The sequence below is a fragment of the Mytilus californianus genome, unplaced genomic scaffold (genome assembly GCF_021869535.1).
Source record: "Mytilus californianus isolate M0D057914Y unplaced genomic scaffold, xbMytCali1.0.p SCAF_11, whole genome shotgun sequence".
NCBI lineage: Eukaryota > Metazoa > Mollusca > Bivalvia > Mytilida > Mytilidae > Mytilus > Mytilus californianus.
Genome location: NW_026262593.1, coordinates 32,138,348 through 32,202,154, shown reverse-complemented (window position 1 = coordinate 32,202,154; position 63,807 = coordinate 32,138,348). Strand labels below are relative to the sequence as shown.

The 63,807-nt window shown below is 33.2% G+C and overlaps 1 protein-coding gene across 4 annotated transcripts; it reads left to right on the top strand.

Moving 5' to 3' along the window:
* The first annotated feature begins 18,917 nt into the window (after positions 1-18,917).
* On the top strand, positions 18,918-45,545 carry LOC127719916 (long-chain fatty acid transport protein 2-like). 4 transcript variants are annotated; one of them, XM_052226284.1, is made up of 12 exons: positions 18,946-19,105; positions 25,801-25,870; positions 26,506-26,894; positions 33,580-33,690; positions 35,064-35,264; positions 35,949-36,104; positions 36,688-36,812; positions 37,842-38,033; positions 41,616-41,715; positions 42,228-42,432; positions 43,462-43,559; positions 44,344-45,545. In XM_052226284.1, the coding sequence occupies exons 3-12, from the start codon at positions 26,534-26,536 to the stop codon at positions 44,652-44,654; spliced, it is 1,860 nt and encodes a 619-aa protein (XP_052082244.1). In that variant the 5' UTR covers positions 18,946-19,105; positions 25,801-25,870; positions 26,506-26,533; the 3' UTR covers positions 44,655-45,545. The 4 variants fall into 4 exon arrangements, with proteins under 4 accessions (XP_052082247.1, XP_052082246.1, XP_052082244.1 ...); XM_052226286.1 differs by lacking the exon at positions 35,949-36,104 and having other exon boundaries at positions 18,945-19,105; XM_052226285.1 differs by lacking the exon at positions 25,801-25,870 and having other exon boundaries at positions 18,947-19,105.
* The last annotated feature ends 18,262 nt before the right edge of the window (positions 45,546-63,807 follow it).

Here is a 63,807-nt window from a genome sequence, read left to right as displayed (position 1 = left end):
AACAAAATGACTAACTCGTCAGAAATAAGTTTTCAAATGAAAGTGTTGGATTGAACAGAGCTTACAGCACAACAACAAAAAAACCTGATTTGCTGAGCTGCCATTTCAGTTCTAATTAAGTATGGTATATATACAGTCCGCCAAAAGTTAAGCACCACCTATTTTTATTGCATCGAAATTTTTTTCATTTAAAAAAATCAGTTAATCCTCGAAAAAGAGAAAATATTCATGTAGCAATTTTGCTAACATATACCATAAACAAACCGTAGACTTAAGTTTGTTCACATATGCAGGTTCTATGCATTTGAAATTTGCGTTCATAGAAATAGTGAACATTACACAAATCAGAAACGGAATTTAAGTTCCACTGTGATTTCATTTTTTTACAACAATTAATCACCTAATATCATTAAAAGTCTCTGCAAATAATCTTTGGTATGTTCGGCAAATTTAATGTCAATATTTGAGTCAATAGGATGTGCAACACCCTCTCTTCCGGTACAGTTCCATAACACGGAGTCTCATACTCTGTACAAGCCTTCTGAACTTTAGTTGAGCGAATTTATTCCATTCAGCAACAATTGCGCTTCTTAAATCGCTAAGATTTTGCAAAGGTGGATCTCTGCGATTTAGATTTCTGCCAATAGCATCCCAGACATGTTCGATAGGGTTCATGTCTGGAGACATGGAAGGCCAAAAGATAGTGTCAATGGCTTCTTGCTCTTTGTACTCGGTTACAATCCTTGCCCTGTGTGGTCTAGCATTGTCGTAGCGGGGTGTTTAACATTGAAATGGTTACCTATGCAACTAGTACTCCTACTGGCATTTTGACATGTCAATTGCTTGGCAAGGTTCAGTCACATATAACTTACCCCTTGCCATATTTCACAGTGACTTGGTGAAGGTCAAATTTCACCTGTACTCGGGACAGTAGGAAGATGATTTAAAGGCATCGAAACAGTGTATTCGAAAAAGTGCAGATGACCTTTAATAAAAAATTGATTGGCGTGTTTATCGGAGTTTATTTTTTTTGGTCGTAATGAATTTTCTTAGTGTATGTTATAGGTAATTCATAACACCAAACATAAATATTTTTTCGCAATAGTTAGAAAAATATTGCCAGTTATATTTAGGTGGTGCTTAACTTTTGGCGGACTGTATATTAGAGTGAAATGTCCTAAATGAGGCGTTGATAAGTTGAAATGATATTATTCAATTGTGTTCTTATATGCAACTTCTCGACACAAAATGAAATAAATCCATTTTAGAATCTCATCCAGAAATTTCCCTTTTTTGCTTGTTGATGTTTATTTTCGTACAATTTGCATACCAGTATAAGATTGCTTACAATTGTGTACTACTGGGCATCGATTATTGACAAAAGACTTGAGGGCCAATAATTATGCATGAAAATAAGCATGTCGCATAAATTTATTTGATATATAGCTACATGTATGATTCAATGTTCGCTATGAGTTCTTAAATGCTGTTAAGCAGAAAATTATTTCGAGCCTCATTCACAGAACAATGGTTGGGTTTCACCGCTGGTCTAGGATATTCATTCTTGAATAAGGATTCAATTCAATCCTAAAATTTATTTTATTTGCAACAGTTTAAGGCGATGAACGACAAGAACCTCTTTTTGTAACCTTTTTTCCTTCGGGAATTGGGAAGAGTTTCACAGATATTGGACAGTCCTATCTCTTTATAGAATAAAATATTATGTAATTAATCATTGCACATACAAAATAATATACTAAAGGAAATACATGTCGTCAAATGGAAAGATTTTCAGAGTTATTACACAAGGAAAAGACTAGCTAAATATTTCGAAAAAGACCAAAACAGGATCGAAAACTTCAGACTCGCTCGTGACAAATTCAATGTCCCATAGATAAAGGAAAAATACATCAGATTGGAAACAAAAGTAAAGAATTTTGATATCTCTTAATTTCACAATTATATACGCTTGGTGTCTTTTGATTTTTTGTTAGCTGTTTGTGTGCTTCGTGCCGATCTGATGAGTCAAGTCCTTTCCAACAGATTTTTATACGACCGCAAAATTTTTATATTCGTATAATGGTATGACGTCGTCGTCATCGTCGTCGTCCGAATACATTTGATCTCCAGACAATAAATTGAGTACAAGAGTATGGATCTCTATGAAATTGTACCACAAGGTTCCATACAACAAAAGGAAGGTTGGGATTGATTCTGGAGGTTATGGCCCAAACCGTTTAGGAATCATGGACCAAAACTAGGATTTCTGGTTTCCTGACAATAACTTGAGTATTAGTCTATGGATCTCTATGAAATTGTTCCACAAGGTTCCATACCAAAAAAAAAACCGAATAGACTTTGGGGGCTATGGCCCTAACCTTAAGGAAAAAGGGACAAAAACAATACTTTTCTAATACTTTGTATGAATTGCTTATTTCTTGACAAATTTCAAATGGGTTTAATTGAAAGTCTTGAATTCTAGGGGTTCTTTTTAAATATCATGAATCTAACCGTATAATTATTTAGATTTTGGGTTTTGGTCCGCTTTGAGGTCCAAGGAAAATTATAAGATTAATTAAACTTTGTTTGATTTCATCTAAAATTGAATTCTTAAGGTTCTTTGATATGCCGGCATCTAAAAAGTAAAATCACAAAAATACTGAACTCCGAGGAAAATTCAAAAAGGAAAGTCCCCAATCAAATGGCAAACTGATAAAAAAAAACAAACACATCAAACGAATGGATAACAACTGTCATATTCCTGACTTGGTACAGGCATTTTCTTATGTAGAAAATGGTGGATTGAACCTGGCTTTAAAGCTAGCTAAACCTCTCACTTGTAAGACAGTCGCTTCAAATTCCATTATATTGACAACGATGTGTGAACAAAACAAACAAAATCAATAGGTAAAAATGTCACAAATAGGGGTAAATAGTCTAATTCGGTAGGTCACATTAGGGAAAAGAGAACGGGAATGTAGTTACGACATAAGGAACATATCCGATATCATCTGTGAAACGGATATTCCATAACGGTCAACCAACTCGTGATGGCGTCCGTTAAATTTACAAAGTAATGATTTCAACTTCACCATTTGGAACTCTTGGTGTAAAAATGAAAATTCACAATTCGGAAGCTGAAATCATCTCTTTTGTCGTAAAGTTTTGTTTTCAACCGACCCTCATAGTCAATTTCTAGATATAAGTCATAATCAAATGGCAAAATCAAAAGCCCAAACACACCCAACGAATGGATAACAACTGTCATATTCCTGACTTGGTACGGCATTTTCTTATGTAGAAAATGGTGGATTGAACCTGGTTTTATAGCTAGCGAAACCCCTCACTTGTATGACAGTCGCATCAAATTCCATTATATTGACAGCGATGCGTGATTAAAACAAGAAGACACAATAGGTAAAAATGTCAAAAAATAGGGGTACAGCAGTCAACATTGTGTTATCCTCTTAATCACTATAAAAACAAACAAATGTAACGAAGAAGCACAAAAAGGCATACATCAAAATTAAAATCCTCATTTTGCTTATATTATACGATTTTATTTATCTATGTAAAATCCATCCATAAAGGACGCACAGGTAGACATAAAATAATTTTGTCGTTCAAAGTATGAGGGGATACATAAATACAGAGTCACGTAAAATGGATATAACAATAAACAGACTTAACAGTAAAAGTAATATTAATAAATAAAATAAAATAATTGTGTGGTACAAAGTATGACGATATACATAAGTTCAGAGTCACGTCAAATGTATATCATAAAAAAACAGACTCAACAGTAAAAGTAATATTTATAAATAAAATAATTTTGTCGTTCAAAGTATGACGGGATACATAAGCACAGAGTCACGTCAAATGGATATCTCAAAAAACAGACTTAACAGTAAAAGTAATATTAATAAAGATAAATAAAAGAATACTATAACACGTTATTAAGATGATAAACAACGTCAGTATGCAAAATCTATACTTCAAGACCATCGTGTATTATTTGTGAAGCTGATACGGAATATTCATCAACAAGTTCTTGGTACCTTCCGATGAACTTTTTTAGAAAAAGGACGAGACGTTCTTTGACATACCCCTGGTATCTAACCGTGTATTTAGATTTTTAATTTTGGGGCCAGTTTTCAAATTGGTCCACATTAAGGTCCAAAGGATAAGCGAACCCCTCAAAATTAAACTTTGTTCGATTTCAACACAAATTATGTTCCGGGGATTCTTTGATATGCTTATCAAGCCTTCAATTTAGATTTTTGATTTTTGGCCCGGTTACATGTATCATATTTGTCCACATTAAGGTCTAAAGGGTATCTAACCGTATATTTAGATTTTGGGTTTTGGTCCGCATTGAGGTCCAAAGGGAATTATAAGATTAATTAATCTTTGTTTGATTTCATCTAAAATTGAATTCTTAGGATTCTTTGATATGCCGGCATCTAACCGTGTATTTAGATTTTTAATTTTGGGGCCAGTTTTCAAATTGGTCCACATTAAGGTCCAAAGGATAAGCGAACCCCTCAAAATTAAAATTTGTTCGATTTCAACAAAAATTATGTTCCTGGGATTCTTTGATATGCTTAATCAAGCCTTCAATTTAGATTTTTGATTTTTGGCCCGGTTGCATGTATCATATTTGTCCACATTAAGGTCTAAAGGGTCCCAAATTAACTATAGTTTGATTTTAACAAAAATTGAATTGAAGAGGTTCTTTGATATGCCGAATCTAAATATGTATTTAGATTTTTTTATTTTGGGCCCAGTTTTCAAGTTGGTCCAACGCACTGTGACAAATTAAACTTTATTAGATTTCCTCAAAAATTAATATATGGGGTTCCTTGATATGGATTTTGGGCCATGTTTTCAAATTGGTCCACATTGAGGTCCAAAGGGTCTAAAATTAAACTTTCTCTCATTTCATAAAAAATTGATTTTTTTTTTTTTTTATATGCTGAATCATAATATGTAAATGTCCAATTTCAATTTTTTCAGTTCTTAGACCACATTCATCATGTGTCAGAAGCCTAAGCTATGTCAAATATTAAGTCACAGTCTAAATTCAGAGCTGTATTGCACAATTAACAGAAATTGTAAGTAGCTATATATATAGATTCATAGTTAAAAATAGATACAGCATAAATTCGAATTTTAGAGAAGAAATTATGTTTAAATATAGTTTGAAATTTACTTTTCATTATTAGATATTTTGAAAAATAATTAAAGGTAAGTTTCATAGATTTTTAAAGACATTGTATTAATGGTGAATGGTATTTTGGAAGTGGTATTTTTCATTTGTTTTTGTGAATTTTTTTAAGAACTTCGTGGTAGGTTTGTTTGTTATTCTGTATGAATTAAATTTTATAATGCTATTCATCCACCGACTCTGTGAGACCCTCATCGGTAGTCAAGGTCGTATAACACCCCCTAGTAGTAGAATGCTATATATATATATTAATCCTGCAATCGACCTTTCTACTATACCAATACAGGTGTACAGATAACACGAAGCGATATACGTATACTAGACGTATATAGTCTCCTGGTATCCTGCTTCTGTTGCGAGCGAACTGTTTACGTCACAGTTCAATTTGGGGTCTTCATTGCGGTCCGCGTTGAAGTCATGTCGATTTCTTTCAAAAACAAATTCACGATTGGGATGGAAAAAAATGTACAAAATTAATTGTAGGATAAAGACAATAACTGTTTAGTGTCTTAAAATATCAGCTGTATTTGTACTCGGCTCAAAACAGGAGTAATTATAGCTCGCTGAAGCTCGCATTACACATGTTTCTTAGCCTCGTACAAATACAGCTGATTTTTAAGACACTAAACAGTTATTGTCTATTTATTGTTCTTTTCATGAATCAAATAGTGGCGCTTGACAAAACTTCTATTATTTTCAGAAAATGAACTCATGGATCGCGTTTTTAGTAGGATTTGATTTAATGATAGATGTACATGTAAATGAATTGTTGCCGTGATACTTTCGTCAAGGTTTAAAGACCAGTGAGCGGTTTATGTGCCACATAAAATCCTAGAGGGGATAGATGCAAAATCTTGTTAAGTGTATACCATGCTGCCTGCTTTCAAAACCAATAAGACGTGTAGTTTTAGAAGAGGTTAAAGAAGGAAACGGAATTTAAACTAATTTTGAAGGTATTCTGCCTTTCCCAACACAATGAAAACGATCGATTAATAGTTGGGCTGTTGATTACGCAAGGTCAAGATATAAATATGTTAAGCATGCTCAATTCACGGAGTTATACCTTTAAAAAGTGGAGGAAGTTAAATGACTAAAATTCCAGTGACAATTTTGTTTGGAATACTTATAAAAACAAGTACCCACCAATTTATCGATATCGCCTTTCCGTTTATAGACCACGTTATTCCTTTTTGTAGCTCTCCTCGAGAATTCATTTGTTTCAAGTATATGGAACCATTTATAATTTATGGTTAGGTTAACACGTTTGGCTAGTGTTAGGGTAAGCCCCTTACCCCCCTCCCCCTTTTCCCGATTTTTGTTTTGATATATTGCTAAACGGTTGTTTTTGTATTTTGTTTAAATTTATTAGGACAATTTATGATCATTGATTTGATAGTTTACTAGGCTAACGAGGCGGAGTTAGACTTTGAAATAAAAACCTCTGAGATGGAAGTTAAAGCACTGGCCTAAGCTCCTCATATTCTTTGCTTTTCATGTGACAAGCGACACATGGCCTGACTGGAGAGTGCAACTACTAAGAAATCATTCAGTTAACGCACTCCTCTAAAAATAACAGAAATTAACTCACTCGAAGATCAAAGGAAAAATTACCATTCATGTTACAATTTATAACTTCCTTTAGAACAAAATCCAAAGTTTACATTTGTCATTCAGAAACACTAAACCAATGGATAACCAACTGGAACAATCTATGAAAAGTTCACTGTTATAAACGCTCCTCGCTTGACGACGTACATGCAAGTACCCGTTAAACTATAACGAAGAAATTTTTTTTCACGGTTTCAATTCACAAGGAATTTAAGGTGTTTCTGCCATGACATCTTATTGGTCCAATTTTCATAATTTGATAAATTGACATGCTTTTAAACTTACACTCTTTTCACATGCATGCTAAATTCAAATCGGATATTATGGAATCTGATGTATATTGTCGTGGGATCCGAGCATGAAATAATAGTATATGAACAATATATGATAACTCACCAGGGTTTATTCAGATGATGCAGCAATACACAAAGTACAGTTTAAACAATCAATGCAATCAACATACAATCAATACATGTGGTTAAAGGTGAAGAGTCAGAATGTATGCGCACTACGTCATCGGTTCACGATGAGGTCTATATAAATCATGGACTAGTTTAGTAGTATATACATTGGTGTTCAGCACCACAATCGCCCCATCTTTGTAGAACCCATACGCAACTATTATCAGCACCGGCAGTGCGCATGCGTCAAATTTGGCCACAATCTATATCGACAAATTTACTATAGATTATTAAAGGAAATCTTCAGTTTTGATTAGCTGTCAGTAAATAACTTTAAATTTCTTTTTCATTGGCATCAATTTTGAAAGTTCAATTTTTAAGCTTTCTACAGATCTAATTTGTATTTTGATAAGGATTGCAGAAGTTTGTTCCATTTTCAATTAAAAAACACCGGGTACACGACCTATTACTTCATACAATACAAAACAAAAAATGTGTGCACATGGGTTTTCATATATGAATAGACATTAAATCTTTATAAGAAACAACTTCATTCGCACGTATATTTATTCTCTGGTTTTAAATCTATCCAACGATATAAATTTCATATTTAACAAAATTTTGTGAATCAATTATTCCTTTTTTATTCAAAAATCGAGTTGCGATCATTTTCTGAAGTTGGCCAGAAATAATCAAAGTCATACCAGGTAAATATTCATGGATAAATTATTAATACATGTCCATGTGATGACTCTCTGTAGTTTGTGATTTTTTTTCGTGAAGGTTAGCCTCTTCTTTTCAAATTTACTTTATAAATTGTAAATTTTAATGCACAAAAGTTTCAAATGGGTCAAAAAAATATATTCTCCAAGATAAACTAATTACCAAAGTCTGAAAAGAATAAGACAAGGGCAGAAATATGCTGCATATGTGCCAGTGTGGACTATATACGAAAATATATTTATATAGTATATGATAGTTTAAAGATTACAAAACGGCAATCGCTTAAAATTTAAATAAATTGAACTAGATAATTTAACTGTTTACGAAGCAAAATGTTCGATACATACATGTGATATATATTAGTCTATGGCTTATTTGATGCATATTCTCCTTTTATCCACTTAACTTTTAGAAAATAAATCGCATTGAATAAAGTAAATATTATTCTTTATTTGTCTCCGTCCTTTCAAAAGTTTCTGTCGCGAAAAATATTTAATTTTATATTTGAACATTTATATAAAATTTGTGTTAAAAAGGACACTTATTTTGATTATTTTTCTGTTAATGTAAAGTGCATGACTGTACATGTTTGTACATGTATTTGCAGAATTTTAAATTTTGAAATTATCGAATTAATAAGATAATTGGTATTGTAAAAATTTAGAATTAGGCGCGAGAACACAGTTATTTCGTAGTGCATTTCTTTTAGACAATAAAGTCAAATTTAAAAAATCGCACCTGCTCTATCTCAAAATGATTTTTACAGTGTTGTGTACTACTATTGGGACACATAATATCAAAATTATAGAAAAGTATACCAGATCTAACTCAAAATATTGACAATTCTGTGTTAATGGGGTCTAAAATTCAGTTTGACAGCTTCAAACATACTAGTTTTTGACCTTTTTTACCTGGACCAAATCACTACTTAACATAAAGATTCAGCACCCAAATTTTTTAACATGTAATTTCATCCCCTCACTTAATCGATTTCATGCATAAAATATAAAAAAAAATTTACAACGAAAATCTAAGGACGATAACTGTGTCCTCGGACCATTATACTTGAAGACAGATGTCTGCGACCTCTGTTGTTTCGACTAGCATGTTTTCTAAAGATATCCGCGTGAAGTCCATAAATTGCAACATGTATTTGGTCACCTGGTGTGAATTTTAGATAAAAATGTCAAGTTTAAATCCGTTGTTAAAACTTTCCTTTAGTATAGCATTGCAGATCAGTAATCATTTTTTCCAGGCAGCGCCCCTCCCCCTATCTTTTTTTTTTATTATACTCGGAACGTTACTGTAAACATTTCTTCTGAAGGACATTTTTATGTTTTTAGTCGGCATGCAATAAAGTTTTTGGAAAATATGCTGATTAGTTTGAGAATATCATTATATAAATTGATTAGTCTGTGCTTTGATTGACTTCTATCTAAAAAAAAAACCCAAGTAATCTATGACTATATATCATTATTGTTAGTGAGAGACTATCCTTGCATCAACGAACTTGTGAAACTTGTAGAAATATTGTTGAAACTGAGGAATATGTATTGTTAGAGTGTCCATTGTATGATGACCCTGATCTTTTTTAGAAAAATTTTGTCAGAACATCCAAACTTTTAAACTTATTATATACAAATGTAAGTGCTTTTATAAAATATAACCAGACAATGGATTTAATGATATGTATTTTTGGTTATCATAATCTCATATTTGTCCTTTTTCGACTTTATATTTTGTATGTTTAAATTCGGTAAAATCGAATTTTATCATCTGGAAATTCAGTCAGTATATACAACTCGTATTTATGCGGAACCAAACATGTTACAATGTCATATGGTTATATTAATATTGTTTACTTAGGGTTGTTAAATTATTTACGAGTGTCAACATTGTCTTTACAAACTCAGCATGTTGTCTTGATAAGATGTCACACACAGAAAAGACTGAACCTCGGATAAGAAAAATTGAAATCATGCGCGATAACTCGTACTGGATTACACTGAGCAAAATAGTTGGCCATGAGGTCAGGGTTGAATCAAACGGCTAGAAAAAAAACACTGTCTGTGTACTTGTTATCCATATAGTGATATTGAAATTAACGATGTCTCATATATACACATACAATTGCATAAAAGTTCATGCAAAAATCCTCATTATAAAAGATGAATACATATAACACAATTAATGTCTCATAGTTCATGAAATACGAAAAATAAACGGTTCATAGAATAAATATGTCCATTCCTCTCTGGAAACATAATCCAACGCGATAAAAACATAGTTCGACACTATTTTTTCAACCAGTCTAACAAGATTCTCTTTGTCCTGGACACTGATGCGTCAGACATTGCCATTGGTGCCGTCTTCTCTCAGCTACAAAATGGTCAGGAAAAAGTCATATGATATGCGAGTCATTTTCTTATGAAACTTCAGAGGAAGTATTGTACAACCCGCAAAGAATCTTAACCATTGGTTAAATTTTGCCGACACTTTAGGCATTATTTGCTTGGACGACGTTTTGTTTTAAGGACAGACCACAATAGTCTTGTTAGGTTGATGAGGTTCAACCATATTGAGGGACAACTGGCGAGATGGTTGGAAGAACTTGCACAGTTCGACATGGAGATTGTTCATCGCCCCGGGAAAAAAACCATCTTAATGCAGATGGCCGAAGTCGGGTACCAGATTGTCTTGAAGATTGCGACTGTAATGACGCAGGTGCTGACGTAGAGAACACTTGACGTGTAAAGGTTGTCAGTATATTGTCAAAGGGCTAATACTCAGTGGAGCAGTTTCCTAAACGACTTTGACGATGTCATACCATTAGCAAAGCGACAAGTTTGTCCACTTGAAGTCAGAACAACTACTGTCAGAGAAGATCCAAATGTTAAGTCTGAGGAGTCCTTCACCTCATCCATTCAGGGGCTCACAGCTTCATCTTTTAGTGAAGGGCTCTGAGGAACATGATATGACTCAACCTAATATTGACGGAGATGCTATCCATACCAACTGGATGCAGAACTATAGTCCACATCATCTACGACTACTGCAGTTACAAGATTCAGATCTTTTCCCTCTCATAGAGTGGATAGAAAGTCAGTACGACCCTAGTGATGCTGAGCTGCGATTACAGAGCCCAGCAACCCGAGCTCTATGGTTACTCGGTTCCTGTTTAGAAGTTATTGACGGTGTTCTTTATTACAAATAGATCAACCAGTCGGAACGAAAATCATGCTTGGTTGTACCGAATAGTTTAATATCTGATGTTCTCCTACATTGCCATGATTCAAAAGTAGCGGGACACCTTGGACAGCAGAAAACGTTGGACCGTGTGAAGCAGTCGTTCCACTGGTATCACCTCCATTCAGACTGCATTGACTATGTTAAGTCATGCCATATTTGTAACCCGAACAAAAAGGCTCACATTAACTCCCGAGCTGCATTAAATAAGTTTCATGCTGGCTGTCCTATAGAACGTATTCACCTAGATATCTTAGGGCCCTTTAATACCAGTGAGAGTGGAAATCGTTACGTCCTTACGATGATTGATCAGTTCTCGAAATGGATTGAGATGGCCGCACTACCTGAGCAATCAGCACTTCTCATAGCTAAATTGTTGTGCATTTTATAATCACATTCGGATGTTCTTTGGAGGTCCTCACTGACCGGGGCCGTAACTTTGTGATGGCAATCTGTTAAAGGCACTCTGCGAAATTCTGGAAATTGCAAAAACCAGGACGATTCCTTACCATCCTTCATCAAATGGGCAGGTCGAGAGATACAACACTGTGGTGTTACAAATGATACGTTGCTACATTCAGAAGAAGAACCAGTTGATTTGCCATTACTGACGATGGCATTACACTCAATGGTAAACCAACAAACCGGTTATATACCTAAAAGAGGGACGAAAGATACCAGAGGGACAGTCAAACTCATAGATCGAAAACAAACTGACAACGCCATTGCCAAAAAAAAAAAGACAAACAGACAAATAATTGTACAGATGACACAACATAGAAAACCAAAGACTAAGCAACACGAACCCCACCACTAATCGTCTCATGTTAGGAAGAGAAACAATTCAGCCAATACAGTTACTGCTTGGGACTGTTTCTTGTTCCGTCAGGAAATTCGATCCCGATTCCTGGGTAGCACATCTGGCAAAATCATTAAATGAGGTGCATAAACTTGCTCGTGAAAACCTTAGGACAACCCAACAACGACAGAAAACTAAAGAGATATATCAGAGATCTGCGACTGGCACTCAATCAATATCATACCGGAGACTTAGTGTACAAGATTGACTCATCGACTAAGATAGGACACAGTAAGAAATTTCGATCTCCACGGATAGGACCTTATTTAGAGTTTTCAGATCGCTTTCCTCTTTATACAATAAAGGACCGAAAACGAGAGTCTGTGATTCACCATGACCGCCTGACGAGATGTAATGACAATTTGTTCTATGACACACAAGTTTTGTGCATGCTGACGAGAGTACAGATTAAAACCCACTTATAGATCCTGACAAAACCCTTCTTTACTGCAGTGGACAACTTCTACAGAACCTTGATTTGTTAAGTGATGTTTCTCTGAATGATGAACTCCAGCAGCTTTTTATTGACCAGGAGGATTTGGATGATGTAGCACCACAGGGGCTACTAGCCTCGTCTACTAATGAGATTTTCTCATTTCAGAAGTTGCAGGTCATACTAGTAGTCTAGATGTTCAGGGGACCAGGTCCCCGACCACCCGTCATGACTATCCATGTACCAAAAGGGGGCGAATAATAAAGCCTCCGGCTCGGTACACTGATTTTCAGTAGTTTTGTAAAAAATTGCTACGTAGTGTACATATTGTATACAGTATTTGATTTTATAAACTTACGTTATCTTTTGTCTCTTGCAGTTTCCCACAAATATGGAGATGACTTTCTTTCATTATATGCTCATGGAGAGTCAATTAGTGATGATAGTTCTTCTAAAGCATCAGAGCTTTCTGATATGATGGTCATTGATAAAGTTGGGTATGGGGACACAACAGACGAACCATCTGAGAACTGTGAAGTGCATGACGAGGAAGTCTACCAACTATCAGAGATCTGCAGGGGCCCCAGGTCCCACACCGTGTACTGTCACTGCATCCAGTTCAGCAGCAATTGAAAGTAATTCGATAACGACATTGAGGAGTCGATCACATTAATGTTTTGTGTATGGATTAGTGACACATGGCAAGATGACACGCCATGTCTTAAAGACACATTTGCAATGATATTGGGAACCACACACGGCCTGCTGGAGCTGTGAAGTTCAAGAGGCTCAAGCCGGTTTTTTGGCGCACTGACATACAATGAAACATGGGCAGAAAGTATCGTATTTGACGGAGACCATATGCATCTTTGGTGCCAGCTTATTTTGGGTTCACTCCATCAAATGAGGGCATGGTTAGAATATCCCACCCCTTGACAACCTCTTGGATAACATTTTACAGAGAGAATTTTACACTTTCGTGAAAAACCAATTTTCACCTCATGAACTTCAACTTTTGACCTTCTGGGGCGATAAGTACTGTCCTTCATCAGTGCTGACTTATATTTGCAATCCAGCAAATCATCAAATCTGTATTTTCAACTGGAAACTGATAGCAGTCTCATGTCCTGAGTCGGGGCAGTGAAACAGCAAAGACTTTTTCTACAGAAACGACGATTCACTGACATATGAAGGTGCTACCATTACCGAGTCAGTTTCACTGTCTGAGGAACAACTTGTTTTCGTAGATAGCCATTTTCATCTAGATCAATACTCAGAAGGATGAGTCTAAGAATCTTTCAACACCTACAATCAGTAGTGGCACCTGGCTGCTCTCAATGTTTCTATTATGGGATGGCAAATTACGTTTTTCGTCAAGATGGAACAACTGGGCTTCGGACGTGGGCTTTGCCCGTTGTGTTTACGTCTCTTTCGGTATACATCCACATCTTGCTGCAGAAGGCATATCCAAGAGGCAGATGGATCAACTGGACTCCCTGACAGATAACCATTTATGTGTTGCCATAGTTGAAGTTGGACTTGATTACACTACAACCTGCATTTGTCGTCCCTGTCGTAATCCTAGCAGGTGTAAAGAAGATGCACGTCGTAATCAGGAGGAGGCCTTAATACACATGTTGCTCCTAGGCAAGAGGAAAAGTTTTCCTGTTATAATTCATTGCAGAGATTTCGGTAATTGTTCGGCCGCCAAACGGACGTTGGAAATAATATTCCACCATGACCACCCTGACATGAAATTTTATTGCCACTGCTTTGAAGGAACTATTGAGGAACTGACTGCTTGGCAACATTTACCAAGTATAATTTTCGGTGTATCTGGCAAGTTCATTCGGGACAATACCGGTTTAGAAATAATTCCTAGGATTCCACCACACCAGCTTGTGCTTAAAACTGATTCACTTTTCTTATTCCCGTTCTCATGCTGTCCAGTAAACTACCCATTCAATCTACCAGTGATGTGGACCGTAAATGACAATGCTTTGAAATTCTTTCAGATGCCAAAACAAAGACAATCTTGTTAGACTGGTTGGGAAAATAGTGTCGAACTATGTTTTATATCGCGTTTGATTATGTTTCCAGAGAGGAATGGACATATCTATTCTATGAACCGTTTATTTTTCGTATTTCATGAATATCACTACATCATCCAGATAGACCAAAACTTGATTCCAGGTAAGTCCCCGGAGTACTAATTGCATCGCTCGTTTGAAGGTAGCAGGAGCGTTACAAAGGCCCATTCCCATTCGCATGTGCTCGAATCAGCCATAGCGTGTTATAAAGGCTTGTTTTTTTTTCTGACCTGATTCCTGTAGTTCTATTTGTTAGTATACACTGATAAGGTCAAGCGTGCAAAAGGTTGTTGCACCTTGCAAAGAGTCCAAACAATCCTTGATGATAGGTAGTGGAAAACAATCTGTCACCGTTCGATCAGTCAAGACCATATAATCGACGCAACATCTAACGGATCCGTCACGTTTTCTTACAAGTTAAGGGGCTGAAGACCACTCCGATGAAATGAGCACATATTCCTGTTTCAAATCCTGGAATCCCAGTGGTGTGCGACGCATTCTATGTTTGACTGGCGGTGAATCTTTTGTGTAAATGTTATGCTGACTGCAGTTAAACACCTAGGTATCTAAATCGTGTTTTGAAAAAACGTCTTCAAATTCAAGCAACAATGATCGTTATGTAAATATCTGATCATCTTTCAAATTTGTGATGGAACGGTCGTATAAATCTTGCAGATGACCTGGTAACGGCATATCAGACGGCTCATATTACTGATCATTAGAGTTCGCTGATGGCAGATGAACTTGTTTTATGTTAAAGGTATCCTTGGTGGACGAGTTGTTATCGATAATTTCATCTACTGGTTCAGCGTAGCCCAAACGGGACCTCCTTTTTATCTTAACATGAAGTTTAAGGATTAAAGATTTAAAAACCAGTTCAAACGATTTAAACGCTTATTAAATATTTTTTTCCATTTTACAAATAGCACGAATACACTGTCCTACAAAATCCTCTCAATGTGCAACTTGAGACTTAAACCAGTATCCCATTAGGATGATTTTAAGGCGGCGTCAAGCAATAAGTGACTCTATAGGTAATTCATCCAAATAAATGTGAATATGAACAGCAAAATGTCTTCAATATAATAACCACACTGTACCTATTTTTCTCAAAGCAAACTATGATATATTTAACTACAAAATTTATCATTATCTATCTACATTTAAAATTATAGTATACACATGTATAAATATGCTGGCAAAGGATACATGGTATATAAACAGGTTCAGTGTTTTGAAAACAGGGAATAATTAGGCGTTTTAAAATCAATATACAATAAGTTGAAACTTAGCATTTTAGTATTCTTTTGTTCCAAATTATTTTGTTATATGTTACACTTTAAATGAAGGTTACTGTATGTGTAACTTATCTCTTTATAAAAAGTTGTCATGCAAGACGTAATTAACAGCGAAGGCAAGGCTGTCATTCGGTATATCGAGAAAAATAATCGTGAAAAAAATAAGTAATGGTGGTCAAGTATTGTGAATGGATCGTGAAAGATCTGGTACAGGATCAGGAAGGAAATCATATCGAGAAGACATATGCAACGTCAGTAAATAATCTGATTTAATGAATTATAATGCAAAATATTGGAATAAAAAATTGCCTGTCAAAATGGTTCAACATTATGATCAGTATCCGAAAAAAAATCATGGTTTAAAAGTACACCATTTGTACAAAACTACAAAAGGCAGACTGCTCATCGATCGAAATTTCAATGAAATAAAAATGTAAACAAACATGATTTTTTTCATATTTTGAATACATAAACTACTTTTCTCTTAAAAATATCGTTCATTATTACTGTTAAAATGATTCTTAAAGTTGTTTTGTTTTAGTGTAATCAGAAACTTTGCAAAAATGGGAATATTTAAAAAAAAATGATATTTGGGATCGTGAAAAATCGGGTACAGCTATTTCATGATCGTGAAAAGGATCGTGAAAGATCTGTTGCCGCTTTTTTGTTATTGCAAAAATCCACGAAAACGATCATATCATTCTTTAAACACATGATAATTTATATTTGTAATCGTTATATCACAAGATTGGATTTTCATGACTTATTCCGCTTAAGTTTTTTTGTGAATAAGGCTATGATGGTTCGATGCCAGTGGATCTGATTATTTGATGATACCACAATGACTAGTTGTCCTACAACACCAAAAGTCCGTCCTGCATAAGTTTTATGTCGTATGAAAAGTTTAGATTGTCTTATCTGATTTCCATTAATTTTTATACACAGTCATATCTATAAAACGAAGATCCTTGTTGATTTTTGGAAAGATTTGGAAAAATACATTGTTTAAAAAACACTGCAGGAAACAACTCTTATATAACTGACTTGGCACAAGCATTTTCATAAGAAAATGGTGGATTAAACCTGGTTTTGTAGCTACCTAAAACGCCCATTTGTATGATTGTTGTTTAATGTTCCTGCTTATGACCTGCTAGTCAAATGCGTTTTGTTAAAATATACTTTTTCACTTATTTGGGTGGTTTGGAAAATGTTGTTTGTGCTGTATTTAGACCCCTCTACCAAGAAATTTGTTTTGCATCCACACGTATAAAAATTGCGGTTTTTATCCAACGCAACCATAGGTATGAACGTTGTTTTCAATTTAGACTTATATATATATATATATATATATATATATATATATATATACAAGTAACAAATCAAAAGAAATATGTCTGTCTAAATGATTCAACTTCCTTAATAATACTGTGCCTTACGTTAAAGAAAAATACAGTAGTTTTTAAGAAAACACAAAAGGCGACACACAATCCTATGAGAATCTTTAAGAAAAAATCTCGTTTTGTACCTATAATGGTCACATTTCAATATTGCATAATATATTTGAAACTTGATCTTTATTGTGTCAGATAGTCCAGTTAAATAAAAGAATGTTATAACTTAGAAACGTTCATATTATTTTTGAAAAAAATATACTTTTGTCGATTTTTAATCAAAACTGATCGTAAAGGATCAGGCAATGCATTATTTAAATCGTGAAAGACAAGGCGTGACCAGACTTGGTGATCAGAAAACAACTTTTCTTTAACCAATTGATATACTTGTAATTGGTTGGAATGTGTAATTACTTACTAACAACGTAAATTTATGCTTTCATTTTTTGGTAATTTTTTTGGTCTTTTGGAAAATGTTGTTTGTGCTGTATTTAGACCCCTCTACAACGATATTTGTGGTATTACTTCTTTGCCGCAAGATTATTGTTTTCTATTTGGTACTAAATTAATATTAAGATCCATTTTGTTACATCTTGTGATAAATTTATTTGTCAATCGTCAATGGCAGTCAGCAGGGTTTAAGAACATCAGTTGTTCGACCTGTTAGTCAAATGCGTTTTGTTAAAATATACTTTTTCACACTTTTTTGGTCTTTTGGAAAATGTTGTTTGTGCTGTATTTAGACCCCTCTACACCGAAATTTGTTTGTTCTGTATTTAGACCGCTCTATAAAGAAATTTGTTTTGCATGCACACGTATAAAAATTGCGGTTTTTATCCAACGCAATCATAGGTTTGAACGTTGTTTTCAATTTAGACTTGTTTATATATATATATATATATATATATATTACCAAAAAAATGAAAGCATTGATTTACGTTGTTAGTAAGTAATTACACATTCCAACCAATTACAAGTATATCAATTGGTTAAAGAAAAGTTGTTTTCTGATCACCAAGTCTGGTCACGCCTTGTCTTTCACGATTTAAATAATGCATTGCCTGATCCTTTACGATCAGTTTTGATTAAAAATCGACAAAAGTATCTTTTTTTCAAAAATAATATGAATGTTTTTAAGTTATAACATGCTTTTATTTAACTGGACTATCTGACACAATAAAGATTAAGTTTCAAATATATTATGCAATATTGAAATGTGACCATTATAGGTACAAAACGAGATTTTTCTTAAAGATTCTTATAGGATTGTGTGTCGCCTTTTGTGTTTTCTTAAAAACTACTGTATTTTTCTTTAACGTAGTGCACAGTATTATTAAGGAAGATGAATCATTTAAACAGACATATTTCTTTTACTGATTTGTTCCACCTTTTGAAAATACAGCAGATTTTTCACAGATTTTGAAGTAGAATTAAACTTAATTCGTACACGATCCTATACCAGGTCTTTCAAGATCCATTGGCAATGCTTGAACACCGCTAGGTATTCTTTCACAATCAGTTTTCTTGATATACCGAATGACACCCGTGGAAGGAATACGATAAAATAATTATCAGTATATTCATTAAAGGATTGATCATCCATGCGTATGAAATATAAAACATGGTTAAAATGCGTTTTAGATATATTACCTGTAAATAATGTCAATTGTTGTTAAAGTACGTTCGTAGTTTGTTCGTTTGCATATGTTGAATATAGAGACGAAGTATATATAAATATATATATATATATCAAATGTTGGCATTGGTTGAAGACACATTATCATCATTCATTGCAAGGTTACTTCAACACACTTATAACCATCAGACAAGTAAGTATCATTTTCATCTTTTAGAATTCCATAAACTATGTCCCCTGAATACATTTTGATCATTCTTATCTTAATTCGTATACTTATAATCGACAAAAAAATTTCATGCATTGATTTTTGATCAAAAACTTCCCTTCGTCACTTTCCATTCGGCGTAACCACAACCCCGTCCTTTTTCCCCCGAATGTGACCTACCGAATAAGACTTATAACCGGGTTTGTACTTACGTGAGTGATACGATGCCACAAGTTGACCAGGACTTGCTTACCCTTCCGGAGCATCTGCAATAACCCCGAGTGTTTGATGGGGCTCGTGTTGCTTAGTCTTTAGTTTTCTATGTTGTGTTTTGTATACAGTCGTTTGTCTTTTGGTCTTTTCTTTTTTTGCCATAGCGTTGTCAGTTTATTTTCGACTCATGAGATTGAATGTCCATTTGGTCTCTTTCGCCTCTTATGCTGTGCGTGTACCGAATTTCTAACATTATATGTCATGGTTAAGTTCACTGCATATGGAAAAGCTGTCGGCGAATTAGAGTGCGGGAAGAAAATAATTTAAAAGCAGTACATTTTTTGAAGATTGTGATAAAATAAAGGATTGTCTTTCAATAGAAAGTATATGTACACGTGTTTTATAACAATTAAAAAAAAACCCAACATATTAAACTTTTGTTGTTATATTTGAAGTATCATTTTACTTTGCATTTGGCCGTTTACCTGGTTTAAAAAAGGTTCAAATGGCTAAATCTTGATAAGTTACATTGTAAAATGATTTAAAACAAGATTTCAGATATTTATTTATATTCATATAAGAAAGACCATATAAATAGTTTACTTTAAATCGTTTTTCACAATGAAGTGACCTTGGTTCTGTTTGATTGGATGAATTGATAAAATGAAAAGATATCATTTTTTTTAGAATTGGTACACAGTGTTTGCGTGTATCTTTTAATGGACGATTTAAATAGAGGATATTTTAATCAATGGAACATGCAACATTGATATTCAAAATCACATACTGCAGATATATTCCTAAATTAGGTCATTATTTATAGACACTGGTTTTGGAAAATATTAACAAACGGTCCAACCATTGATGAAAGCTCTTACCAAAATTTCAACATGTAGAATTCCAATTCAATTAATAGGGGCAATCATGCATGTATTTGTTCCGGACCACATGAATATTTAGACCGTATACTTATAATGGTCTTACAATACGAGTATGGTCTGGTTGTTTTTGCAATACGATGAAGGTTAAAAAGTTACCTTTTCTGTAAATGGCATAATTTGTGACCCTTCAAGGTGTCATAAATTAAGAGTTTCTAAAAATGAAATTTTAACTTCTGTAATCATATGGTAATCATTATGACATGATTAATAAAATAAAGTGACTTTTACTCATAAGGTGAAGTTATAGTAATCGCATTTTACATTGTCATTATCGATTTCTTTACGAAAAACGCTATGTCGACTTTGGAAAAATAACTTCAAGAAATACAGAAATGATCTCTTAAACAAGAATGGAACCCTCTTTTTTTATTTTGTTCTATTTATTTTGGTGTTCAAATTTGATTTTAGTAAATTAACATTTCGTTAATATTTTAAAATATGTTTTCCCGTTTGAATGGTTTTACACTTGTAATTTTTGGGGCTCTTTATAGCTTGCTGTTCGGTGTTAGCCAAGGCTCCGTGTTGGGGAGCAGCTGTTGAAGACCATACTTTGACCTATAATGGTTTACTTTTATAAATTTTGACTTGGATGGAGAGTTGTCTCATTGGCACTCATACCACATCTTCTTATATCTATTAGTTAATCAATGTGTCATTGTGCCTATTCTAGCGATTTAACAATAATTTAATTTTGAATGTATCACGTCTCCTGATTAGCTGAGTGGTTTTTGTCTATCTGCTCATAATTTTGTCATGTGACCGTGCCGTCATCAACGTTTTTTCATGTCTATTCGAAATAACATAAAAAAAAATGTGGTGAACACTTTTAGATAACACGCTACGCGGGTATTCAGTGTGCACCACATTTTTTATGTTATTTCTTCGTAGACAGAAAAAACATTAACAGTCATTCTTTAAATAACAGTAGTTTTTACGTGCTGCCCCTCTATTCCTACATGGATGTGAAAAATAAAAAAAGAGGGGCAGCGTATGATTTGGAACAGGAACTCGTCAGTCAAGTAGAAATGAGAAGACATTTTGTTTCTAAAAAAAATATTATCATCAACGGGTTCCCTTTTTCACACGACTTAGATACAAACAAAAGTTGACAATATAAATTCGCGTTAAATTGACTCGAACGAAAGTAAGATAACAGGTATACCGGTATACTAAGATAAAGGATTTCTGTTAGTAGATTGTGCTTATTTTGGTCCGGAGAACGAGCTGCGTGTTCCTGCAAATGAATCTGGAATTTATTCGAAAAATATTTATATGGTCTGCATACTCATATGATCTGACCCATTAATAACCGAACAAGTATAAACTCATATGGCCCGACCATACGCCTAAGACCATACGAACATGCCGTCCAAATACTCGTATGGGTCATAATATATATATCATCTGTTTGTGTTTTATTCTGACATCGTTTATCTATATACAATACATATCAAATGTATCTTCTTTAGTTTGTACTACATCTAAGTCATTTAAGTGAAGTGAATATAGAAAGTTGTGATATGATGTATGCTTTGTATTCAGACAACTTTTGTTCCCATAGCAAGTGTTTAAGACAACTTGCTCATTACCTCAAGCTCAGTGGGGATCTTGAATTGTATGATAATTTGTCTATTTCTATCCAATTTCAAGTACTATGCATTGGACAATGTATGAAATTTGAATGGTAGGTCTACATAAACGATATTCGTATCTTGTAACATGAATGGTAATTTTTCCTTTGATCTTCGAGTGAGTTAACTTCAGTTATTTTTAAAGGAGTGCGTTAACTGAATGATTTTTTTAGTTATTGCACTCTCCAGTTCCGCCGTGTGTCGCTTGTCATAGGAAAAGCAAAGAATGGGAGGAGCTTAGACCAGTGCTTTAACTTCTTTCTCAAAAGTTGTTATTTCACTGTCTAGCTCCGCCTCCTTGGCCTAGTAAACTATGATATCAATGACCGTAAAATGTCCTAATAAATGTAAACAAAATGCATACACAACAATATATCAAAAACTAATCGAGAAAGGGGGAGGGGCTTACCTCAACACTAGCCAAACTTGCAAACCTAACCCTAAATAAAAAATGGTTCCCTATACATTGTACTTGAAAAAAAATGGATGCTCGAGGAGAGCTACAAAAAGGAATGACGTGGTCTATAAACGAAGAGGCGATATTGATAAATTGGTGGATACTTGTTTTTATCGTGACAATATTTATTAAAAATATTCAAAAAATATTGTCACTGGAATTTTAATCGTTTAATTTCCTCCACTTAATGAAAGAATATGTAATAGAAATGACTATTAATTTTCTTACTGTTATTTTGGTTGGATACCTGTTTTTATCGGTTTATACAATTTACGAAAAATGAATATGACTGACATGAATCAACGACAACCACTGAATTCCATCCACATAATAAAATGTGTCGGAGTTGAACATGTTAAGCAAAAAAAATCAACACATTATACTATTTTGACATTGAAAAAAATTACCCCGACTAACATTGATTTGTTGGGAAATTCTTCTTTTCTCTCTCAATTGTATTATTAATGTGACAAGACACATTATTATCGCAAACTCAAAAATAACATCTAAAATATGACAGGAATTTAGTTTACCAAACATTTTGTACAGGATAGCAGTCCGCACCAATCTGAACAAGTGAACTTTCCGAGAAAGAGGAACAAAAGAACAACACGTTGACTAGATTCGGTACCGTCGTGAAACAATATTTATAATATCAAGAATATTTGACATACTTATTTCAATGTCAGCTGTGTCAGTGTGAAATTAGCTGAGTACACTTATATAAAAAAAAACCATAAAAGTCGAAGTCGTCATTTTTTATGTTATTATCTAAATATTATTGAATTTAGTCAAATAATAAAAGGTTGATCTACTCATTTAAAGAGCGATCATATATAAAACATTTCAAGTGATGCTATTTTTCTGTTTTCACCATTCACGGCTTATCTATAAGCGCCGTTTTACTATTTATTCCTTATTTTCTGATATCAAAAATTCATTTTTTTTATATCATGAAATCGATTGTTTTCTTTATATCATAAAATAAAGAATATTTTTTGATATCAAAAATATTAATTTTTTATATCATTTTTTGATATCAGGAAATCAATTTTTTTATATCAGAAATTAAAATTTTTGATATCAGAAAATATTATTTATTTTTTTATATCAAGAAATAGATTTCCTGATATCAAAAAATGATTTTGTGATATCAAAAATTCGAAATTATTTAAAATATACCATATTTAGTTTTGCGTCGAACAGTCCCAATCGGCGTAATAAGTCGACCTAAGAATTAACTAAATACTGGAAAATGTTTTACAAAGTTTGACACATTGAAACAAAATACTGATGTGTTCGAGATTTAGATATGATGGCTGGATGATATATTCAGGTTCAACTGACGTAATACACGATCTTTTCGCCTTATATATCTAATACAATGCATACCCACCTAAATTGTACATACCAATTTTCTAAAATGAAGTGTAACTTTCTTGACAGTCGTTTAAATACAGAGACAAACGCTTCCAAAATGAAGGTATTTTAGAAATGAAAACGTACATGAAACCTATATATACTGAAACTTTTCAATACTTCACAGAAAAAGCTCATATGAAATAAATGTATGCGAGGCGCGGTACATAAGAAATACTAGCAGTCTTTCAAAAAACGTCTCTTAAAAACCCGAAATAGACGAAGTATTTGAAATTACAAGACATGCAATTTTTTTATTCGTTGTAATTGGCTTTTAACTAGCTGTCAGTAACTGAGAGTACTCTCACATCTGTACTTTGTGTCTTTTTGTTGTTGTTACCCTGCCACGTCCGGTCTGTGTATTTGTTAGCTGTTTGTCTTTTTGTTGTTGTTACCCTGCCACGTCCGGTCTGTGTATTTGTTAGCTGTTTGTCTTTTTGTTGTTGTTACCCTTTCACGTCCTGTCTGTGTATTTGTTAGCTGTTTGTCTTTTTGTTGTTGTTACCCTGCCACGTCCAGTCTGTGTATTTGTTAGCTGTTTGTCTTTTTGTTGTTGTTACCCTGCCACGTCCTGTCTGTGTATTTGTTAGCTGTTTGTCTTTTTGTTGTTGTTACCCTGCCACGTCCGGTCTGTGTATTTGTTAGCTGTTTGTCTTTTTGTTGTTGTTACCCTGCCACGTCCGGTCTGTGTATTTGTTAGCTGTTTTTCTCTGCCTTGTATCGATCTGATGAGTTAAATCCTTTTCAACTGATTTTTATAGTTTGTTCTTACACTATGTTGTGATGTAACATCAGTGTACCAGGTTAGGGTGAGGGTTGGGCGCTCAAACACGTTTAATTCCGCCACGTTCTTTATGTGTCTGTCCCAAGTCAGAAGCCTGTAGTTCAGTAATTGTTGTTAGTTCATGTCTGTCATTTTTGTTTTTGTTGTGAATTAGGCTGTTAGCTTTCTAAATTGAATTGTTTCATATTTTTCATGTCGGGGCCTTTTATAGCCGACTAAACGGTATTGGGTTTTTCTCATTGTTAAAGGCCGTACGTACGGGTTGCCTATAATTTCTTTCATCCACTTCATTTGAATTTTGGTAGATAGTTGTCTCATTGGCAATCATACCACATCTCCTTATTTTTATACTTAACAGAACTAACCGAATTCGCAACATAAACAACGCGGATAAAAAAAAAATAAAAACAAGATTATAAAAACAATGGGGATTAATTTCACAAAAACCTGGCTGCACAAATCTATTTCTGAGGAAACCAATAATTGCTTATAAAAGAAGCGGGAACTTACAATTGTTGACTCTAAATCTTAGAATAATTAATATTTGAGAAACACAAACACAAAAAACTTCTTATGACTGATGAAGCCGAACTCTTAAGATATTCTTTCCTTTAACACGACCAAGACACCAGACCTAATGTAAGGGCTCATGGGTGAGCTAGGATACTTTTATTGACATACAGGGACAGTCATTGAAATTTTTCTTGTTTTTTTATATCAGGAATTCGAATATTTGATATCAAAAAATCATTTTTTGATATCAGAAAATGTATTTATTGATATCAAATACTCGTCAGTATTATTTTTGATATCAGAAAATGTATTTTTTTGAAATCATAAAATGGATTTCTTCATATAAAAAAATCGAATTTCTGATATCAAGAAATAGAGATTATTTTCTGACATCAAGAAATCAAGCTCCTGATATCAATAAAAAGAGATCATTTGATATAAAAAAAATCAAATTCCTGATATCAAGAAATATTTTTTGTTATCAAAAAATCAATTTTTGATATCAGGAATTCAATTTTTTTTATAACAAGAAATATTTTTTGATTTCAGAAAATAAGGAATAAATAGTAAAACGGCGCCTCATACTTATCAGACATATATTTGACATACTAAGTAGAATAATGTAAAATCCCATGAAAGTCAAATCTGTCATTCATGTTTGCTTGTTATTTACGTTGAATACAGTAAAATTTTTTGACCTATTTAATGTTGTCTAAATTTAGATTAAATGTACCGAAGGTATTTGAAAGATAGCACAAAGCAACCTACTAAGATGTTACCTCTATTATTTTGGTAAGTCATGATTTTTTAAGTAAGGAATTTACAATTAAAATGTGTTATATACTTGTAGGAAAAAGAGTTTTGCACAAACTTTTTGACGTTTAACCAAATTTTTGTTTAGCGCAATGAGCAAAGCACATTGACATATATCAGATGTGTAACACAATAACAATCCGATCAAATAGGGTCACGCTGCTAAAGCTTATTAATTGCAAGTGATATAGCTTGATGTAGGAGAGAATCCCAACTAATCTTAGGTTTATGTACAGTTTCGATATAAGTCACAACTTGGAATATATTATGTATTTTTAATTTTGTTAATATTTTCACATTTTACCGAAGTTTTTTCGAGACGAACTGACGTTCATCGACCGCGAAGTTACTTTGTCATGTTTGTATATAGCAGTCGCGTATTTATTCTTTCATAGTACAAATTCCGTAGTGTACTGTTCAGAGGTACTGTTCAGGGTTGAAACATTGAAAAATAAGTAGGAAAATGCAAATTCTATAGCGAGACCAATAACGGTCTGTACGTTTGTACATTTTGTACTCATTCTTTGGTTTTGAAAGTTGCGTATACAATTATATGTTTGTTTAATTAACATTTTATTAATTTCGTGCGTCCGAACATATTTTTAATTTTACAGGAGTTAATTTATACGTCAATACACAGCGATGTCAAGTAAACAATTAATGGCCGTTGGTGGGACAGCAGGGGTGTCTCTAATTGCATGGAGAACCATGTTCCCGTGGATAGAATATGACTTGCAGACAATGAAGGCTGGAAAGAAAGTAGCAAAAAGATATAACGACGATATCATCAACAAACGTACAATTATTGATAATTTTGAGGCCACGGTAAAAAAAATCCCGAAAAAGACTTTTGTGATTTTAGATGACAGATGCTTTTCATATGAGTATGTCAACGACCAGGCATGCAGAGTAGCTAATATAGTAATACAGTGGAATTTGAAAAAGGAAGATTCTGTATCAATCTTTGTACATAACAGTATAGAATACATTTGGACATTTTTGGGTAAGAATAAAACTGCCTAGAAGGTCCCGTGTATAAATACGATAACAAATAAATCTATCTGGAAGGTCCCATGTTTTAATACTCTAAAAGATAAATATGTCTAAAAGGTCCCATGCATAAATACGCTAACAGATAAATCTGTCTAAAAGGCTGGGTCCCATGTATAAATACACTTGTAAATGAATTTGTCTAATGTATAAATACGACGTTAATAAATAAATCTGTCTGGAAGGCCTCGTGTATGAATACTCGAAAAGATGGAACAAATTGCAACACCAGAACATATGTGATAAGCCACAACAAAGAACTACTTATAGAGGTCCATTTTTGATTCAGCCATGCTGGATCTATGTGATCACTCCGGATTTGGAGATGGTGCAAAAATCTTAGTTGAAAACATATCATGAAAATAATAATTCCGTTTCTATGACTTGCAGAAACTTTATACACCATTTTAATCACTAACTTCCAACTTTTAATATGTTATTTGTCCTTAAATTAAGAAAAGGTTGGGCAACAACTTCTTTATTTTAGATATCCACTTGCATGTAGATCGATCCTTGGTAAATCCAAATTTTATATTAGATTGCTATTTATTATTTGATTTGGAAAATGTGATGTCAATTTTAAGCAGTTGATAAAAATAATAGAAGTGTTTTATCGGTATCTCATGTTCCTGTAAGCCATTGAAAAACATTTGGTTCAAGCTTTTAAGGTTTTTTGAAATACTATTATATTATTCCCATTCTTGCATTAGACAAATGAGATTATTGATACAATATCAGTATGATGGACAGCTCCCAAGATTTTCAAACAATTACACTCAAAGGTGTAAGTATTAACTGGATTAAACTCCACTCAAAAACAGTCTTAATTGACCACAGGTATATTAATATTGTAACGTGACCGAGGGGAGAAACGACAACGACACAGACGGACGGACATAACCATACTATGGCACGACAATGTATCCTGTGGTAATTTCCATTAACTAAATAATACGGTATCTATTTACAAGTTTATTCACAAATGTACATTACTTCAGACTTATAGACAAATTATTAGCAACAAAGTTTAAACATATAAACTTTAAATACAAGTCCTCCAGAATCTATACTGATTCAAGACTTCAAGGAAAATCACATCCTTCCAGTATCACAGCTGATACACAATCTGCCAGTCTCTGACCAACTAACCTTTATCATAGAGTTTAATTACTTTCACTCTAGACAAAACAAATAGGCATAACTTATTTTATTACCCTACACCCCAAGACATCGCTACTTGTCTTAATTACATCTGACAGTTCAACTTTAACTGCAGATAATAAAACTAGCCATTTGTCAAATTAGCCTTGCGTCATTAATTTTCTCTGAACACAAATAAACAGTTATAAAGTCAAATTAACTAGAGGTCAATATTTACAAAACATTAAAATATTACATTGCCTCCCTCTTTGAAAAACATGTGTCCCACATGTAAACAAAAAAAAACCAACTTTAACTTATTAAAGTATTGAAGACCACTTTCAAAAATAAAACAAAAATACGCAATAAAATTTAAATGGAAAAATCAAAATGTATCAAAAATCAATTTCAACATTTTAACAATAAAATAAATCAAATAATTCAATCATAATCATGAAAACATGCAATGTTCATTTCAATGTTCATTTTAAATGTTCATAGTTTATAAAGTTCAATAAAAGTTTTAATCAGGAACGAATCTGTTGGGTGGACGTTTCACACGATGTCCTCGACCGTATTCAATATTGTTAGTTGGAAAATTAGACATATCGCACTGTTCATTTTCACTCAATTCAATGTCAGACTCAATGTTATTTTCTTCGATTGCGGTAGCGTTAGACTTCGTGTCTTTTCGAATTACAATTTTAATTAGCCAATTGTTAAAATCTCCATAATACGGTTTTAGTCTGTTGTAATGAACCACTCTTGATTTTGCAGGTTCTGAATTTTGAATACGGTAAACCAAGTCACTAAAACTGTTTGTATATAAACATGATAAACTAGATAAATGTTCTGGAATATCTTCTTTTGACGAATCTAGAGAACAAGCTGACTCGTTAAATACTGTTACTGCTTCACATGGCGTTTCAATAGGTTTTTCATACACTTTAACAGACTTATCTGTTGCGTTCAAAACTTGAATAGGAACGACATTTGATGATGAATTAACTACTGTTTTAGCCAACAGGAGCTGATGTTTCTCCACAAATTTATTTGAAGCTACTAACATGCTACATTCTGGAGCATAACCAATATCAATAACTTTCCCCGGAATAATCTGCTCGACACCCGGCGGAATAACTGTTGTTTCTGACACAGCAACCCGACAACATCGCACACCCTGAGTATTTAATACTGCACATGATATCTCTTCTTTATTAACAGTCATTGTATTGTTAGCCACATCAATGCAACACATATTTTGTTTCATGAAGTCAAAACCGATAATACAGTCTATATCTTCATCTATATCAGCTACCCACACATCGTGTGTGAGAAGTGTCCTTCCAATTTCAACGTTCATTTTACCTATTCCTCTCACTTTAACTGGTTTACCGTCGGCAAGTTTCATGTTTGTATGTGTTGGACGCAACACCACTTTGTTTCCATCGGACAGAGAATCGTATACATTACTGTTCAAAATTGTCACATTTGCACCTGTATCTACTAAACATTGGATGTTTTTACCTTGAAATTTACCAGAAATATACATTCCTCCATCGCCACTCGCTACACGACCGGATCTAACTCGGTCTTTTTGTTGATAATTTCTGTTACTTTTGTCATCATTAGGACAATTTCTTCTGATATGGCCTGTATCTCCACAAGTCCAACATCCTCTTTTTCCCGGCTTGTTGTTATTGTTATTAAATCCGCTTCTCTGTTGACTCATACCGCTCTTAAGAAACTGAAACTCACGTCGAAGTTCCTCTACCACATCAGATAGTGTTTTGATTTGACCAGACACTTCTGAACTTTCCGATATAGCAAAATTCCGAACACTTGAAGGTTTGTCCCTCTGTTTATCCGCAATATAAAAAGCCTCAAGCTCAACAGCCAACTTAACTGCATCATCTAGTGTCTTTGGGTGAGCTTGATGTATACGCAACCGTGTATCCGCGTCATCTAATGCATCAATGAAATGATCTCGGCTCAACATCTCTTGTAGTTCCAATTGAGCTTTTGGATATGCTTTCCGGCTTAGACTCTTGATATGTTGCGCCAATTCAGGCAATTTTTGATCTCTTCTTTTACGGATATTCTTAAGCTGCACACGGAAAAGCTCTGTTCTGTTTTTGGTTCCAAATCTACTTGTTAATGCTGCACATATCGATTGATAATCTTTACGCTTTATCGGATCAATATCGGCTAAAACACTTTGCGCATTCCCACTTAGACTTGTTGCAAGAAACATTGCTTTCTGATTATCCGCCCAACAATTTAATTCGGATATCATTTCAAACTGAATTTTATAATCTTCCCAAGAAACAGAACCATCATATTTAGAGGGTCGGACAACTGGCTTTTCAGATCCCATATGCTTATGTGAATTCGATCCTTGATTACGAGAAGGTTGGAACACAGATGGAATTGATGATCTTTTCGGGGTCGGAGCACTTGAAATTTCATCCTGGAGAGTTTCATACTCTTTAGTTAAACGCTGTATTTCTCTTTGGGTTTCAATCATTCTAGGCGTTGAAGCTGATAACACGGTTGAACTTAATCCTATCCCTATATCCATTGATACTTTAGGTCTTGCACCTCCGAAATAAATTTCTCTATCAGAAGAATCACGTTTATCCATTTTTATAACAATTTAATTACAGTTGCTTTATTTACGCACATGAAATATTTTATTCCATTTGCAATAATCCTCTCACACAAAATTATCTGAATATTACTATAAATCCACAGAATATAATTTGCGAAAATACATTGTTAAATTCCAAATAGCACATCAATCCTTTTAATAGAAATAAACTAATCCATGTTAATAATATCCACACCGCTGCCACCAAAAATTGTAACGTGACCGAGGGGAGAAACGACAACGACACAGACGGACGGACATAACCATACTATGGCACGACAATGTATCCTGTGGTAATTTCCATTAACTAAATAATACGGTATCTATTTACAAGTTTATTCACAAATGTACATTACTTCAGACTTATAGACAAATTATTAGCAACAAAGTTTAAACATATAAACTTTAAATACAAGTCCTCCAGAATCTATACTGATTCAAGACTTCAAGGAAAATCACATCCTTCCAGTATCACAGCTGATACACAATCTGCCAGTCTCTGACCAACTAACCTTTATCATAGAGTTTAATTACTTTCACTCTAGACAAAACAAATAGGCATAACTTATTTTATTACCCTACACCCCAAGACATCGCTACTTGTCTTAATTACATCTGACAGTTCAACTTTAACTGCAGATAATAAAACTAGCCATTTGTCAAATTAGCCTTGCGTCATTAATTTTCTCTGAACACAAATAAACAGTTATAAAGTCAAATTAACTAGAGGTCAATATTTACAAAACATTAAAATATTACAATATATCATGATAGTTGATAATCATACTGGTATTGAGGTCAAGAATTTATGTACACATCTAACTGAATACACAAAATCTTGACCTTAATGGTGGAAAAATCAGTGTCATAATCATCTGACATAAGTTAATAACTCAGATCTATTTAAGTTACAATTATCAGTAATGTGGTTGAAGCAATAAACACAATTGCATAACTTACCTGAGCATTTTCTGCAATAAATTTATTTGTATATTACCCATTGTATTGCTATTTAACAGTTATCAATGGTTATTAGAATTATCTCAGCATTAGGTATTTGTACATATATATTTGAATACAGGAAATGCATTTTTTCCGTAATGAAGAATGAACACAATTGTGATAAAAGTTAGTTATTTATTTTTGTTGTTGTTGAGAAAATGCATTTTTAGTGCCTCTTTCTGGAAATTACTACGCCAATTATTATTAATGGCATATAAAAAATATGCTACACATTTAAAGATTTCCCGTAACATTCTTGTCAAAATCATTGAATTTCAAATGTTTCTAAAAAAGAGATGTAAAAAAATCTGACAGTGTCTTCAATTGAAATACCAAAATAATTTGCATCAATATTGCAAAATTCTCCATCTTTTGGCTATAAAATAGAAATTTACAGTGAGATAATAGAAATGAAGATAAAAAATAATTATTGAAAGTATGAGCATAAAAAAAGTCGGACTAGCTACAAAATTGGCTAAACCGCAACATCCATGATGCTTTGATTGGCTTAATTCTCACCCATTTTCTCTAAAGTTAAATACGCAAAACTGTTCTGAAGTGTATCAACATTTCGCTTACATTCAGAGAAGACCCATTCCTAAATTTTATCATCGTTCAGTCGCTCTTCTTTAATGATCAGTAAAATTTTGGAAATATTCGAAAAGCGACGAATATGTTCGTTGTTATTCTGCGGTTTGCAAGTTGTGTCGATTATTATATTATTTGTTTGTGCGTTTCTCTGTTATGACTGTTCTTGCGGGTGTTTGTGCTGTATTTCTGTCACGTAGTGTTTTGTCGATATTTTTTAACATTGTCATAAAGCGAGAGGTTTGGCATGCAATTAAACCAGGTTCAACCCACCATTTTTTCTTTAAATGTCCTGTACCAAGTCAGGAATATGGCAGTTGTTATCAAATAGTTCTTTTCTATGTGTGTGTTGACGTTTGTTTTTGTTACACTTCGGTGTTCCTGTTGTTCCTTTGTTTATCAAGTCTAAACACAATAGAACATTTTTATGTTCAGAAATTCCAGATTTCAATAACACAAAAAAAAAATATAATTGTTTTTGTGATTACAGCTGTTTGCTTTGGATATTCACGTGACTCATAGATTTATTGATTCAATGTAATGATTGATTGATTCATTGTTGTTTGTTAAACTGGACAAAAACAAATATTCAATTATATTATAAATCTAATAAGTAATTTTGAACATCTGCTGGAAAAAGAGGATATGTTGAATATGGAAATGGATGCGTGCTATATTTATACGCCACGCACAGCTCCGATACACGTCTTTGGCACGGGCTTTACTGTCGGTTCAAAGATGTCGAAGTGACAAAATTAACCACAGGGTTTCAATATGTTACAAAAACCGTTAACAATTCTCCTGCAGAACATCTTTACACCAGCATGGTTTTAGTCTTAGGGACTTCAAGCTCCAATTCATGAAATACTTGCAGTACTCAAAAGCGACCTGCTTATTTATTTTAATAGTTTCGGCAAAATATATCAACACAACTGTCTCCATTAATAAATGTTTTGCTAAACAAGTGTTTATGGTAAAGTATCAAATATATTTATCGAATAATTTGATAATTAGCACGTCCATTTATGTTTACAAAATCTTTTCTCGTTTTTTTTTTATTCCTAGCGAACACTGACATATGGTCTGAAGATCAAATATTGTTTTTGATTCATCTATAGTTCATATCTACGAGACTTGCGAGATCACAACAAGTATCAATATACCTGTATATAGGGCCAGATTATTATAAGCGGCATTTTTATCGAAAATATGAAATAGCATTGAAAAGATGCATTTACCATTGAAGTTATATTTTAAGGTTTACAGAAACTTGGTGTTATCACAACGTTATTAAATATAAACATCCGAGGTGACCCATTAGTTAATGCAATACAGGTGACAGACACAAAAGCAATCATTGTTGGTCAAGGTAAGTGATGTATTTATATTTACGATGACTATTACATCGGCTGTAGTAAGAAAACCAGGACGGATTCAAACAGAAAGATTTTGAAAGCAGAGAAAACTGTGCATCTTATAATCAGCATGACTTTATCAAATGATATTACGAATACTAAAAATCCAGGCTGAAAATAACGCGTAGGTACTTTAATTCAGTCACCGACCTTCGATATCGCGGGCGTGTTCTAGTATATCTTAACGTAACCGTGGTTGTCAGTTGCGGATCCAGAAATTTTCATAAGTGGGGGCCCGCTCCCGTCATGCCTCAGTGATTCTCTATATAATCAACCAAATTTTTTCCACAAAAGGGGGGGGGGTGGCTGGGTCCCCCTCCCCTAAATCCGCCTCTGGTTGTCTAAATGTATGTTCAGGGTTATGTGTTACTCAGTCTGAGCTTTTTCTGTAATGTTTCGTTGATCATTCTTTGTTTTTCATTGTTTTTCCTTTTGACTTTGGTACATATTTTTTTTTAATTTGACGTTTCTTATTACGTCTCGGTATCTTCTATTGATTTTAACGATTAATACATTATATAAACACCTTAACTGCTCCGACCTATAGTCTACTCGTCACTTTGACTGTTATCGTGTTGGAATAATCCATATACTAAAGTCCTCTCAATCAAGCAGGCTTTTTTAACAGTACAAAAAGACTAACAAGCAGCTCGAAGTGAGAAAATGTCAATGTTCTAGTATATGATAACTTTAAAGTGCTAAATCAAAAATTGAAAGTCATACTGAATTCAAAGGAAACACAGTTATATATGCACCACATTTTTTAGGTTATTTCGAATAGACAGAAAAAATATTACAGTCATTCCTTATAATCTAATTCTAAAAAGGAGTAAATCACGATAAAAACGTTGATGACGTCACGGTCACATGACAAAATTATGTCTATGAGCTGATATACAAAACACTTTCAGCCAATCAGAAGACGTGTTGCATCCAAAATTAAATTATAACAAGATAGACAAAATAAAAAAAGGAACTTCGCCAATTTCCAGATCATAAAAACTATCTAAACAATAGACCAATGCATATTTCTGACTTTTAAATTGAAGAGCCAATGGATGACGGATCTGATTTTGCTGCATCAAAGAACATGTGACACAAGTGGAAAGCAGCTATAAACATATGAAAAAATTTGAATTTACCATATCACATCGGCTTTTCAGAAGAAAAATAATTAAGCACGATAAAACTTGGTGGAGGATATTTTTAGTGCTATCGATACAGTGAATAATAGATGATAACTATTTGACTTATGCATTTACACTGTTAAAGTTTATTCAAAATATCAAATATATTTAATTTATTCTTCCTTTCTTCACGAATTTAGGTGATGATCTGTACAATGCAATAAATGAGTTAAGAGGAAAACTTGATGTACCAGTTTATTTTATGGGAAACTGTGCTGAAGATGTTCAATCCTGGGACATGCTTATGATGAAATCATCACCAGCAGATATAAGTCCTACCATAAGAAGCCATATTAATATATTCACATCTTGTTGCTATATATTTACTTCCGGTACAACAGGTAAACTTACTGTTACTAATTATATAACTAAAAATCAGAGTTAAAAAAATCAAATATTTACCACTCTCGTTTTTGTAATGATATATCAAATGCACATGCATATAATTGCTACTACAAATACCCGAACTTTTTAGGATTTACAATACAATGTCTTTTGGCACTGAAGATTCTGTCAATCAATAAGGGTTAAAGTTGTTATGTTGCAGGAAAATTAGCTTTCTCTTGACTGTTTTTTTTGGGGTGCAAATACCTGAACATGAAATGATATATTAGTTGATCGTCATCTAATCATGGCGTGCAATCATTCTGTACATGAATCCATTAAATATTAACGGATGAAGTGGTTGTTTCGTCAAACGTATTTGATATTTGTCACATTCACGACTGGATAATCACATTTTCACATATACAAAAAGTTTTTCATTATAAAATTTCTACAAGAGTAATATCCTGAAAGTTTGTATATACATTGCATTAGTAAGCAATGTTGCGCTGTTACAAAAGCCATGATTTGAACTTACTTTTGTCTGATCCTCAAGCAATATCTACAGAATGAGAAAATGAGGTATTGGCAATGACAATTTCAACAAATTGACGGACATACATTGCGATAGTTAGTATATCTGAGATTTCTGTCGGCAGTGTTGGTATACGTGTTAATCAAATTACATATGTTACATGCAGGTTTACCAAAGGCGGCATTGATATCACACGGAAAAGCGCTAGCTTACCCTAAGATAGTGTGGGCAATAGACCTTAAACCAGAAGATATAATATACGACGTGTTACCATTTTATCATGCAACAGGTCTCTGTGGATGGATAGCTGCCAGTGAAATAGGTAAGAATTGCAAAGAACATCAGTACTTTAGATATCTTGCACATCTCAAGGATTAACATAATTTGATGTTATAAAACAAAACACAATGCGGTTATGTATATATATTTTTTTCAACGTCTTGCATATGTTGTTTTGTTGTTGTTTTTTTTTTTCTCGTACAGCCTATTAAGTGTATATATGTTTACCCTGCAAGACCTTAAAAGTTTCACTTAAAACAACAATGTTATTGAACAAGTCTTGCATTCAAAAAGGGAAGCATTAATAAATAACTGTTTGGCGGCAACCCAACATAAAACAACTTTAAAAAAAACCATCTACGTATACAGTCAACAAACGTTCTTCAACAACAGACGAATATCCATACTAGAATAATCCTGCCACAAACAAAATGTGAATAAATCAAAAAATGAAAGATTACATGAAAACGATCTGCAGTCAATACCCAACACCAAAACACTAAAACAATTAGAAAAGACACAAAAACACTTGGCGAGATAACGATTGGATTAAGCATTTATTGATTTTTGATATTTTCGTTATGCATTCTGAACCATTTATGGTAATCTTATATCGGATATTTCAGGCTGCACTGTAGTCATACGTAAGAAGTTCTCTGCGCACCACTTTTGGGAGGACTGTAGAAAATATAAAGTTACACTTGTGCAATATATCGGCGAATTATTGAGATATCTTATTGCACTACCTGAGGTATAATTTAATATGTACTCCATAGTTTGGTTGTATCCTATTTTATATCTATAAACAAAAGTTAGAAAAAGAAATGTAAGAGGGTTGGTAATTATTATTTTAAATGAGGCTGAACAAATATCGATTATTTAACGATTGTATGTACATACAACGTTAACCAATCAACAACACTCAATATACTAGACTAAGTATTTAAAATATGTGGAGTAATATCAGGGGCTCCGTAAAAAGAGAGAAAGGCACAGTAATATACTAAAAAAACACAAGTCGTAGATAATAGGTAAAAAGATAACAAAAGAAAAAACGACGGAAATACAACAATAGCACCAAAAACTATACGAACAACTAATGAGCACGCACCTCACCAGAACCGGATGCTGAACTGAGGTGCTCCGGAAGGGTTAGCAGTTCCTTCTCCACCAGTTCAAATGCAAATATAAGGCATCATTATTCAAAGTTCAAATGTTCTACTTACTGTTTGCAGTCCAATTTGTCACGAAACGTCGGGAAATTATAAATTTCGGTCACTATACGAAACAAAAGTCACATTCATCTTACGGCCTCCCTTTGTAATGACTTCAGTAGTGATGCAGTGATGTAGTGATGCAGTGATGTGATCTTAATTACTATACTAAGAGTGTATAATTAAAATCATCGTTTGGTGATTTAGTTTATATCAACCAGAATCAATATTAATTATTATAGCGCTTATATAAAAATAAAAAGATGTGGTATGATTGCCAATGAAACAACTCCCCAGAAAAGACCAAATGACACAGAAATTAACAGCTATAGGTTTCCACTTTTTTCCAAAATGGCAGTTTCGCCAGATTATTAGCTTTTCGTATATACGTACTAAACACCTCGGGAAAAATGGTCAACTACTGTTAATGATATTCAATATTGTTTGTGGTAAATGCTTTACTTTTTGATTTTCTGCCTGCCATTTTGTAACATCGCACGTAAAAACAAACAAAAACAGAGATGACTATTTTAAAAGTACAAATACCTTTATTCTTCATTTAATAGAACCCTTTGGATGGAAATCATAACATAAAGTATTTCCTTGGCAATGGACTGCGACAAGATATCTGGACCCCAATCCAGAAGAGATTCAAAATACCGTACATCATGGAATTCTTTGGAGCGAGTGAAGGTACTGCTTTAATGTACAATTTGTGTAATAAACCAGGAGCTGTTGGGAGGATATCACCTTTGATGGCAAGTACTATATAATGTCTTAAATGCAGAGATAGGGGGAAAATATGAGATGCATGTATGCAGATATCGGGGGAACACATAAGATACATGTACGCAGAGATAGGAGAACACATAAGATACATGTACGCAGGGGGAATACATAACATACATGTATATTCATTGGTATTGTTTTTTTTTATTTGTTTGTCATGCCAAATGTTTTTACTTCATAGTTATCTCCCTTAGTTCAATTCACATGCTTTGGTGTCCTTTTGTGATATTTTGAGTTATTTGTTCTTCGCCGTATTATGGTTTCGTATTTTTGTGCTATGTACCGATTATCAGGTTGTATGAATATTGGAATTGTAAAATATCAGCTGCGAGCCACATGCTGAAGCTTTTTGTTGAGTGAGCGCAGCAAACGAGTTCAAAAAGGCTTCATATTGTGTCTAGCAGCTGATGTTTTAAAGTATAAATATGATGAAAATCTGATAATAGATTTATCGGATTGTATTTGTGTATTTTGCATGATAGAAACAAGTGCCTTTTTTTGTTCACCAGCAAACCAAAAGATGACTTAATAAGTTCGGGTCAAACTTATCAACGTCGGTTCATTCACTATGACATCGGTGATATGTCCTGGTCAAAGTTATTTAAGTCGGGTTAACATATTTGACGTCACAATGGTATGCAATTTCATGAAGAGCTGAGCAGATACTATAAGTTATATGGTTCGCTACTGAACCCCTACGGATCCATAGAAGGTTAGTAAAATCCATAGGGGGTGAGGCCGAAGGGTCAGTAGTGAACCGTATATAACCGTGTCTATACAAAAACAAATGCCAACAGCAACAACTTTTTAGCTTTAAATGTGTTTAATGAATTTATTTCAATCGTTCATCATCAATTTCTTCATCTATTGAAACCTTTCAGATTTTCCCTCCACAACGTGTTGTTTTTATAAAGGGACGTAACCCCACTACTAACCGTGTATTTAATTAAGCCCCGCCTACTAACCTAATATGAAATATGCACGGTCTCCACGCGGTTGCTTTTAACCAATCATATTCCTAGAAATGTATAGGAGGTAATTATGAGATAAAGACAGTTGAAACACCAATAAGTACCGATTATCAGGTTGTCTGCATATTTATATTGTAAAATATCAGCTGCGAGTCACAACTTAAGTAAAAAGATTTCTGTTGAGTGAGCGCAGCAAACGAGTCAAAAAGGCTTTTTGTGTGTATTGTTTCTAGAAGTTTCATCCTTTGGTTTTCCAAATTAGGTCTCTGACACATAATATGCGTTCAGTGCAATAATTATATTCAATATTTTGTTATTTCGTATGTTTGACGGGAGAGTATTGCAAGAACTGAAAAGACTCTTTCGTACTACTTTTTATTTGCTAATAACTTCTCTTTTTTTTGGAAAAAAATCAGTCTCACTATACAGTTTGAAATCAAAAGAGTTCATGTTATTTGCATATCTACATTAGGGTCACTTTTAATATCAAGAGCAACGTTGTGACTTCGCTTTAAACCTGGGTACATCCAGTAATGTGTTTACCTAACCAAATTATGAATACCGTTATTACAGCTATATCCGATATTATACTAGAGGTTATTCTCTTTTTCTTTTTTGTATTTTCACTACATTGATTTCTTATGTAATTTTAACCAAAAAAAATCATGATAAAACGAGAGGTTTATCACACCGTAAAACATGATTCTATCCACCTATTTCATTTGCCTGTATTTATGTAGGAATATGAAAGTTTGTCACCATTGTTCTTATTATAATTTGTAGCAGAAATTTTCTCATAGTTGAAAAGAATTTATGGACCTTCTCGGTCTGCTCTTGACGTCTTTACACTAAATCCGTCAAAGGTGTATAAATACCCTTCATTGGAACTAAATTTCGTAAAAAAAAGACGATTTCTGTATTCAGATAGGTTTGGTTTTTCTGAAGATTTTTTATTTACTTCATTATATATAAATACAGCAATGCTATGAAATCCCATCAATATTTTTTTTTACATGCGATTGTTTCTTGGAGCATCCTATATGTCGAATTATTAACAATGTACTTTAACTTAGCTTGAATATGTATGGATCTATTTACTGGAAACTAAACAAATGTTGGAAATTGTTTCAATTAAGATACTTCTTTATTTTGAATTTGTTTCTGATTTGACATTCCAGAGTTATTAGACTTAAACCGTTAGATTTAAAGTACCTTTATACATGTCACACAATAGCTATATTAAGGGAATACGATACAGTTTCGATCCCCCGATGAATTATTTTACGAAAATTTGCATACAAGCTATTTTTCACCTAAACAATTCAAATATGTAATAAGAAATATACCTTCATGTGCTACTTTAAGAGATAATAGGGGTCGAAATTTTAGACATTTACTCAAAATTTCGGTTTTTTGGACATTTCTATCCTTTGGATAGACACACCTAACTTTTTTTTATTTCAACAGATAAAAACAGGCGGATTTTTCTAAAAACACTATGAAAATCTTCTTTACATAGATATGCTCTTAATATGTACAACAATTCTTTGGAAATAATAAATTTTTATCAAAGTTTCAGGATTTTAGGAAAAAAACGTCATTTTTTGCGGTATATTTATCAGATTTAAAAAAAAATCATCGTTGACTTTTTCATTAAAATTAGTATCAATAGTCATCATACGTAATCAAACCTAATACTATTTAAAAAAAAAAGAGGGTCCATGTACTCATTTCAGGTTAAATCAGTTTATAAAAAAATATACCTTCATGTGCTACTTTAAGAGATAATTGGGGTCGAAATTTTAGACATTTACTCAAATTTTGTTTTTTGTCATTCTATCCTTTGGATAGACATACCTTTCAAAAGATAAACAAAAGCGGATTTTTGTAAAACCATTTGGAAAATCTTCTTTACATAAGTATGCTCTAGATTTGTATAACATTTCTTTGGAAATAATAAATTTTTATCAAAGTTTCCGGATTTTAGCAAAAAACGGCATTTTTTGCAGTGTATTTATCTAATATAAAAACATTTAATCGTTGACTTTTTCAAGAAAATTGGTACAACTAATCTTCATATGTAACCAAACCAAACGTCATTTTAAAAAAAGAGGGGTTCATGAACTCGTTTTCAAGTTAAATCAGTTTGAATGATAAAAATCAGTCGAAAAATGCCTCTCTTCCCGATATATCACTTTTGACGTCGTGAAAATAACATTTTACGTTAGCAACGTCATTACCTCCCCTATAACTGTATCGTATGCCCTTAAGCGTAGATAGATTTACAACACACTTTACAGTGGTAAATGCAGGAATGCAATTAATTTTGGAAATGTTCTGGTTTTTCGTTCCAGATTAATGCAATTTTTAACAGTCATATTTAATGCAATATCCATACAACGAATGATATCTTGAGTTCTACAGAGTCAATTGTCTACGTGATATACAAACTTCCAATTAGATGCCTTCTTTATATTACATTAAATTATGGAACTAGTGTCAATATGAACACCTGCTAATTATTGATTGGTATTTACATGTACCACTGTTCGATGTAAGTTAAATGAAATATTTTTACAGAACAGATTAGATCCTGCACCAAAGTATCTGTTGAAATATGACTTGACTACGGCAACACCATTACGTAATAAATCAGGACGCTGTATTGAGGTTAGAATAGGTATGTTTATTTAAAAATCTGTACTTTCCTGTATGAAAAAAACATTTGCAATTACCTCTTGGTAACCCCACACAATCGCAAATCTCCCGAATAGAAAATCACTTTACCTTTAGCGGGAATTTGCTACCGTCTAACCGCATTTTGGATCACGCAATCGATTAAAAATTCTTAGAAAAGATAGACATCGAGAGAAGAAAAAGTAATGGAAGATAAGTATAAAAGTTGTATGAGATGTAGTTCGCGGATGAACGTCATAGACACTCATGAAGAGTGTTATAGACACAGAATTTGTCATAAGGCTTTTTCTTGTGTTATTTGCCGCGAATGGGACGATGAAAGGAGATCTTTGATCGATAAAATGTTAGATAAAGCAAGAGCCAAGCTTCCTTTTGCCGGAAACCCTTCTGCGCAGGAGGTAGGCAAAAGGAATGTCACAAAGCCGAGTGAATTGGCGTCGGACAGTGACAATAATCGCTGAAATCAAATCTTATCTTATCTTTTATATTTTAAAGGAGAACCTGGGTTACTAATTTGTGGAATTCCTCCAACATGTAAACTTGAAAATGGTTTATACAAAGGTAACATGGAGCTGACAGAGAAAAAGATTGTACGTAACGTGTTTAATGAAGGGGATGCTTACTTCAACTTTGGTGACTCCTTGTATCTAGATAAAGATTACTTCGCTTATTTTCATGATCGAGTTGGAGACACATTCAGGTTAAGTTTTATTCAAGCTTATTTTATTTTAACGTTGACCACCTGAGGGTGACTGGGGTATAGAAATAATGTCATAATTGGTCTTTTTCCGACCGGCAGTAAAACCCTTGCCAGTGGGGTGTCCATCTGGCTGTATGGAATGTATAAATTCACAGTAACATCTGGTCAGAAAAGGGACGTTGAACCATTCGATGTCTTAAGTAGTAAGAGTATCACGCTCTCTGCACATTAAGAATCCGTGCAACAACACCGTGAGCGTTCCGTAGGTGACCTTTGCAATGCTGAATTTCTGAAAACAAAATAGTTCCTACGCATAAGGGTAAATCTTAAACTATGTAGCATATATTTGTGTAATTATGGTATCAGATGATAGGTGTAAAAAATTGTTATTATTAGTTGTAATATTATTAGATTAAAATGAATACTAAAACCTTTACTGTTTTTGGGCGAATTTTCATTTTTTTTACATCAGATGTGACCTTGAGAGGTCATACCGGAGTTATGTTGCCGCAGAAATTTCTGCACACGTCCCTTGCGCTTTTCACTGATAACCGAACGTATTTCGTATAAATACGCGGTTATCATCGAGTGCAAAATGGCATTCCTTATCGCTTGTTATAAATTCATTTCTTCAATGAATACTCATGAAAATATTGTTTAAGACCATAAATAGATAATATGAAAATGTTTTGTCGTGAGAAATATATATATATAAGTAAACAAATCATTAATATCGAAGCACACGTACCGCAAAATTGTGTTTGTGGATGAATATTTCATTTATACCATGTGTATTGAATATTTGTAAGGTGTACATATCTGTCTGGCAGGTATCATATAACCGCCTGTCATTTATTCATCATTCAACATAACTTGCGGTCATCCGATGTTCAGCAAGTTCATTACTTTAGTACTTTGATTTAAATTAACAATCATGTAGTTTACTCAAGTTTACTATTACCATCATAACTGGTAAATAATTTTGGAAAAGAAACCCTGTAATGAATTTAAATATCTTAAAATTTTTAGATGGAAAGGGGAAAATGTGTCTACTACAGAGGTTGCTAACATCATTACAGTCTTGTCTTTCATCATAGATGCTAATGTATATGGTGTCAAAGTTCCAGGTACGTTTCTAAATTAATCTTTATTCACGTTAAATTAATAGAGTAGTAAAATTACAAAAAGATGGTCTTAGTTCATGTGAAAATATTATCAAATCCAAAATCAAAGCTTGCATATGAATAAAACAATAATACTATGTTTTGGAATCGGATTAAATGTAATATTTACACACAAAAATAAAAAGCTTCCAACATTCATGTTCGTTGAAGGTACCAATTTTACTGCACAAGATGTGCATTTCAACAATACTTGTCTCTTCAGTGACAATACATGTGTCTTCAGCGACAATACATGTGTCTTCAGTGATGCTCTAGGTCAACAATACATGTCTCCTCAGTTATGCTCTAGGTCAAACTATTTGAATGAGAGCTATGTGGGAGGTAGATAACATTCCTTACTTTAAAATGATTTCGAAATATTATTACAGCACACTTCAATAAAACAATATCCGTATTTTCATTCAATCAAACCATAGTGACTTATCATATTTAACATTAAATTGTATGAGTAGCATTTGACACCATTAATAAACAGTGACTTAAATCACACGTCAGGCGAAATGAGATTTTTATATATTCATACTGATAATTCCTGTTTGTATGTGTGAAATTCTTTGCATATTAATTTTATATTGTTGTTTAATACTTTGAAATAAAATATTTTTCATTTGGTTCAATACCTCTTTGGCTTTTTCTTTGAACAAGCTATAAACAACACCACGGAGACGAAATCACTTTAATAGATATTGTAGGTGTTTGTACAAAATGGATTAAAATATTTCTGCAGGTCATGACGGAAGAGCAGGAATGGCTTCTCTGGTTTTGAAAGGCAACGAAAAACTGACCAGTGAAAAATTAAAGGAAATCTACCATCACTGTGAACAGAAGCTGCCTAAGTATGCCAGGCCAATAGTATTACGTCACGAAAAGGAAATGCGGACAACAGGAACATTCAAACAGCATAAAGTTACTTTAATGGGAGAAGGATTTGATCCAAATGTTGTCTCTGATCCAATGTTCTATCTATCAACAGAAGCAAAAACATATGTTCCCCTTAGTCAAACAAGCCATCTTAATTTCTTGCAGTCAAAGCTTTAAAATAATAGATAATGATGAAAAAAAATGAGAATCGACCTCGTTATATTATTTTGCATTTTAAAAATAGTCTTTTATGGTGTACTGCAGAATAAATCACAATACTATTATTTGAAAACAAATCCGTATAACCAATATAAATGCGTCTAAGAACCGCAATTTTGGGGAGAGCTTTCCGATAACACTGAAGATCGATATTTCATTAATTGGTAGATAATGTATACACACATGTAATTAATAGTTTTTTATAAGAATAATAAGAATTATGGTTAAACCTCCACCACAATTATGTTGTCGTCGCAGATAAAGCCCCAAACAACATCGTGTTTGTCACAGTGTGTAATCACATTACATAAACTGCTTGATAAATGAATTTGTTATCGACTAATTCTGAATTGCTGAATTTGCTAAGAATTGCTCATAGATTGAGTTCAAACCATGCAAACAATTTAAGCATAGAACTTCTAAGATAATTAGAATAACAATTATTTAACATCTAAAATATCTGAAAAATAGTAGAGATAAGACACTATAAATTATTTTTCTGTGAATTAAATAGAAGAATAATCTATTATTATCCAATGGAAATGTTGAGATAGAAAAGTGTAGTTCTGACAAAAGTGCCAAAAGTGGACATTATAACTCTATAAAAAATTAAAAACAACACATTATATAAATTCGAGGTGTCCGAAGCGCTTTTATGGATCTACCTTCATCAGGAAGCTCAAAGCCAAATATTTTAAAGCCAAGGATTTATAAGAACCGAAACAATTGAAGAGCTTTATGACCGACAATAACCTAATGAAATAGCAAAATCCATCAAAGGCCAACTTCGCATGAGGGAGTTGAAATCTTAGTTTCTTTATAATATTAAAATTTATAAACGGACACTTTTAGAGATGATTGTTATTAATCATGTCAGTACCGAAGTACTAACTACTGAGCTGATGATACCCTCGGCGACTGATAGTCCACCAGCAGAGGTATCGACCCAGTGTTGTAAAAAAATGAAAACAAGACGTTATATAAATTGCATGCGTCCGAAGCGCTTTTCTGGATTTACCTTCATCAGGAACGCTCAAAGCTAAATATTTGAAAGCCAAGGATTTATAAGAACCGAAACAATCGAAGAGCTTTATGACAATAAATAACCTAATGAAATAGCCAAATCTATATCAGGCCAACTTTGCCTATAAGATTCACACGACAAAATTACTACATAATATCAACCTAAATAAAGACACAGGCCCTGGTAAACTATGTGTTAAGGTACTAGTATTAAAGGAAATGAAATATCATCTTAGTCGTATCATCACACTCATCTAACAAAAGTCAAACAACACACATGAATTACATAGAGACTGGAAACATTCAAACGTCTGTTCTGCATTAAAAAAAGGAGACAAAAACAATGCCATAAGCTACAGGCCCAGCTCGCTATCATGTATACTTTGCAAAATAATTGAGCATATTGTAACGTGTACACAGGGTAAGCATGTCTATTTCTATTGTAGAATAGGTTCGTTACCAGTTTGATACTGGATACCAAATGTTCTATTTACAAAATATCGAACAAGTAAACTTTAATCATAAATATATCATATATATATACAACTGCTCTTTGCGTTCTCTAAGGAACTATCGATAACTATTCCTCTTCAAATATATACAACTGGTACAAATTATTATATATAGGAAAACTCTTGAATATATTGAACAATTTTGTACCCTACAAGTTAACACGCTTGTCCAATACGGTACAACTTGTAAACTCCCAACTTGTACAAGTCCGTATTTCTAACATGCACCAACCTGTTCTTTATTACACTTGATGTAATAGTATCTAACATATAAGAGACAACGATCTTAAATATCAACTTACCATAACTTCAGGTCTTCGTCTTTTTAAACCTATGACAGTTGACCGTGAGCAAGGAATTGCTGCTTTTTATATACCCCAAAGGTAGCCGTACCATTCTTGAAGGAGAGGTGTTCTTCCAAAGTGCCCCATTACTCGTATTAGAGATTCCTTTGGAACACCCCTTCACATTTGACCTGACCCAAGATTTACCCGGACTTCTACTGAACTGCAACTAATGTGAACTATTGAACCTATTATACAAAGTCATCACAATATCATAGCTAGTTAAATAATGGAATACCTGGAAAACATTATATATTATACGATATATAGCATGGCTATCGATCTAAACGCTCATATGAGACAAAATCAATATCTTTCGTACATGACCTCGCAAAAGACAACAATAACCAAATACAAACTGATGTCATTTGGATTGATTTTGCCAAAACTTTTGACAAAGTCCCCCACAGAAGGAAGCTATATAAATTACAATAGTAAGGCATACACAATGATACCTTGGAATGGATTAGTGATTTTCTACAACGTGCACAGACAGTCATGCTAGATGGAGAACAATCAAAGAAAATCGGGGAAACATCTGGACTGTCACAGGGTTCCAATTTATAACGGGGCTTAGTTTCAGCCGTATTCCATATTAAGAAAAAAGACTGGTTAACGTCGTTCCATCCAGACAAATGCCTTATACTCAGAACTACACAAAAAAGATACAAGTCAACCATGATTATATTCTTCATGGTCACATTCTTCAAAATGAAACAACTACAAAATATTTAGGCATATCCGGCCAATCAGATCTTAAATGAATAAACATGTAAATAGTATAACAGTAAAATGCAAATCGACAGCGAAATTTTCTAAAACGTAACTTAAAGTATCTTGCAGACAAATAAAAGAAAGGGCATGCATGTCATTAGCTAAACCAAAGCTAAAACACAGCTCTTGTGTCGGGGATCTTCACAACAAAAATCAAATCAATTAAATTGAGATGATCTAACGGAGAGCTGCCCCTACACATGTACCTCAATACTTGCTCTGTCTTAAATATGCTTGACCATCTACAATTACCTACACAACAAATAATACGAATACAAACATCTATTGATTATACACCAATATTTAGCAATCTATCCTAAAGATCTGATTATTACATCAAACAGCAGAACAAGACAGAAACATATCAACCACTTTAAACCAATTCAAATAAAATTCAATAAAGATTCTCGCTAATTTTGGTTTTATCCGCACACAGTAGTACAATGTAATCTACATGGTCCGTGTAACACTTATTAATTTAAAATTCTAATGCAACATTGGTTGTGACGTTCATTTTGATGGGATAGCATCACCAATTTTCATGGCATCAATTCACAATTGATGCTATGAAAACGAACGCGCAAGCGCAGACGACGTATTACAGATTTTAAATGTATGATTTCACGTAGTTTTTTTGTCAGTTTCATTAGAACGGAGATAATGATATTGTATTTTAATCTCCGGCAGCATCAATTGGTGATTTGATGGTCGCAAATACCCGTTTAATGGCTCCGCTAACGCGTCGCCAGTAAACTTAATTTGCGACCATCAAATCAGCAATTGATGCCGTCGGAGATTAAAATAAAACACAGTTATCTCCTAATTTTTCAAAAGTTTTCAAATTTTAGTTTTTTGGATATTTGATCAAAGTTTTAAAATATCAAAATTTTATAAAAATGAATACTTCCCCTTATAATATTACTAAAATTATTATCGTTCGTCTGAATTTTGTGTAGACGTAACGCATGTCTAGCGTACCAAATATAATACGACAGTTATATTTGGTAAGTTTATACTCGCAATTTAAATGAAATAGCTTGTAGTCTTTTGGACAATAATCAATTGACAAACAACAATGGTTTAATTAAAGAAAAAAAAACACAGAATTTATAAATGTGGATTTCTGAAGAAATATTTTGTTGTTTATATATCTCAGAATTGCAATAGTACGGACATTTTTATATTAATTATAGTAAATTCAGTTTAGAGGTTGACTGGTAACATCATATTAAAAGTCTGCGATTGGAGTTTCATGTTATGTTTACATTGAATCCAGCATTCCTTTCATACTACATATATTTTTTTTAGTTGTTAGTAATTAGTGTGATGTCGTGTGTTACTTGTGTAATTTTTTATTGTAAAAACGTACATATTTCCCCTTTCAAATAGCAAAAACGATTTGTTCGTTAGCATGATATTTTAAGCTCGCATTATTGGTCATAATATATTTTGGACTGTAGCTGTAAGTAAAACTATGAACACTGATTTATTTAAAGTGATTTCTACAGATAAAGAAAATTATAAATAAATAGATATAGAACTGGATCATAAATTTTCTCAATATATGACAATTTGATATACTAGTAGTTCATACTTTCAAGGATTTTTATAGTAAAATTTTTCTATACAAATCCTTGATACTTTCATTGTGAAATAATTAAATATTTTGTATTCAAAATTATACTGTTTTATCAAACCATCTCAACTACTTTATTTCACTTAATGGCCAAAAGAATATTTCAAATGTATATTTTGAGCAAATTAAATCAGATGACATCATGTGCCCTGTATACTTTGTTTTACATGTGGCATATGTTTGGCAAAAGTATAATTCAAAGAAACCAAAGACATAATATTACTAGTTCTATATGTCTCTGAAAAAAATGTACTAATAAAAAAAAACAATCCAAAATGGGGAAAAAAAAATTTTGTTTAAATAAGTGTCAAAAGAGGGAAATTTAGTGGATAAAAACATAACATAAAACACCAAGAAAGACGACAGACGAATTAACCAATTTTATTGACCCAGGGACAGTCTATACTAAAATAGTTAGTATAGACTGTCCCTGATTGACCCTATTATTTATTTCTGATAATTTTCCCTATCTAATCACATATTATCTAACTGGAAAATGTGACCTATTCCAGCGGCAAGTCATATCACCTTGTATTTATATGAAGTGGTTCCCCCAGAGGCTGCAGCATCCCTTAATCTGACTGGATGCCGATTTGACCTGGTGCTGATTTGACTTTTTCTATAGGTGTTGAAATGACCAGATGCCGATTTGACTTGTACCCTCTTAATCGCGAATTCTAGTCACTTCGGCACCTGGTCAATTCCGGACCTAGTCAAATCGGGACCTGGTTAATTCGGCACCCAATGTAGTTATTTCGGCACCCATGACTAGTATTATGGTTTGCAAAGTAAACTATTGAAGACTCCGTTTTTTTCCATATTTGTTAAGATGTTGTCGCTCGAGGTGTCAACGTGTATTTGTCACACAAAACAGAAGTTCCAATGGAAAAGGCTGTAATAAAAAATGTTGTAATATCTGTTCCTACTGGAACTTATATTATCAAGGAACTTCCATTTCATGACAACTGTACATTGCTAGTAAACATACAAAATTGTTGCCATAGTTATTCATTTTATATTGTTTTGGTGTAACAATAACAGTATGAAAATTAATGCACAAAAAAAAACAAATTGTATGAAATTGAGTTCAAAATAAAAACTTACACAACTATCAGAAATATGTATCACCATCAACGAAAGCTGTATTGAGAATGTACATTCTTTCAAATTACTTGAAATTGACAATTTAAGCTGTGAAGAACATGTTGACCGTATATGTAAGATTATCTCATCTAAATAGAATATTTGCCTATACACACAAGACAACTATTTTATAATGCATATATTCTACCATATATAGACTATTGTAGTTCAGTTTTGGAAAATTTATTACAAAAGGATTCAGATAGAATCATAAAACTTCAAAAAAGAATAGCAAGAATTATACTTGAATGCGATAGTTCTGTTCCATCTAATTTTATGTTTTCTTTTTTAAAAAATGGCTATATGTTTACAAAAAGAATAAAATAGCAACAATCAATTCTTATGTATAAGATTGTAAATGGACTAACACCTGATTACTTAGCAATGCTAAATATTAATAATGTCCAACACTACAACTTACGATCTGTTTCTAATGGTGATCTAGGGGCCTCGGTGGCCGAGTGGTCTAAGTAGTTACTACTGTAATCACTAGCCAGTCAACACTGAGGTTGTGAGTTCGAAACCCGCTCGTGCGGGTGCACTCGACTGCAATCTTAATTGACTAGGATTGTCAGTTTTCCCATCGAAGGTCGGTGGTTTTCTCCGGGCACTCCGGCTTCCTCACCAATAAAAACTGACCGCCACGAAATAGCCCAAAAGCGGTGCTTAAAAGTGGCGTTAAAACACCAAAAATCAAAATCAAATTTAATGGTGATCTATTTGTTCCAACACCAAATACAAATTTATATAAAAAAATCTTTTCAATATTCTGCAACTAAAGTATGGAATAATTTACCATTCACAATAAAAAAGATTGTCGTATTGCGCAATTATTCAAGAAACATTGTTATAATCTTTTTCTTGAAAATTCTATGCAAGTCAAATAATTTTTCTTTTATGGTTAGAATATGAAAACTTTAGCAATTGTTGCCATTTGAATGTTTGAATGATTGAATTGTATATATATATATATATATATATAAGACCAAAAAAGTGAAAAAGTATATTTTAACAAAACGCATTTGACTAGCAGGTCGAACAACGGATGTTCTTAAACCCTGCTGACTGCCATGGCGATTGCCAAATAAACAGATCACCAGATGAAAAAATGGATCATAATTTATTAACTAAATATCAAACAGAAAACAATAAACTTGCGGAAAAGATGGTATACCGCAAACATGAGGTGCAAAAATTTGTACACCATATCCGGATTTCGACAATAAATGTCTCTTCAGTGATGTTAGGAATCGAAACGGTATTTGGAAGGCCATATAATTTACCTCAATTTGGGATTGACTCTTGAATTTTGAAGAGTCAAAATAGAATGAACGGATCATATAAACCCGAAGGCAAATATAATACAAGCCCAAACGAAAAAATATAAAGTCTAAATTGAAAACAACGTTCAAACCTATGATTGCGTTGGATAAAAACCGCAATTTTTATACGTGTGCATGCAAAACAAATTTCTTGGTAGAGTGGTCTAAATACAGCACAAACAACATTTTCCAAAAGACCAAATGAGTGAAAAAGTATATTTTAACAAAACGCATTTGACTAGCAGGTCGAACAACTGATGTTCTTAAACCCTGCTGACTGCCATTGGCGATTGTCAAATAAACGGATCACCGATGTAATAAATGGATCTTAATTATAAATTAAATACTAAACAAAAAACAATAAACTTGCGGAAAAGATGGTATACCGCAAACAAAAGGTGCAAAGGTTTTCGACACCATATCCGGATTTCGACAATTAATGTCTCTTCAGTGATGTTAGGAATCGAAACGGTATTCGGAAGGCCATATAATTTACCTCAATTTAGGATAGACTCTTAAATTTTGAAAGAGTCAAAATAGGATGAACGGATCATATAAACCCTAAGGCAAATATAATACAAGCCCAAACGAAAAAATATAAAGTCTAAATTGAAAACAACGTTCAAACCTATGATTGCGTTGGATAAAAACCGCAATTTTTATACGTGTGCATGCAAAACAAATTTCTTGGTAGAGTGGTCTAAATACAGCACAAACAACATTTTCCAAAAGACCAAATGAGTGAAAAAGTATATTTTAACAAAACGCATTTGACTAGCAGGTCGAACAACTGATGTTCTTAAACCCTGCTGACTGCCATTGGCGATTGCCAAATAAACGGATCACCGATGTAATAAATGGATCTTAATTATAAATTAAATACTAAACAGAAAACAATAAACTTGCGGAAAAGATGGTATACCGCAAACAAAAGGTGCAAAGGTTTTTGTACACCATATCCGGATTTCGACAATTAATGTCTCTTCAGTGATGTTAGGAATCGAAACGGTATTTGGAAGGCAATATAATTTACCTCAATTTAGGATAGACTCTTAAATTTTGAAAGAGTCAAAATAGGATGAACGGATCATATAAACCCGAAGGCAAATATAATACAAGCCCAAACGAAAAAATATAAACAAGTCTAAATTGAAAACAACGTTCAAACCTATGATTGCGTTGGATAAAAACCGCAATTTTTATACGTGTGCATGCAAAACAAATTTCTTGGTAGAGTGGTCTAAATACAGCACAAACAACATTTTCCAAAAGACCAAATATATATATATATATATATATATAAATATATAATCGCCAATGGCAGTCAGCAAGATTTAAGAATCGACAATGGTAGTCAGCAGGGTTTGAGAACATCCGTTGTTCGACCTGCTAGTCAAATGCGTTTTGTTAAAATATACTTTTCACTTTTTTTGGTCTTTTGGAAAATGTTGTTTGTGCTGTATTTAGACCACTCTACCAAGAAATTTGTTTTGCATGCACACGTATAAAAATTGCGGTTTTTATCCAACGCAATCATAGGTTTGAACGTTGTTTTCAATTTAGACTTGTTTATATTTTTTCGTTTGGGCTTGTATTATATTTGCCTTCGGGTTTATATGATCCGTTCATCCCATTTCGACTCTTCAAAATTCAAGAGCCTATCCTAAATTTAGGTAAATTATATGGCCTTCCAAATACCGTTTCGATTCCTAACATTACTGAAGAGACATTTATTGTCGAAATCCGGATATGGAGTACTAATTTTTGCACCTTTTGTTTGCGGTATACCATCTTTTCCGCAAGTTTATTGTTTTCTGTTTGGTATTAAATTAATAATTAAGATCCATTTTGTTACATCTGGTGATCCGTTTATTTGGCAATCACCATGGCAGTCAGCAGGGTTTAAGAACATCCGTTGTTCGACCTGCTAGTCAAATGCGTTTTGTTAAAATATACTTTTTCACTTTTTTTGGTCTTTTGGAAAATGTTGTTTGTGCTGTACTTAGACCCCTCTACCAAGAAATTTGTTTTGCATGCACACGTATAAAAATTGCGGTTTTTATCCAACGCAATCATAGGTTTGAACGTTGTTTTCAATTTAGACTTGATTATATTTTTTCGTTTGGGCTTGTATTATATTTGCATTCGGGTTTATATGATCCGTTTATCCTATTTCGACTCTTCAAAATTAAAACAACATTTTCCAAAAGACCAAATGAGTGAAAAAGTATATTTTAACAAAACGCATTTGACTAGCAGGTCGAACAACTGATGTTCTTAAACCCTGCTGACTGCCATTGGCGATTGCCAAATACACGGATCACAAAATGTAACAAAATAGATCTTATTATTAATTTATTACCAAACAGAAAACAATAAACTTGCGGAAAAGATGGTATACCGCAAACATGAGGTGCAGACGAGGGAAGTAGATCGTAACCCTTGGCTAGCGAAGATGGTCTACTATCTGATGTTTACATTTTATTATGTCGTGCTGTTACACCACTGTTTACGGTAAAGTGCTCACAGTATAAGGGGACAAAAATGTTAAATAATGCCATATTCTTTAGGTGTCGGTCCCATGCCTATAGTCCAGTTGTTGTTGGTTGCCATTTGCCATAATAGTCTTTTTAAATGGCATTAGCTCAATTAAGTCATTGGTTTTCTCTGTTGTATTATTTTACGATTTCTTATTTCACCGTGTAGAACGCCACATGCGGGGCGTTGGCTATGTTTGACACGGGGTGGCGGTTTTGAAGCGGATAAAAAAGCTATCAAGGTAAGTCAAAGTATAAAAATTTCTTTTCTGAGAATTTTTAGCACCAATTCATGTATGCACGGAATGAACCGAACCATGATAATCTATTTACAGCAAGTAAAAGCAGAGGTTTCCAGTTCTCTGTTTTCTCAAACATCTCTCCCTAGTTTTCCGTGTTGCAGATTTTAGACTTCATATGCAAGTTTCAGCATAAAAAAACACTTGGCGATTTTTCCCCGTATGATTTATACAGAAATGAATTCCTATTATAAAATTTAACCAAATACCAGCTTCTTAGTTAAATTTTGACTATGAAATTGGTTTTGCTCTTAAATTATGATATGGATTAGCATTTAATATTGAAGAGTTTCATTTGGAAAGAACATACATGTTGACAGAAAAAAAATGTTGTTTTCCCATATTCCATGTTTTAGTTTCCACGAAACTGTCATAGGATCGTCAGATCTGAGGACATTTAACATCGCCATGTTTTATGGTTGGTTTTAAAGGCCTGTTTGGTTTCTCAAAAGCAAGTCACGGACTTTGCCTTGTTTAAACAATGGCAAATCAAGTGGCAAATACCGGTATGCCATGCATATTCAGGACAACTCATGAGCTGCTCAGTTTTCTAGTTTTGGAATTTTGAAATGTTGGTTCTTTTTTCTGAACCATTCATTAAACTCTTCAAGTTGGCATTCTTATGACACAACTATTAACCCTTGTCTTTATATATATTAGACTGTTGAATAAAAGTATGGCGTAATATACGTGTGTCGGAATAACGGGGTTGTCTTGATACACATATCTGAAGTCTAGACTTGAAGTAGATATTTGTACGGGAAACATATTACATTTATTCTTCCGCAAAAAAATATTTTCTATCTATTTTAAACCTCTTTAAAATGGTTTTGTTTATCAAAAATGCTTATAATGTATATTGGTCTCCGCTTGCTGATATAAATGACTGTGAATGTGATAATCGCAACGTATAAATACTGAGGAAAAGTCGAAATTTCGAGATTTTAAAAGTTGAAATTTTGAGTTTAAGGTCGAAATTTTGAGTTTAAAGTCGAAAATTTGACTATTATAAAGTCAAAATTTCGACTTTTGAAAAGTTGACATTTCAAGATTTTAAAGTCAAAATTTGATGTTAAAGTCAAAATTTCGAGATTGGAAAAGTTAAGATTTCGAATTAAAGTCGAAATTTTAAGTTTTGAAATGTCAAAATTTCGACTTTGAAAAAAAAAGTTCAATAGATATAAGAAGATGTGGTATGAGTGCCAATGAGACAACTCTCAATCCAAGTCAAAATTTATAAAAGTAAACCATTATAGGTCACAGTACGGTCTTCAACACGGAGCCTTGGCTCACACCGAACAGTAAGCTATAAAAGGCCCCAAAAATTACTAGTGTAAAACCATTCAATGCCAACTTTATTTTTATTATGTCCCTAATACGCTTCCGTAGTTTTATTATTTTAAATCAAATTGTTTAAGAAAAAAAACAAATGTAATAGATATTCTTTTTCATGAGCCGGATATGCTTGTTATTTTATCATAATAATTGCTGTATCAAACATTTGGAGGACTAGTATAGTAGTTGGTTTGACGAAAGTATGCATTATTTGACCATTGGTCAATAGCTCATGTAGAAGATTACCCCTATACTGAAATCAATATTATAAATGCAACATAATCATTTGGCAGATTGCCAGATTCTGAACCAAATTATTCGCTAGTACTTTTATTTTCTAATGTTTTGAAAATGTTGTATTCCGATTTTATATTTTGTAAATTTCCATTGTGTCAATTTATCGAAAAATGCGTTTTGATAGCAATGGTTACTATGGTTACGAAAGTAATTGCGATGTACCTATGTGAAAAGAAAAGGCTACTATATGCAAGCTTGAAATTAAGTCATTCACTATGCAACAAATTTGCAACAATTTGCATGCAAAATGTATGTTTGAATTGGCTTATCAGGGAAAATATGGAAAAAGTCAAGCGATCAAGGTAAGGTATTTAAATGTGTGAAGTTTTTTATTCTTATTATTGCTTGAACATAACTACGGAGCCCGGGAAGGGACATGCTATATATTGTTTTAATCCGTTCCCACGGATTAGTAAATTTTTAATCCGTAATAACGGGTTAGTAATCCGTGGGAACAGATAAGTAATCCGTGGGAATCCGTGGGAACGGATTAGCATAACGGATTTAAAAAATATATAGCATGTCCCATCCCGGGCTCCTTAAAAATTACCTTTTTTATCAAAATTTAAAAAAAAATATATGTATACCCTCTGGGATTTTTTTTTTTTAAAAAGCATCAGATGCAATATTTAATATTGTTGATATTAGTTTATGCCGTAAAATCTGGAATAAATAAATTTTGAGCCATAAAGATGGGTTATTTTGTGAATTTTAGAAAATCAAGTTTTTTGGAAAACCACAAAGAGGTAGGGCCATTTTCCCGTTAGTTTTTTTTCATTTGATTAGCTAGGTAAATCATGTTTTTAAATAGCCCGATAGATACTTATTATAGTATATGAAAACACGTCACCTCATCTTTTTTCATACCCTGAACAGGTATTCCTACAATAATCAAGGCCAAGACTATTGTTTTTATTTTTGTTTATTGTAAATGCCCCTGAGGAGCATCAAAATATGAATTATCAACTAATAGATATTCAAAATTAGTTTTGTATTATAAAAAACATGGTGCTTCAGTTAGCGTGTTAATGTTGGTAGGTGATTTGTAGCGAGTATGTATTTCACAACTTTGTTTAACTTAAAACTAACAAAATATTAAACAAGAATGTGTCCATAGTTCACGGATGCCCCACTCGTACTATCATTTTCTATGTTCAGTGAATTATGAAATTGGGATAAAAACTGTAATTTAGCATTAAAATGAGAAAGATCATATCATAAGGATCATGTGTACTAAGGTTCAAGTTGGTTGGACTTCAAATTCATCAAAAACTACCTTGACCAAAAACTTTAACCTGAAACGGGACAGACGGACGAACGAAGGGACGGACGGACAAACGAACGAACGGACGCACAGACCGAAAAACTGAATGACCCTAAGTGGCGCCTAAAAAAGTTGGTTAAATATAAATAAAAGAAACATTTATAATCTAATTATCTGATATAAATCAGCTAATCTAATTCAAGATCGGTCTCTGTTTTAATGCCAAGAAGCCAAAAAAATATCGGACGCATTTAACTGGGATGTTGTTTTCCTCAATCTGGATGTATTCATATCTATACACTGTTCCAGCTTTTAAGGTTTTATTACCGTCTACATGAACCGGACAACAGCTTACACCAGATGGTACTAGAACGGCTTGCGTAACAAACACATGTAATCTGGTCTTTTCTGCATAGCATTGTACCAAATGGATCGACCCTATGTTGTGATACAGATTCAACACTTTCTTGATGTTTTACCTACAATCACGATTGGTAGTGTAATTGATTTTTTCTGTGGTGTTGTTTCATTTTCTGATGACTTAGGTTCCGGTGTAGGGACGGTGGTACAATGTAACAATGCCAATACTAGTATCTACACAGTTGGTGGATTGGCGATAAAATTACTGTCTGCATTTGTTACATATCATACCATTTTCTAAAACGTTCTTGTTCAAGATTTAGAAAAAAATATTTTTGTTGTTTTGAAATTTTTCTGCTATGGCCTTTTTTTGTTATGTGTATAACACACACAGTATTTGGGCTTCATTGCTATATAATCAATTCTCGTGTTATTGGTTATGTACAAGCACCTAAATCAGTGTGACTCTTTGAATTAAACAAACATCCGAAAAATTTGTGATAGAAACATAACATTTTAACATTTCAACAAAAAAATGAGAAAAATTAGCGTGAGATTTGAATCCCATCTTAAAAACAATCCATTATTTACAGTTTTAAGCGCTACCGATGGAGCCACGGCGCCTCTTGAAAATATATATTAAGCAGCTATAGGTAAAATTTAGTGATGTTCCACTTTTTATTAAAACAGTTGTTTTTTTAGGTATTAAGGACACACTAAACCAATTTCATTTTTGAGGGGAAAAGTTGTATAAATTACAACAACAACAAAAAGCATTACTTTGTTTTGGTTTGAAGTGTCCTTCTAGGGGGATTCCCTGTTTTTCCAACCTAAAAACACGGTAAATTCCGCATATTTGACTTCCATCCTTTTTTGGAGGTTAAATTAACTATTTTCCAGACATAACATAATATGTGAAAAAATTTCAGGGGAAATTGGCCCTACCTCTTTTAAAACTCAAAATTTTTCCTTATGATAAAATAGTTTTCAAACTTTCAAATATTATTTTGAAACATTAATATATACTTTTTTAATAGCAAAAGAAAAAAGTAGCAATATATGTTTAGATTTTGTTACAATAATAGTAGTAGAAACTTAAAAAAATGGACATTTCATTGTGCAGTTATGACGTTTTTCAAGCAATTTCAAAGTAACCTGTTTCCATGGCAAGCTACACTTCAACTTTCGAAATGAATATTATTTTTGTTGTCAGTGCATCATGACAAACCCTTGATATAAAAATAAAGGAAATCCTGGAGTATGCATTTCTCATTATTTTTAAAATTCTTTGATGCTTACAGAGACTCTTAAGTCAATAGACCATGACTTAGGAAGAGGAGCCAAGTAATCCCATGGAAATGGGATGTGCCAATGCTGGTACATCTGCATACCAAATATGAAATAAACTGAGCAAAAGTTTCAAAGTCAATAGACCAAAACTGAGAGGGCAGGGCCAACTAATCTTCATAGAAATGAGATGTTTCAAATATGCTAATACATCTGCATACCAAATACACTTAACATACCATAAACTGACCTAATCACAAACTAATACAGTGTCGACGCGACACAAAAAACATAATTGATAGAGAAAATCCAACAGGCAAAACATTACATTAGTCAAACTACCTTAACTGTGAGCTATTAAATACAATGCATTTAAAAATTATTATTTATGAAGTTTTGATGATTTTGGATTCAGAGAAAAACTGTAATCGACTGCATAACGCATAAACAAGGGAATTAAGATTTTTAGATTGAATAGACTCATTGGTCTTTATGATTGTGGTAGCTATCTAGTGAAGTACCATTTAATCTTTGGAGTGGGGAAGGATTTGTAAATAAATATCCTGGTTTTTATTGAAATAAAATTATATTGGTTAAATCAATTAATTAGCCTTGATTTCACTTGAATGCTTTCAAAAATCTTTGGATTTGAAAGGAAAAAATTTGGCAAAACTATCTTAGTTATCTCTCTTTGCACACTACATACGGACGAAATTACAACAGTTTAGAAATATTGAGTGTTTAATTGATGCCCAGTACTTCCAGGCGCGTAGCTACGATTACCGTACCACGGCTATCATTCGGTATTTTCTTTAAACAAATGATAATTTATATTTGTAATTGGTATAACAAAAGATTAGATTTGCATGATTTTTTCAGCTACACTTTTTTGTGAGTAGGGCTATGATGGTTCAATGCCATTGGACCTGATTATTTGATAATTTCTTATCACAATATAAGTCCGTCTGTCCGTCCTTCATAAGTTTTTTGTTGTTTGAAAAGTTAAGATTGTCTCTTTTGATTTCCATTAATTGTTTTGCACAGTCATATCTATAAAACGAAGATCCTTGTTGATTTTTGTAAAAATTGGAGAAAAAAAATTGTTTAAAAAAACCGCAGGAAAACAACTGTCATATTCCTGACTTGACACAGGCATTTCCTTAAGAAAATGGTGGGTGAAATCTGGTATTCTAGCTCTAGCTAGCTAATACGCTCACTTGTATGACAGTTGTTTAATGTTCCGTAATATTGCCAAATTGTGTGAACAACCCAAGCAGACATAATTGGTTAACGTGGCTATATCTGGGATCCAGCAGCCAAACTGTATAAACATAAATCTTTGAATTGTTGTACATTTTTCATTTCGGGGCCTTTTACAGCTGACTATGCGGTATGGGTTTTACTCATTGTTGAAGGCCGTACGGTGACCTATAGCTGTTAATTTCTGTGTCATTTGGTCTCTTGTGTAGAGTTGACTCATTAGCAATCATACCACATCTTCTTATTTTTCTAATCACAGACATACAACACAACCGAATCTAACGTTCAAACACACTTACAATTAAATCAAACGAAGACACCAACAAAATAGTTTTTGTAGTTGATAATAGTCAGTATAGTGAAGCATAATTACGGAGCCCTTTAAGTGTCATGTAAATATATATATTTTCGTTTGCTGGAGATTTAATCTGGTGCGCACCAGCGACTCTTTTCACCAAAAATCTTACGATTAAAATTGATCGCAAGTTATACTGAAATGTGTATGACTAACGAGTATTTTTACTCTTAGGATTTTTTGTGAAAAGAGCCGCAGTTTGATAAATCATGCACACGACCTTGAAACTCGTTCGTACGACTTTGAAACTCGCGCGCACAACTTTTCAGCTCATGCGACATTCAAACCAGTGCGCATGACTTTCAAACTGTCGCGCACGATTTTCAAAATGGTGCGCATGACTTTTAAACTCGTGCGCACCAGTTTCAAAGTCGGGAGCATCGGTTTAAATCTCCGGCAAACGGAACATATTTATAGTTACATGGCACTAACATAAAAACATAATTTTATACACTTTCCCGATAAAATACAAAATAAGTAAATTATAAATACAAGGGTATACAAAATGAAAACAACACTATAAAAACCTCATGTGTCCGAACCGGTTGTGTCCGAATCGCATCTCTAGACCCACACGCATAAGGAACGCCAAAAGCCAAAAACCTTGAAAGCTGGATGCACATATACCGAACCACGTACGTCAAGAGGCATACGATCAAATGGAACATAATAGTACAAAGACAAATAAAAGTAAAACTGTAAGGAAGATTAAATGCTTCACAGAATCAGCACCTAGAATCTATTACTCAACACCAACTTATATTATTTTTAAAGCAGACACTTTATATTCATCTATAATATCGAGTTGCCTCCGAAGACCTCCGATGGTCATATAAGCGATATAAACATAAATATAGATGTAAATAGAAAAGTGAACTAGTGCAATTGGATTTTTCTAGGTCTGTTTAATTTCATATTATAGATTAAAAATATATGTTAATCATCGTTTTTACCTTACCTGTATAAGAATGATTTTTTGTTGATCGAATCAGGCAATCAAATGATTTACCTTTGTTTCACATTCAATGTTGACATTCTTTTCCTTTAAATAACCAAACACGCACAATACATGCATTATCCATCTCTAGCTAAGGGGTTAAATTGAAGTTCACATGAATACGGATTCAATGAGGTCGAATTATTCACTTGCAAGTGAATAATTCATTATCAATGTTTCTTAGCTTACTTTGACAAAATTGAACCATACTGGCTGCTAAAAGCGAATAATTATTTCACTATTTCACTTTCATTAATGATTGAAAAAAAGAAAAATCATACTTTAGATTTTTTATATATCTCGTAGCTAGTGCCCCTTTAATAACTTCAGTTTTTGGTTAAAATTAGATCAATCATTTTAAACAATAAAAAAGTTAAACATTTTCTTTCTAAGAACAGTTATACATTGTAATAGAATAACCCTAGGTGAAGAAAAACTTCATGAAAAAGGCATGGTACAAGGTAAGGGTACAGCAAGAAAAACGGTTCAATTGCTCATACAATAGCAACTGGTCAATTAAATGTCCCAATTGGATTGTCAGTTTTACAATCTGGTTGATATAGGTATAGGTATGGGTAAAGATTAACAGCAACACCTATAGTCAAGTCACAGTGGTTAAGGTCATCAATGTCTAGTCAAGATATCAAAATTACTAAAAATTATAGAATAACAAAGAATTTGGGGTATCCATTCATGACGCAAAATCAATACATGCACAGCAAAAAGCAAAGCAACAATGCTTTTATTGTTGTTCTTCATCTCAAAGTCACAGTGATGCCTTCAACACCGATTAGAAGTGTTAGGTTTCTCTGTAACATTTTCAGCTACGTTGTATCACTCAAAAGCAATTTTCTCCTGAATGTTTCATGGGATTGTTGTCTCAAGTACATTCACTCCTTATTGCTTTCAAATTACCTTCATAGCTTCATGGGATTATTGCAAAATATACATTGAACCCATATTCCTTTCTGGATTCATGTGATTGTAGTCAAAATTATTTCAAATGCTTATTCCATCTTATCAAGTCGTCTTTATTGACTACTTATCCTTTGTTTTCAAATAACTTTCATAGTTATATGGGATTTTCATTGCATATACATATGCCCAAGCCTTTTCCTTTCAAATGATTTTATTTGATCAATTTAAGTGATTGTTGGTTTTTGTATAAACAAATTTGAATTTAATGTGCATAATAAACAGTGAACCTTGAAGTAACAGATTCAAAACCAAAGAAGCATGGCTTAGGGGGTAGAGTCTCACATTCTACGAGACTTAACATATATATGGATTAAAAGTAGCAGCATACCAAATGTAACATCATATATGTTTCAAACTGTACTTTTAAGAAAACAAAAGACCAAAGGTAGGTGGTTCTCTCCAGACACCCAGCTTACTCCACCTCAAAATAGCACAATTGTTGAAAGTGGCGTTAAACACCAATCAATCAATCTTTTAAAAGAAGAAAAAGTCTAACAACACTTGGACATACAAATTCTGAAGTTCAGCACACTATGACTTGAGTTGACAATGTGTTGTAATGCTATAAATCTGATGTGCATGTATGCTTTAGCAATAACTTAACAAATATCATGTGTCTCATTTTATTTTTTTCCTTACACACTTAAGATGAAACTACATTTGGACAATGTCAATTTAATAATCATCACAAACTGCAGACTGAGCCAATGCAATATATTTTATGTTTATTAATGGTGTAACTCATCTCAGAAAACAATGTTTCAGAAACAAAATTTATCTTACAATTCTCCAACTATAAATTAACAAAGTATATAAAAACTTAGATCCAACTCCCTCAGGCAAAGATGACCTGAGATAACCTAGGCAACTCTTTGTATGTCCCTTTTAGTTATATACTGTGGATTCTTTATTTGTGGGATACCAATTATCATGGATTTCGTGGGTATACATAAACCATGAATTTGAATACTCAATGAAGTACATATGTTCTAAATGCTTGTACACACTTTGGCAAATTCACACAAGAGTGCACACGCTGAAATGTCTCGCCTTCTTTACTAACCATTGATATTATGTTGATAGTCCTAAATGAAAGCTTTACTACAACTATTACATAAACTTAACATGATCCAAGAAAATAAAGTCAAGGTCATATAAACCAAACAAGAAATACATGTACACCTTACAATCATTCAATACACTAAATATAGTTGACCTATTGCTTAAAGTTTCTAAGAAACAGACTTAACCAAGAAAACTAAACATTGACCAATGAATCGTGAAAATGAGGTCAAGGTCAGATGAACCATGCCAGGCAGACATGAACAGCTTACAATCCTTCCATACAACAAATATAGCTGACCTATTGCTTATAGTTTAAGAAAAAC

Bases quoted from the DNA above. Each gene is read 5' to 3' on its own strand.
- LOC127719916 (XM_052226284.1), top strand. From the start codon at position 26,534: ATGTCAAGTAAACAATTAATGGCCGTTGGTGGGACAGCAGGGGTGTCT. The intron at 38,034-41,615 runs GCAAGTACTATA...ATATTTTTACAG, and splicing joins GGAGGATATCACCTTTGATG to AACAGATTAGATCCTGCACC. The intron at 42,433-43,461 runs GTTAAGTTTTAT...TAAAATTTTTAG, and splicing joins CGAGTTGGAGACACATTCAG to ATGGAAAGGGGAAAATGTGT.